This window comes from Anopheles nili, chromosome 2 (assembly GCF_943737925.1).
Source record: "Anopheles nili chromosome 2, idAnoNiliSN_F5_01, whole genome shotgun sequence".
Classification (NCBI taxonomy): domain Eukaryota; kingdom Metazoa; phylum Arthropoda; class Insecta; order Diptera; family Culicidae; genus Anopheles; species Anopheles nili.
In genome coordinates, this window is record NC_071291.1 from 75,829,353 (window position 1) to 75,898,903 (window position 69,551).

At 48.4% G+C, this 69,551-nt stretch overlaps 8 protein-coding genes across 8 annotated transcripts in view; 2 read left to right on the top strand and 6 right to left on the bottom strand.

Annotated features, from left to right (window-relative positions):
• Positions 1-5,647: 5,647 nt before the first annotated feature.
• LOC128720949 (odorant receptor 56a) lies at positions 5,648-7,114 on the bottom strand. The gene is made up of 4 exons (XM_053814651.1): positions 6,814-7,114; positions 5,988-6,751; positions 5,764-5,916; positions 5,648-5,701 (listed from the first exon to the last, which is right to left on the bottom strand). The coding sequence occupies exons 1-4, from the start codon at positions 7,112-7,114 to the stop codon at positions 5,648-5,650; spliced, it is 1,272 nt and encodes a 423-aa protein (XP_053670626.1).
• Positions 7,115-7,517: 403 nt separating this feature from the next.
• LOC128720639 (quinone oxidoreductase-like protein 2) lies at positions 7,518-9,218 on the bottom strand. Its single transcript, XM_053814317.1, has 3 exons — positions 9,005-9,218; positions 8,314-8,936; positions 7,518-8,235 (listed from the first exon to the last, which is right to left on the bottom strand). The coding sequence occupies exons 1-3, from the start codon at positions 9,179-9,181 to the stop codon at positions 7,797-7,799; spliced, it is 1,239 nt and encodes a 412-aa protein (XP_053670292.1). The 5' UTR covers positions 9,182-9,218; the 3' UTR covers positions 7,518-7,796.
• Positions 9,219-9,490: 272 nt separating this feature from the next.
• LOC128731592 (fumarylacetoacetate hydrolase domain-containing protein 2-like) lies at positions 9,491-10,909 on the top strand. The gene is made up of 4 exons (XM_053824723.1): positions 9,491-9,753; positions 9,817-10,216; positions 10,287-10,618; positions 10,682-10,909. The coding sequence occupies exons 1-4, from the start codon at positions 9,638-9,640 to the stop codon at positions 10,839-10,841; spliced, it is 1,008 nt and encodes a 335-aa protein (XP_053680698.1). The 5' UTR covers positions 9,491-9,637; the 3' UTR covers positions 10,842-10,909.
• A 125-nt stretch (positions 10,910-11,034) lies between these two features.
• LOC128732039 (39S ribosomal protein L35, mitochondrial) lies at positions 11,035-11,799 on the bottom strand. The gene is made up of 2 exons (XM_053825201.1): positions 11,704-11,799; positions 11,035-11,629 (listed from the first exon to the last, which is right to left on the bottom strand). Exons 1-2 carry the CDS (start codon positions 11,726-11,728, stop codon positions 11,082-11,084), a joined length of 573 nt encoding a protein of 190 aa, XP_053681176.1. The 5' UTR covers positions 11,729-11,799; the 3' UTR covers positions 11,035-11,081.
• Positions 11,800-11,904: 105 nt separating this feature from the next.
• LOC128720496 (uncharacterized) lies at positions 11,905-12,421 on the top strand. The gene is made up of 2 exons (XM_053814170.1): positions 11,905-12,037; positions 12,101-12,421. The coding sequence occupies exons 1-2, from the start codon at positions 11,941-11,943 to the stop codon at positions 12,316-12,318; spliced, it is 315 nt and encodes a 104-aa protein (XP_053670145.1). The 5' UTR covers positions 11,905-11,940; the 3' UTR covers positions 12,319-12,421.
• Positions 12,422-12,627: 206 nt separating this feature from the next.
• LOC128731769 (U1 small nuclear ribonucleoprotein A) lies at positions 12,628-13,424 on the bottom strand. The gene has a single exon (XM_053824909.1). The coding sequence runs from the start codon at positions 13,422-13,424 to the stop codon at positions 12,774-12,776; it is 651 nt and encodes a 216-aa protein (XP_053680884.1). The 3' UTR covers positions 12,628-12,773.
• Positions 13,425-13,662: 238 nt separating this feature from the next.
• LOC128730171 (serine-rich adhesin for platelets-like) lies at positions 13,663-49,584 on the bottom strand. Its single transcript, XM_053823203.1, has 9 exons — positions 49,393-49,584; positions 48,642-49,327; positions 18,486-19,392; positions 18,381-18,452; positions 17,022-18,320; positions 16,572-16,925; positions 15,299-16,108; positions 15,013-15,222; positions 13,663-14,933 (listed from the first exon to the last, which is right to left on the bottom strand). The coding sequence occupies exons 1-9, from the start codon at positions 49,582-49,584 to the stop codon at positions 14,892-14,894; spliced, it is 4,572 nt and encodes a 1,523-aa protein (XP_053679178.1). The 3' UTR covers positions 13,663-14,891.
• Positions 49,585-56,305: 6,721 nt separating this feature from the next.
• The window catches only part of LOC128721229 (putative cyclin-dependent serine/threonine-protein kinase DDB_G0272797/DDB_G0274007), a 15,060-nt gene continuing 1,814 nt past the window's right edge, over positions 56,306-69,551 (bottom strand). Inside the window, exon 2 of the mRNA XM_053814963.1 lies at positions 56,306-56,324. The gene's annotated coding sequence lies outside the window, so the exon portion shown is untranslated. The remainder of the gene's footprint in view (positions 56,325-69,551) is intronic.

The window sequence follows — 69,551 nt, forward strand, 5'->3', positions numbered from 1 at the left end:
GTTCAATTCTCGATGAAAACCCAGCTCAAGCTTATAGCTACTTAAAAATAATGACGCGATTATGTTATCAAACTTACATGTCTAATTTGATAGGCCCCTTTTCGGGTTTCTTTAAATACATGCACCTAATTAGCGTGAAAAATCTCAAAATTCCAACCGTTTTCACCCTTCATGGGTCATTTCCAGCACGCATTGTTTTTTTTTCGACGTGAATAGGATGCTGCTTACCATTACTTTCCCGCCTTTTCGCTTGCCCCTAGGAATGCGCTCGCTGGCCGCATCTTCACGCCACCAGAAGACACCTATCGGCAAACAATATTAATTTATGATAACCATGATGGATAGCCCGAGCCCACCCCGTCACCGGAATGCGGACAGTCGAAAACGCAACGAACGATGAAAACGGTTTGGCGGACGAACTGGGGGTGTCTTTTCTTCCCACCCCTTTCGCGATCGGTTCCCAGGCTCGATCGCATAAGCCCACCGTGGCCATCGATGCGGGCTAATGAGCGACGCAAAAAGGCAAGAAGATCACCCGGCCAAAAAACAAATAGTCGAAAATAGTGTCGGTGCGTGCCTTCTCTTCGAACTGCTGAGCAGAAGGGCCAAAACGAGCGAGTGCGATCGTGATCACGCCGTGCGTACGTTATCTAACGCTGGTGGCTTTCCGAGCCCGTACCGACGGATGGTGGAAATTCATTTTCGTACTGTCCATCAAAAAAGGCCTCCCACCGTCGGGGCGGTCGAATTGCCAAACCAATAAGGGTGCCCCAGCCAACGAGCGCAACACACACTGGGCGAAAGTGAAATTCGACAACAAAAAAATACTCATTATTAGAGAGACACCGAAACGATGCTGGAATGCTTCAATGGCTGGCGATTCGCTAAGAAGCCAAGTGGCACACGATGGGCTGCGATCATAATCTGACCGACGGCTCGAGGGCGTTATCTAACGTTTGTCAACCGGCTGCCGAGGGCTCGTTATTGCGGTGTAATTGCGGCCTCACCAACCAGTCGATTGTCGAGTAAAACCAGCTCGAAAGGCCACCCAATTTAGTGCCTTCGAGGAATCCATTGTAGGTAGGCTGTAGCGTATGTTTTTTCGGACACCTAGCTCGTTTCTCAACGCGATCGCGATCCTCCGCCAGACTCGAGCAAGGTGCTAAAAGTCAATTAGACAATTTACACCTGTCCACAACCCCGTCCGGAACATGCGCCATTGCGAATTAAGCTCGTCGTTTTGTACGGCCCCCAGACACGTTTCGATCCTCGCGATTTTGGCGATTGATTAGGTGCTTACTAACGTGGGCTATGTTGACGCGACATGGCTTGAAGCGGCTCCCGGATTTCGTCGGTGGCGGTCAATTCGGTAGCGCGGTTGCTTCGGGTGGTTTTAGTCGCCCGGGGTGTGTGAGATTGTGTTTTTTTCTTCCAACCTTTTTACCCCTTTTTTGGAGCAAATGGGTGTCGATCGAGTCGGCAAGATTATTTTCGATGTTCACAGCTCGTTTGGCGGGCACCCGCCCGAGGGTGGACCGACTGAAACGCTGTTCACATGGCTAATGTTATTGTAATGTGTGTTGGCCTTGGCAAACAGGGCCAAAGAGCGAGTCAAGATGCCGCAAGGAGGCCACTGTGGGTAAGAAAAAAGTCTATTTTCATTGGATGTCCTTAGGAAAGGCGTGATCATTTGGCTTTGATTTCGGCAACGATGATCGGGCAAACGCAATGAACCCTCAAATACATTTATTTGACGAAGTATGAACTATCAGCTTGCTTATCGTCAGTTTCTTAAATACTGCTGCGATGAATTGGAAAATTCACCCTCTGAAAGCTATCCAGCCAAACAAAAGCGTACTTACGAAGGTGAAAACCCCATAGCTAACCTCGGTGGCGACGTTCATGTTTATGGCATGTAAAACATTGAGGCCATTTATGTTCCTTTTCTACTCCCTCCTTTTCTCCGCACCTCGAAGAACACATACAGATTTCAGATCCCTGCAAAAGCAGGCAATTACGCGATTTTGTTCCACCATTTCTTCTCCATTAAAAAGCGATCACATTCAATGTCGGCAAACCATTTATGGCATACAACGGGGAACACATTTCTCTCGACAATCGGCCGGATCTGACCCCTCGTTTGAGCCATGCTCTGCGGTCGAATTGAAAAGATTGAAATATTAAACCGCGTGTTAAATCATCTCCTACTATGCCGCTGGACACCCGCGGGCCAAAACAATCGCCTCCATTCGAACGTTTCCATTTCGTATTCGTTTTCTCGGAAGTAGGACCAGACAACCGCCAGTCGCAATCCCACGGGGACACCTCCTTCGACGGCATGGCTTTTCAGGGCATTCGGTAGCCCAACCCTCGAAATTGTACCCTTATGTCCGGCCGAGTACACGACGATTTATTTTCGCTTGTTTCGCACGAGCAAAAATATGCACACGCCCTACGTCTCGAACACCTCCCTGTATGTGTGTCCTTGCTCCAGTTACCTTCGAGGGCACGCATTCCTTGCGTTTCGCACCAAGCTGAATCAAGCCAGTATGGTCCAGAAGGGTTAATTTATCAGTGTAAAATTATTTTCGATACACGCACCCACTTTTCCGCCAGTCTTAACCGCCCTACAAATTCTTGTGGCTCCTACGAGCGGTGGAAATTGGACAGGAATCAATTGCGTAATTTGACACGGCCAACGCCCGCACCGACGGTTTCCATTCCCGTTGCGCACAAGGGCGTAGCAGGACGCAGTCTGTCTTAATTTTAACTCAAACCCTTTCTTGGACGGCGTATGACTGTCTTTCGGCTCATTCCATGGTTCCTTTTGGGGCTTGTTCTCGCCGTCTCGGGTGCATTTCCCAGTAGGCGCTGTGCTGGCAGAATTACATCGCCCGTTACATCTGTTGCTACGCCAGGCAAGACGAAGGAGCAACAGATAATCGAAATAAAATCCTTCAAGAAAATTGATCTAGATAGCATGGAAACAGCGTGTACTAGCAAGACACCCAACCCTCATGTGGTACGATACGATTGCTTGTTGCAGATTTAGACATACTGCATTCAATTTGAGAGTAGTTAACTTTTATTTTTAATGCCTTTTAACATACGTGATGCTGTGAAAAATATGTGTAATGTTATGTATGTTATGTTATGTAAATATGTAAAATATGTTTTCTATATCTCTATATTTTTTTAAACAGTTTTTATGTTCTGAATTTATAGGAGTTCATCAGTTAGAACATTTTCAAGACTTCACAAATCAGGAGCAATTGTTATGTAAAGAAACACTAGAGAATCTGTACATTGATCTATCAAACTCAATGCCAATCCATAAATCATTTCCAATTTCTTAACACTAATGTCGGTTGTTATTTTAAGCAAGTGGAATATTGTTCAACAAAAAACATGTGCAGATGAACTCGACCACATCAGCTAGACACCGTTATCGAGAGAAGATCAGTACGGCCCATTCTGATATCGCATTATTCACCGTCATGGACCGTGTGTCCCTCCGCTGGGACCGATCAACCGATGGATAGTGCCACGAAACAAAACCGACATAAATCAGCCGCTTTCCCATAAACACCGGCTCGCGCCTTGTTTGTTTTTCACTCCCATCCAGGCCCAATGGCGGCGCTTTAATTCCGCGAGCATCACACCATCCATCATCATCATCGTCCACCCGCGCTGCAAGGGTTAATGGGGCCGGTGCAATGGTGCAGTTTTGCAAACGATCAAGATCGAGTCGGATCGATCGCTAGATCGAGATCCGACCCGCCACCGCCTGACAGTGACCTCATAAATCACGATCTCGAGCGCGATCTCGTGCGATCTCTGTCTCACTTATCCGCTGGCCTGGCGAAGGACGAGGCACAAGAAATGGGCCACCCTTGGTGGGGAAGGGGCAGCGGTTCGCATAATTGCCCACTCCTCCACGTACCGTCAAGCGGCCCTCGAAGTTTGTTTCATCTAGCCGAAAGACACGCGCTGGCTGAGTGTGGGCCTGGATCGGACACGGCACGAGAAAAAGCCTCTTGATTCAATTCCCTTCCGCCAGAGCGAGCCGACTTGACTGAAGGGGTGCTTTTTCCCAAGCGAGCAAACCCAATTTCACCCATCATAAGCACGCAGACCTCACGCTGGTTGCGCGGCCGAAACCGAAACCGTTCAGTATCGGTGGCACGGGGCAGCCTAATTCGATTACATATTCGGTTATCAAATAGCGCGAAAGGGAAATAAAGGAGGCCGGTGGGCATACGTGCTGGCATCTTCACATCGCGCCGATGTAATCGGTCAATTTGACGGCTCTTTTAGCATGCTCATCGCCGGCATTAGGAGGCCTTTTTCTATTGGATTCGATTCCGAGCGGCACTCGATTAGGAGATGATTAATCGGTTAATGAACGAGCCATCACGTGATCCAACGAGGCGATCGCATTCAAGCGAGAGAGCCCTTCAAACGTGGCTAATCATATTTCACCGCTGGAGCTTCGGTTTTAGGTGGCCGAAGAAGGAGTAACGAAATTGATTAAGAAACCAAATCAATCCACTTAACGATGACACTTGCCTTTTTTATAGCGCATTGTCCTAATTCCAGGCACTAATCCGCATTAGAAAAAAAAACAAGCGGGAAAAAGAGAGCAATCTTTTGCGCCACAAAAACCCACCGTTCGAACCGATCGCGATTTTCGCACGACCTCGTGCTGTTGGCCGTTGCGTACGTGCACGCATTGCAGAACGGCGCGAAATGGTGCGCGAGCCACGCCTTGCACGTTACGCGTGCCCTTCACTCGGAAAAGGAACGGAAAACACACACGCGTGCACGTACGAGTGTCTGCCCACCGCCAGTCCAACTGCTGCACCTGCGGCCTCGCACTGCACCGCACTCGCAGACTGGCCCTGGGCCGCCTAATGGGCTCGATGGGATCAAAAATTGCACCGATTTGATCTAATGAAAACATAAATCAAATCCACCGCACCAATCTGGCTACCGGCGGTTTCACCGAGTGGCCACGGCCACTCCGGGAGAAGCTGCCGGGAGCTTTGTGCGACTGTCACACGGAGCTAATGAGCCGATCGTACTGGAGCTTTACGAAGAAGTTGAAGAAAAAACATCCCACAAGGCGCGCGTGATCGCGGTTCGATCGGTGTTTCGTCCATACTGGGGCAGTGACTTTCACGCCACTGCCAACCAGTGCATTGGGGTGAAACTCGTATAGAGTGTGCAGATTTTCGCGTTTATCCGCCCAACGGATTTGGCGCAGTTTGAGATTTTTTTTTGATTTCCTAACCCACATCTAACCATTCTATTAGGTCTCGTTTTCGAAATATGGCGATTTATTGCGTTCAGCTGCTATCAAACTCTGCGTCATTTGAATGCGTATGAATCTTGACCTAGTCTGCTTCGCTGTGAACGAGTTTCGCGCTGTTATCTTTAAGTGTTTTCTCTAATCCTCGAGATTTGTGTACGATCTTGTTACGTATTTTAGTTTGATGGCGAGTGCCTCTGGCGCCGTGCGATTTTCCAGATTTTTTATGGTGAAAGTTAACTGATGGTGATAATTTTGGGTTGCAGATCGTAAATGGCGATATACATTCAGCAAGGTAGTGCATATCCTATACTACCTTCTCCATCGTCAGATCCTCTAATCGGTCAATTGTTTCAGAATCGTGAAATAACTGTACGACGCTCGAAGAATCTACAAAAATAAAAAAACTGCAATCAATAACATTTAAATACCTTCAGGGAAAGTTTGATTACAGCCAAGAACGTGTCCAACGACATTGAGATGAAAAAGGCTTGCATTTTAACCGGTCGGTTGCTGTACAGGATGAAGATTTGTAGCATCCTGTTCGTGCCGCGATCGTACCGGTACCAGTCGCTTTTGTATGCTGACATCGACAGTTGATCAGCCTAGAAATGCATCCGATCACTATAGCTAACTATAGCTTTGTTGTACCTAAAATTCATCCCTCGATACTCACGCAAACGTGAATCTCGTTCGCGTGCCAGTAGTATAAAAACAAGATGGCGGTCATCGTCGTAATGTAGCAGATATCTATGAACACCTGCACCAAGGATGTGGTCATCGACGCCTCGAACAGTAGTGCACACAGTAGCACGGAGAATACAACAAAGTCCAGTAAAACCGCGGCCCTTGTGAGCTGCTCGAGCTCTCGGATGTACGCTACCAGACTCGACTGGCGCTTGATGCAATCAATGATAATTCGACGTCTTTCGGCATTGTCCACGTGCTCGTTGGAGTCCTTTTCTGGGGCCGTTTTGTGATACCGTTCCAGGCAGGATAAACGGTGGTTTAGGACACAGAACTCCGTGCGGCCATAGATCATGAGGGTGACCATAAACATGTGCCAGGAGGGTACGATCAGCTGGCCCACGTACATGATGTACAACTGGATCAGGTAGATCTCCAGAAAGTGGTTATCCTTCCCATCTGGGGCCGGATACCACGAGCGAAGAATGGGCATCGGATGTATTGGCGTTCCAGTTCGATTCGATTCTAGCTGCTCATGCACATCGTTGTCCTGAGGACTGTCGTAAATGAAGAACTGCACCAACGCGTAAACGCACATCGTATTGGCCGTGATCAATGCGCAGCTCCAAAACACAACCGTCAGGCGCTTGAGGTAGCGCAGATTGCCACTCAAGATCTGCTGTTCGTCCTTCCAGTCGTCTTTGATGATTCGCTGGATGCCCACGTGGGCCACTTGGATGATGTTATTGAATCCTGGAAGAACGAAACTCGGATCACCTTCTTTCTTAGCGCACTGTTGCAAAAATAGAACTCACGTGCCCGATGAAAGTAGAAGAAGATTATCCGAAAGATTGTAGTGGTGAACAGCAGCGTGGTGGCCGCATTTGCCGTCATGTCTGACACGTGACCCCAAACCTGCCATAAATCAACGTACTGCGTGCAGTTGAACAGGACCATGGACACCGTAAACACCGTACCACGAAAGCAATGCAGTTTCTTGTGCGATTGTGAGTCGTACAGCAGCAACCCATAGTACCTCAAACCGAGCAAAGTTCGTTCCAACAACGGATTCTTGAAGACTTCATCCGGAAGGATCCATTCTTCCTTAAGCTCCATCTTGCGGAATGGTTTGTGAGGCTCCATTAGCGGCTCGTTCCTTTTATAAGCCCATTGTGTTTGTTTGTTTGTTGGTGGACAACTAATTTGAACTATAATCGCGACATAATTGCTCACGATGCTTAGGCAATTATAATTTCCTCTACTACGACCCCAAGCGGATTAATAATGTAGGCTCGGAAACGGACAGATGTTCTGTTGGGAGACTTCAGTCGCATTGGAAATTCGATTGAAGGTATGTTAATATTCTATGTGAACGGATGAATATCGTTCTCAAACATTTTTGTTTCTTTCACTATCTACTAGCTAGTGGAAATCAAAACAACTAACTTTCATTGTATGCCATATTTTATTCTATAACAGAACAGCGCATTGTGGTAGTTTTTTTTCATTCCATGTACAATGGCAAAATCTTCAAACTAAATGTGAAACGGAGAAGTCCTAGTATAAATTATAAGTACAAAATGAAGCTGAATATAAAGCTGTCCCATCACAGAAATGCTAAATTAAATGGATGCCATTTTCACATTGAGGTGCAAATGCGTGTTAATATGAAACAATACAACGGTATAATGCATGCAAAATTGTATAATAATAACGATGTAAATGGTGCATTTCTCTGCAAAGTCGTGATCGATCTAACACGACCTGCACGGTAGAGAAATGCTCAGTCATTCGATATTTAATCTTTTGATTTCTTTTTATCTTTCGCTTCGCTGACTTTCTCTTTCGGCTTCTCTTTGCCATCAGGACACTCGTCTTCATCCAGGCATTGAACATCGATCAGCACCTTCCCAGTGCATTGTTTCTGCTGAACGAATTCAATGGCCTGTTGAATTTTGGCCAGCGGGAACACTTTGCTGATATGGCCCGCTATCATACCTTCGGCACGCATCTCTATCGTGTCGGATATCATCTGCCGGTAGGTATCCACGTCGGGATTCTCGTATAGATCGAAATGGCGAACGTTTTTCAACAGCTCGGCCTTGGCTTCTGCTTCCTCTGGTTTTTCGGCCTTATCTTTCCGCTTCGGACGATCGAACTCAGGCACTTCGGTGAGGAATTTCGATGCGTTGTAAAACGGATCTACGGAGATGAGTTGCCCAGTGGTTGGCTCAACGCTTTGTAAGTGTACATAAAAAAAGAAACAAAATGTTACAGGTGTGCTGCGATTATCAAACTAAGCTAGAATATCTTACAAGTCAACGAGCATATGCAGCAGTCCTTTTCCCACGGCATCGTACGCCACCTTCGCCTTTTTGTCGCCCATCGCGTCCTGAATGTTCTTGTATAACTTGGTGAAGTTATTCTTGGTCATGCTGACGACCTTGTGGGCCCCTTTTGCACGAACCAAATCTGAACTGCTCTCTGTATCGCACACAGCGATTACTTTGGCCTTGTAGACGCTGACGGCCAAGTCGATCGCTGCCAGACCCATACCAGCCGGACCCGCGGTGATCAGGATCAGATCATTCTCTTTGAGATTGCAGTGCAACGCAAACGTGAGCAGAGCCGTGCCATGCCCGTATGGTAGCACGGCCATTTCACGCAACGGTACCGACTGGGGCACCGTCCAGACATCCCGATTTTTTACCACCGCTTCTGATATTAGTCCTCCCTTCGGATCTTGCAGGTCATTCATCACAACCACACGATCACCGCGGTTGAAATGATGTGGGTTATCCTTGCCAATTTCGACGATTTCTCCGGAAAACTCATGCCCGGGTATGAACGGTAGAGGCACGTTAAGTTCTGCATGCTTTCCGGTAATGATTTTTACGTCGGTTGAATTCAGACTACAGTAATGTACCTTTACTCGAACCTGTAACAAAAACGGCGTGAATTAGTGTTAACATGCTTCAAAATTAAAACGAACTACGCCTTGATTACCTCATCGTTTTTGAGTTTTTCAACCTTTTTCACCGTTTCCAGCGCGATGGGTTTACCGGCTTCCCGCAGAACAGCAGCCCGATGAGCCCACCGGCTTGGGCATTGGCTACCGGATACGGTACTCCATGAACTGTCGCATAGAACGGTCACAAACCTAGAGGATATCGTTCTAAACATTTTCCAGTGAGCTCCCTGCGATTTTACGCACTTTTGGCACCATGAATGACCACAGCAACTGCAACAACACGGTGACAGCAACGAAATTGCGTAAATGTTGCCTCTGACATCCGCAGCTATGTTTGACAGCACGCAACATAAACATCGCTGTCGTTGTATGCGTGATTTTAGGGGTTTGTTTTGATTGGGTAATCATCCCCTAGCCCAGGAGCATAAATTTGAATTTATTTTTCTTCCCGTAAGCATCCCTGTCCGGTTGGCATATTTCATCCCTCTCTTTTATTACATTGAGATTGTCAGCGAAACCACATGACCGAATTTGAATGGGACATCTCTCGCATATTCTCTCCACTTTGCAGATAAGCCACTACCGGCAATAATTATCAATTCTCCATTTGCCCACTTGACCCGGTGCGTGTGCGCGTGCAAGCCGCTTTTGGAAAGTCTCCCGCGACGATGACGATCGCCAGCATAGCGCTACGGGGTGGTAACACCAGTTTGCGGCTGTCAAGCGCCATTACTACTGCTTTCGGTAGCAAGTCTTCCAATTGGACGAACATTTCCTCACAAAGGTATCCTTTCCTAAAGTGTAATATCTTTTGTTTGTTCTTCTGACACGTGTATAAACATTCTAGATCCTTCTCCCAATCCGTTCCGAAAGCAATGCGTTTCGTTCAGTTTCGTTCGACGGTTACTGGGGGTAAGCAGCGGCTGGGAGTGTTATCGGAAGATGGCACGCGTGTGTCCGATATTTCCGACCGATATGAAGGTGACCTGATAACGTTCATCCGCTCCGGTGCATCGGTTGACGAGGTGAAGGCTCTGGCGTCTAAAGCTAGTGCCGTTGCGGTGGATTCCGTTGAACTGCTGGCACCCGTGACCAATCCGCAAAAGATCTTGTGCGTTGGATTGAACTACAGCGGCCATTGTGAAGAGCAAAACAAGCCAATTCCGAAGGAACCGATGTTTTTCAGCAAATACGCGACGACTATCGTTGGCCCGCATGATAATGTTATCGCACACAGCATTACCGACGTATGCAGAAGCAGATCGGATCGCAATGGATGTCCCCAGTTATGAACTATCTGATTTTCCTTAATTGCAGCAAATTGATTGGGAAGTTGAATTGGCCGTAATCATTGGCAAGCAAGCGAAGAGCGTCACTAAGGCGAACGCAATGGACTATGTCTTCGGATATACAGTTGCGCAGGACATTTCCGCGCGCGACTGGCAGAAGCTGCGCAACGGAGGGCAGTTTTTGATCGGAAAATCAATGGACACCTTCTGCCCGCTAGGACCTGCCGCAGTGCACAAGTCGCTAGTGAAGGATCCCCACCAACTGGCGATCAAGTGCAGCGTGAATGGCGTAGAAAAGCAGAACGGAAGCACGAGTGAGCTAATTTTCCGCATTGACGACATTATTGAACGGGTCACACAGTGAGTAAATGATATTTTGTGTAGTCTACTATAACTAAAACACACTGGATTATTCTTCCATAGATCCATCACGCTTCTTCCGGGGGATGTGATCCTGACGGGTACTCCAGCTGGGGTCGGTATGCACCGAAAACCGGCGGAATTCCTCAAACCAGGTGACGTGATCGACAGCGAGATTGAAGGTGTCGGAAAAATCAAAAACAAGGTCGTTGCTGACTCTTAAAAAAGATCGACCCACGCGCCATACAAACTTACGGGTTTAGGGATTTCATTTGAGTGCAATAAAATGTTCGTACAATCGATTTGCCAACCACGTTTTCTCGGACCACGTGGTCGATTTGAAACAACTCTGTGATGGAAATGTGAAAATTGGAACTGTACGTGTTTTGTAAGACCAAACAATTTTTCCTGGAGAATTAATTTTAATGATCAAACTAAACCACGAAATACTTTACAACCAATCTCACTTCAATGGCTTTCTTCTGGTATACACAAACTCCTCCCTGGTGTGATAGGGTGCATATGGATCATCAATGTAGTACCTAGGACGTTTCCAGTACTTCGTAACCATTTTGTCTAGCAGAGTGGCCTGCGTTCCATTTACGAGTACATGTTGGCGAAGGCGGCGCTTGCGGTTCCCTTTTTTGCGCCACAGCTTCTTGTGACGTCCGGATATGGTGCGAATCCAACCTCCCCAGTGGAGTCGTTTGAACCGTTTGACTACCGCTTTCACAGTCTTCCTTTTGCCTTTTCGCAAAGAAAACTTAATCACTGTTCGACTCGGTTGGGTCTGCAGAGTTGGGATGCTTTGCAAGGAATCAAGCAGCCGAAGGGATGCGGTGGGCTTAGGTACGCTGCATCCATTCGTTTTTGCAATGACGGTGCGAAGTGAAGAACCCTCGTTGCATCGCAGGAAGCTAGAAAAACTGCGTCCCGCCAACGGTACCACTGCCGCAGGCACGGATGGGAGACGACTAACAATCGTACGGGCCTGAACCGCTTGGCGTATAGCTGATAGAATAATAAACAGGAATTGCATGAAAACGACCGATCACACCCTCAAAAATCGCAACACAAGCTCTCACCTGTTAATGCTATACCGCGGATCATTTTCCTGTAAATAAAATGCAAGCTGTTTGGTGCAAATCTCCCAAGGAGATGGTACTTCAAAACATTACAAATTCACGTAAGACCGGGTGGTTTTTACAGTTCTTTTCACCCACTTTGACAGCTGTCATTTGTTACTATAGCAGCACATGCCTTGTTTATTTTCGTTTCATCGCCAAAGTACTTCGTTTCTCACGTTTTCAACTTGTAGAAACATGGCTCAGGGGAAATTGAAAGTAAAATCAAAAGCTCCTCCCAACGTAAAGAAAGCAGCCAGCAAGAAAAAGGGAACAGCATTCAACAAGCGCAAAAGTAAGTCTTGCCTTGAAATATACTCGTATCAGCGTACATTATATGCATATGCACTTTCACTAGATGCGCCGATCCAATCAAAAAAGCATAAGTTTGAGGAAGCTCACAAACTTAAGCAGGTTATTACCAGGACAGTGAACAAGAAGAACGAAGAGGAAATGCGCAAGATCGTATACGAAGGACAGACTAACCTCAGCCAGGCGCAACTTGCCGTTCAGGAACATCATCGAAAGCAAGCACAAAATACATCAGCTTCAGAGGCTGGTTCTTCAAAGGGGTAATGGAATATACAAAAACGCATGGTGGTTAAGTAAGTGAGCTGTTTATTGATATGCTTTGTTGTATATTGATCGATGTATGATAAGAAATAAATGATCTATACGAAGATTACTCAAACTTACCATTCTGTCGTCAGGAACGTATCGACCAAAATTTTGATTGAAAAGAACCTAAAATGAAGACTAACTATCCCACACCCGTGTCAACATGTACAATATCTACGAACTGCATGGCAAAATGCTAATTGAAACACCAAGAGAATTATTTTTATATACTAAGCAATCACCAAACCGACAATACCATGATAGCGGGAGTGCAATGCTTAATGCATGGTTTATTGATTCAGTTCGATTAAAATGGTACATTAAAAAATTTACCTGTGGCAGCATCGGTGCTCCGATGATCCACTGGCGAGAGAGAGCAGGTATCCTAAAAACGGATAGCGCTCGAAATGCATCTACTTCTTCGCAAAAGAGATTTTCATCGCGTGCGTTGGAGTGATCTTGAATCCTTGGAGGGCTTCCCGAGCAGCACCGCTCTGCAGCTCGGAGGCAAACTCGACGAATGCGATATCGTGCCGATTCGGTACCAATCGCACTTCTTTGAAGCCCGGGAATTGATTGAACAACATCGACAGCATCATTTCATTCGTTTCCTCTGGCAGATTGGTCAGGAACAGGATCTGATTTGGCGGTTGCTCGGCAGTGGCCGAGTTATTGGTCGCTCCCACCTCACCGGCGTTCTTCGCTTTTTTCGCCTTCTTATCCTCCGTCTGTATCGGTTTTGGTTGTTTGACGCGTTTCGGGCGCTCCTGGAAGGTTCCCTTCAGCTTTGCAATCATGTCGCTGTCGCTTTTGGAGTAGTTGATGCGCATCGGTTTGTCGTAGAACGGAAATCCTTGCATCGTTCTCATCGCGTTTGTTGAGCTTGATATCTCCTTGAAGATAATGAACGCCTGGCCTCGCATTTTCAACGTTTTGTATGCGACGATATCCAGGATCTGGCCGAACTGCGAGAAGATAGCATATAACGACTTCTTCAGCTCCTCCTTGTTGATCTTTTCGTTCAAATTATTGATATAGATCGTGTGGTTGGGTCGGATATCCATATTAAATGTAAAATGGATAACTATTTCACTAAAATACAGAAATTTTCCGTAAACTGTCGCAGCCCCGCCGGGAAAAAGACGCTAAGCAAGTATTGCTTCGTTCACGTGCTGTCATGGCTGACGTTCCTTGAGCTTCAACATGACACGTGTTTAATTGTACATGTTGGATACTTGAAAATGGCACTGAGTGAAATGAAAAAAGAACAACGAATTACGATTGAATGTAACTTTAGTGCTTTATTTGGCTTTCTCGTTTTGTTTTATCTACCGTTCGACAACGTTTCAAATCCGATCATTAGAGTCGCTATAGCGATTCCGCTCTCGATCGCTCTCTTCCCTATAGCTAGACAGTTACAAAATTCCTTTTCTCTAATGTTTGAATAAGGTTACTGAATAACATGTACGACTACTGGTTTGCATGTAATGCTTGTATAATATGCTGATATTCCACACACTAAATGGGTTAATTTGTTACGCGTTTAGAAGCAAAGTAATGCTTCAAAGTTCTTTTCATGTTTCGAATAAATTATCGTCGTTTGATGATCCATTTTCACATTATCAACGGTTATATCAACGGCACCTGCGACGTCTTTCACATTACACTCATATCCATGGGAAGTTAAACAAAACAGCTTAAACTGTGGCTCTGTTCGATCAGTGTTTATAATTCTCTATCGTTCTTCTTTTCATAGTTTACATACAATGCTCTATGATTATGAGCGTCTTCTGTCTATTTTACAACACAATTTGTTTAGTTTCACGGGATGTAAAAACCGTCCAATTTTCCGATTCCACTAGCATCATGCGTTTGTTTTAGTAATAATATGTAAGTAAAACCCACAGTTCCAGCCATGAGTAGGTAATCACGTGGAAACCGTGGAAAATGCGTCCCTTCCTAATTTGAAAGTATCACATTATAATATTCACGTTCCCTCGGAACGAGTCTGGTAATCTTTAGGAAAACTTCCATTCCTTGTTTCATATTCCTTTCATCCGGTGGCACGTGTTGGCGTAAGCTTGTTGTAAGATTCTATGTACATCGTGCCGTGCCAAAAGAGAGAGAAAGAGGGGTGTTACATACTCAAGACAAAAAGCAATGTAATCCGGCTTACGAGCCTAAATATACAGCTTCAAACGCATTCAAATCCCTACTACTTTAGAATCCAATATCAGGTGTCCTAAGTAAAACCTCTACCTGCGGTCGGCTGCCTACAGTGATTAGTGTCTCGATTGTTCCCCTGTGTTTGATAAACGATTTTAATATTCACTTTTTTTCTAACGCGAATAGTGTGAACCATGTAAAAATTACTGTTGCATATGCATAATAGGTGGCATTTTTTACGTAATGTATGTACACTATGTATTACTTTCAAACTGTGCTTGGTTGAACATCAACTAGGCAGCAAACTTTTAAGCTTAGTAAGAAATGATAAATTTTTCACGTCGAGCTGGCGCTAAGCGATCGTTTCAACCATTACAAGTCTCCGAATGATCGTCCCACGCATTGACCTAGGAACAAAAGAATATCATGTTATTTAATTGCAAGTTATCTACGCTCCTCTTCGTGCACTTTATCTTCCTGACTTACCTGGCAATTTCGGCTACAGTACCACTGGTTGCCACAGCCCGCACACACAAATTTGGCCTCCATCTTCTTACAACCCTGGCATTGTGGCACTTCGTTCTCGTTGATTTCGGCCCCACGCCGCTTACCGTGCAGCGAGCCAGCATCCCGCTGGCTCAAATCGTCTCCTTCGTCGATTACCAACCGATCGACACTGTCGTCCGCTTCATCGTCCTGCAGAAAACGAGACGGAAAAATATTAGCGATATCGCAGGAATGCCAAGCTGTTTAGGCCTATCCCGATACTTACAAGGTTGAGATAGGATTCCGCCTTGTACATGTGTTGCTCACGGAGCCGCTGCAATTGTTGCTGCTGATGCTGCTGTTGCTGTTGGGCGAGCAGAGTTTGCTGGAAGTTCGATCCAACGACGGGAGTGATCGAAATTTCGTTGGTATTCTTCGACAGATTCAAACCACCACTGGCCACGCTGTTCGTCTGGAGGTTGGCAAGTGCCCCAGACGTCACAGTTGCGGAGGACTGCGAATTCATGCGCTCTGATCCAGTAAGCAGACGGGCCAACGTTGGCGAGAAGTTGTTCAAATTGCCCACAGCGGCGGCTGCCGCTGCTGCAGCACTTCCAGGACGAGAAGCCGACTTGGTTAGAATGCCGTGGAGTAGCGAGTTGCTGCTGCTGTTCACCGCGCTCAGGTTGGCACCAGTGAGCGATCCATTGCCGTGCGAGGATCCGCCAAGGATGTCCGAGTGTGCGGTCGAGTTCATCACTGGGTGCAGCGTTACCTCCGGCAGGGAGGCCTTCGACAGAAGCGATGATTGCTGCTGGTGGAGTCCCGTGGATGGGTGCTGTTGCGGAGACTGCTGCGGGGACGAGATGGTGTTAGTGGCGCTCGAAGCAGACACACTAGACGCAAGGGCGGAGCCGGCTAGCAGTTGCAAGTTCGACAGCAAATTCTGGTCATTCTGGCTCATCTTGGCAAACTGGGCTAGCACGTCTTTTAAGAACTGCTGCTGGTTATTATTGGTCGCACCGGACGCGGAAACCAGCGACGAGAGTAGATTCGAATTGCTCTGGCTCGAGTCGTTACTGGACGGGCGCGAGTTCTGTGGAAGGGGCGGCGAAGAAGTAATCGCGGAAAGGATAAGACAACGACCGAATCTCTTATGGATTAAGGAAAGGAAAAGTGCATTCGCATAAAGGAAGGAAACTTCATTGAACAAAACCACACCATGGTTAATATGTGCGACACGACATGCCGAAATTGATAAAATAATTTTGTTTGATGTTTTTATGAGGGAGTAAGTATTAATCGTTCGAAGAGGGGATTAGTACATCTGTCCGGCGTTCATGAATTGCACTAGGTAATCAATTTTAAAAGTGCGCCCATATTAGATACCAGTTTGCCAAAGATGAGTCAAAGTAATGCCGTTCGTCGTTTGCGGAGTCGATAAATTTTGTTTACACGCGCACAATCAACACTTGTAACAGTGCGCTATCCAATTATGAAATTTGCTAATGCTTCCACCAGTGTCGATGATAAGAAGAAGTATTAAGTCCTTTACATACCTCAGCAGCAGCTAACAATTCCGAGATGCGATTGGCTACACTGTCCGTTGAGCTAGGTCGAGTGTTGGCCATCGACGGTGATTTTCCGCCAGATAGGGCTGTAAGGCTGATAGCACCACCATCCCCAAAAGATGATGTGGTCAACCCGCCATTGTTGCTGATACCACCGACGTTCTTTAGCCGCCTTCCACGACGCGGAACATTCTCGGGATGCTTTTGCCGGTAGTCCGCTATAATACTGCTCACATCCTTACGCATTCCCTGTCGACCGATTTGAAGTTGTTGCTGCTGGTGGTGGTGGCTGTTGCCGGTCGAGTTGGATGCACTGGGACTATGGTGCCCATTCAACAGTGCCTGCGATGTAATACCAGCAAGGAGGTTAGTATTGGCGCTCAGAACTGTGCCCAACGCAGCTTGCAGCTGCGCCGGAAAGCTACCATCTGAACCTACCGTCGTGGAACCGCCAGCACCGCCCGACCCTGTCAGCCCGGCAGACATGGCTAGGTTGTTCAGGATCTGCTGGTGATTGCTTAGGATCGGTTTGGGCAGAATCTGCCGCTGGATCTGAGCCGCGACTGACTTCTCTCTCGCCACCTCGGCCGAATTCATGTTGGCGCGCGCATGCAGGATCATGCTGGTCGTGTTCGGCAACGGAACCATCGTGACGGCGTTGTTGCTGCTGTTGAACTGCGACACGAAGCTGTTGGCATCCTTCGCATTTGTACTCCGCTTACTGCTACTGCTTACGTTAGTGTGGCTGTGGCCGGCGCCGCTATTGCTGCTGCTGCGCCGATTAGAGATCAGGGAGTGCGGATAGTTGCTGCCAGACTTGCCGCCAGCGGTGCCATTTGCGGTGGTTTGACTATTCGACGCATTATGACCATGGTAGTTCATCGGGTTGGTGACGGATGCCGGCCGTATCTCGACCTCTGGTGGCGGAGTTGGCGGCCGTGGACCGACCGAGCACGACCGTCCACTTTGCTGGTGGTGCTGACTACTCAGGTTAGACGAATCAAGGTGGCTGAACACCGACACCTCACCCAATTGGGTATCCATAATACCGATCACATGCTTCCGACGGTTTAACCGCAACAGAATCTCCTCCTTCACCTTCTTCAGGTGCAATAGATTGTTCCACTTCAACTCCGTTTCGCGGATCATATCGTTTAGCGACTGAATTTCCTTCACCAATCCGTCGGTGTGGTTCTGGATTTCGTCCACCGAGGTGTTCTGCGTGGTCTCGATGTATTCGTTCACGACCCGATCGTGCGATTGATAGTTGGCGTCTACTTCCAGCTTAAGCTTCTTCGCCGGTTCTACCGGCTCTTCTGGTTCAGCTTCAGCTTGTACGTTTGTCGCACCTTCGTTAGCGTCCTCCATCACGGAACGTTTTCGCTTTCGGTTTACAGTGCTCGGTATAGCATCTTCCGATCGTCCCGGCTTTTGAGCCGACATTACGTTACTGGCACTTTCAGTGGACTTCTGTTTAGAGAGGTTCTGAGCTCCGGAATCGGCCGACACGTCAGTGATCGCTTCTGGTTCGTCGAGTTCTCGCTTTACCGGGAGTGTAGAAGCATTGTCCGCTTGTTCTCCTTCTGGGCGCTTTCGCTGCACCTTCTTCTGATCGATAACGGGTGTGGAAGTGAATATGCCGTTGTCTTGGATACTTAGACCCCCATCTCCTGTCGTTCCGGCAGTCATTGTGGAGGATCGTTGATTGGTTTTATCCTGGGAGTTCCCATTCTGTTCCTCTGCAGACGGAACAGCCGTGGTAACAGTTGTTGTCAAGGCATCAATTTCCATGTGCACTTGTTCTTCTTTCGACTGATCACAAGAGGACGTTAAGTCGATGGCACCTTCTTCAGCTTTAACATTCTTGCTCTTCGTTACCTCCACGACTGGGATAGCCTCAGCCGACGAGATGTTATTTGTGATCGTTTCTTCAACGTCCATCTGGAATGTTAGATCCTCGTTGAAATCATTCTTCCCATCATCGCCTTCGCTACCATTCTGCTCCATGAAGTCGTCAATACCGGCCATCACATCATCCGGCGTGGGCTCTGGAATATTCGTCGGAGATGGGCTCGACTGCTTCTCCGTGGTCGAGGCAACGTCTGTCTCCGGTTTCAGGCAAGTTTCGCTTTGTGTAACAACAGGTGTTTGCTGCGGCTGTTGAAGTTCTGCTGTTTTTGAAGGAGCGACAGAAGGAGAAACATCAGCTACGTCTTCAGCTGATGACATCTCCCTTGGAGCCTCACTAGCTTTGGTTGCTTCGTTAGTGCCCTCCTCATTGCTGGGCTTTTGCTCGACTGGTTCCGTACTCGCGGAACTATTTACCGTCGGCGTGGTCGCGGTGATTGATTTCTTCGACGAGGTAGAGGACGACGCTAGCACTGACACGGCATCGTCACTCGAGTCGGCAATCTTCTCCGACACCTCTACTGCCGTCGCCGTAGGCATTTCGTCGACGTTTACGCTCGATGTCGTGCTCGAAATGGCGCTTGAAGATTTCTCAATCGACTCAGCCGATGAACTGCTGAAAGGCGACGCTCGTACTTCCGAGTCTCCCTTCTCGGACTCAGTATCTTTGGCTGTGCTTAGACTCTCGGAGGAACTAGTCGAGACGCACGATTTGTTGTCTAATTCCTCCGCTTTGATTGACGTTGGTGGTAGCTTGTGGATTGTGAGCGGCACGTCCAGCTCCTTTGGCGATGTGAAGATGGGTATTAAGTTAGTCGGTAGATTGACGATTTTTGTATCCGAACACACCATAAGCGCATCGCCGCTGTCTTCCATAACGTGCATGCTTCTCTTGTTTAATCTTTAAAAAAATAAGTAAATGAAAAAGAAACAATGATTAGTACGCATGAGAGTTAATGCTTAGATGCTGTCATGTAAGGCCTTCCATTTCCGTACACAACACTAAAATATTCTTCCAGTTGACCGACACGCGGCATCATCGCTCAGATACGTATGCAAATACTCCTTTTTAGCCGATCAGCAGCTTTCAATTAGTAGTTTGCTTACAATGAAACCCAATCACCACCGACAGGCGCGGCCCGGGCTTTGATCTTCCCTGCGTCGTGGACATCCAGCAGTCCAAGGAGAGTCTCCTTAAGGCGACGGCGATCGTAACTAACGTGGTGATTGGCGGATTGCAGCGACGATGCAACTGCACACAGAAATTCCGCCCCGATCCACACCAGAACAAGGACAATTTGATTAACATAAAAACGCATTCACAGCATGTGGCTTCATCTGTCCTCTTCTGGACTGAGGAGTGGTGATCGCTGTTAGATTGGTGGCAGGCACTAGCGAGAGGAGAAACAGCCTACCGGAGAATAGTGCATCCGCGTGGGAAACTAGCAACCGCGAAGGCTATCCCGTGTCTTTTGCTGGATCGGTGGAGCACCCTTTGACCTCCATTCTCCCTCCTCTCATGACACCGGCTATACAGCTGAAAAAGTGCCACTCTATCGCATCAGCCAGTCGCGATCGGTTAGGGCTTACATCACACAGTACCTTCACGTGGTAGCAACCCGGCTCGTGGCGGATTGACCTTCGACTGCCGTCGTCAACACAGTCGTTTGGCGCTCACGAGGGAATAACTCAGGTTCGAAGCCAAAAACCCCTTTAAAAAATCTCGACGTTCTTACGTCGGAAAACCGGGCAAAAGAGCGTGCACATGTACACCGCCCTCTGACATACTTTCTGGAATGATCGCGCTCGCAACTTCGCGCAGCTCGATCTTCCACTTTACTGGCTGCCTGTCTGGAGGGTGCGCGCTCTCCAAACGGCATCGTCTATTTGTGGAGCCAATAAAACCCCATCCGCGTTTCCCTCTGACCTCGATCGGTGTACCGTGGCGTCCGTTCTAAGCCACGTTCTATGCACCACGGGCCAAGAACGAAGACCTGCACCTCCATGCTCCGTACCAGTAGTTCGATCTCGCTCTCGGGTGGCTTGCGGGCAGGCGCAACCGGTCCGGTGTTGTCGCCGTGTGTGGTTTCCTCGAGGTCACGTGGTACAGCTGCGCTCTTACGCCTTTCCTCTCCGCACCGTGGTGCAATGGAGGAGGCGATCAATCGCAACCTTGAAGGGCATTTTTTCCACCTTCTTTCCTATCGGAACGCACCACCCTCCCCGACAGATCGCCATCCACCAGCGAGCGATGCTCGTTTGATATGGTCTCGAGCATATTATCGCGTTTGCTCGTAATCGAAACAAATCGTTGGCCTTTTAAATGCAAACATTCGGGAGCCCGTCCAGAACGACCTGCACTGTTTGAGAGAAAAGCGAGTTTTGAAATCGAATTTAATGAAAGATCGGTCTCTAACGTCAACACCCCCAAAAGGTGCACGCTGGATGCAAACTGCAGGTTCGGAACCATTCACCGGTCCCATAGCCACGAAGGTCCCGGAGCTCTCGCTCAAGGGCCCGGCGCGCCAATTGAAGCGTACTCCCAAGAACGGGCATTCGATTAGACAGGTTGGTTGCGGCTGAAGGCGATCGTATTTCCAACCGTGGTTGTCCCTGGACCCCCGGGCCTGCACTAACCAGTGACCATGGCAGCGTGCATGCCCATAAACTCGAGCCTACAATGGTCAGGAAAGAGGAGGGAAGGGCAAAGGGAGGCCACCCTCTCCTACCACACCACTGCAGGGCCTCGAGACGAGCGTCCTCCGGTGCACAGATCGGAAGACAAGCTTCCGATGCGATGAAGTCACGCGTCGACAGATTTTCTCCGCCATCGCCAGTGGCGCGCCGTTAGTACGTGGCATTTGTGTCGCGATGGCGCGACGTTAGTATGCTGCTGCACCGATGCTGCTGCTGTTGCTGCTGCACACACAGAAGTACTGGTCGCTGCCTGGGGCACCTGGGCCGTAGCCTCGACATAGAGCCAACCGATCTAAGCACCACGGCGAAGGCTATCGAGTAAGCGGCACCGAAGAGGTGTTCACCGCGGGCCGGGAGCTGGAGAAGTTTTGCGATCGGCTGTAATTGTTACACTGCCTGCTGTTCCGATGGCCGATCTACATGAGCAGCGTAATTGGTGTGGCATTTGCGCTAATTGCGCGGCAAGCGCAGCGAGATCAATTGTCTGCTATTCGCTTAGCGAATGCTTTTCGTTTCGCGTTGACTGGAGAATTTCCATCGAGGAAATTCCAATCGAAAGGAAAACCTATTCGGCACGAGACAAAACGACGCGCGCACGACGAGCTTCATTTTCACGATGTCCACTTGAGCAAAAGAAGATTCTCTTTCCGGAGTGTGGCTGATAAGAAACTTTGTAAACACTGGGCGCGACTGTGAGACACCGCGCAACGTGAAGCACCTTTAAACAAAGACATTTCTTCATCTGAGAGGCCACACAGCGCGAGTTCTTACCGACGCCGATGTTTTGAAGATTGGCGCACGTATACCACGATAAGACACGTCTTATTGGACTTCGATTAGAAATTGAAGTCTTCTGCAATAGCCGAGCGGCTTTTCGACTGCTCGTGGAAATTAAAAAAAACTCTTTCAAGGCTTTTGACTGGGACGCCCTTTTGCACAATGAGTTCTTCAGCAATGCGCTACTAGCTCGAAGCACATGAAGGTATCATCATCGCCATTCACAATGACCTCAATGATGGCACACGGCGAAAGCTTCGCATAGCCCGAAAGCCGGCAATGCTTTTGCCGGTGCCTCTTCCGTCAGACGGACCAAAAGAACATGGTGGTCGACCTGCTGCGTCAACCTTCACCAGAGCCAAAGGCAAATCGTTCGTATGTCAGCACAAAAGCCTCCACCAGGCCACCATCTCACGCCCCATGTCAAGGTTTCGCGCATAAACCCACAAAATCAAGCAACCACGCAGCATTTGCCCGTACGGAGGGTCTGTCTCTCTCGCTGCCAATGCCACTGTTGGCTGGCTTGTTCAAACAGCTCTAGCTGCAATGGAGGGAACGGTTTTGTGCGATCGAAAACGCAACTCGATCGAAGGTGATGATCTTTTCTCTTCGTTCAACGGCAAACTCAAAACGCGGTTTGCCAATTCTAAACACAATCCATTGTACTCAATGGTGCTGAAACGACATTGAGTAAAGGTCCTCGCCAGTTGGTTCATGAACGCATCATGCATCTCTCCGGCTGATCATAAACAAACTCTCGATCGATATCGATAAACCCTTGTTCGGTGTTGTGCAGCGGTGAAGACGACTCATGCCAAAAGAAGATAAAAACGGGAACGAGGTCTACAACGATGGTTGATGCACCACCTGGGCGAGCTGTTTGCGTGGGACAGTTCTGCAGTGCGCGCTCGACACCAACGGCAAATAAAACCAGCCGTTCGTTTTAGGCCTTTCTGAATTTTGAGCCTTCTGACACACCGGTAGAAAGTGCTTGGCGATGATCCTCCTCAACCGCCTCCAAGCAACAGGGAGACGATTGCGAACGGTCAAGGATCACCTTGAACAGTGCTCGGCCGACGGAAGCCGTCTCAAGGATGAGCGAACATGCGCGGCCCACTTTTCTTTCCTCCCGCCATGTCGACCCCGTTGCAGCACTTGAACCGGGGCTACCGAAAAGGCCTTAGAAGAGACGAGGTGACCGACACCGCAGGTCAGTGGTAGTCTCCTCCACCCCCAAAAGAGGGTTCCCCGCGATGGAGATCTCAGCACACCGACCGAGATTTGACCTTATCGATCAACCAAACCTCAGTAGCATAGACGATGGCGATGGAGCGGGACCATTCTACCAATTCACAAGCACCCACGCGTTCATACTCGACCCTCAGGCCCTTCTGCATGGATTGAACACCCACTCCGACGAACCACGGTGGGCTTCAAGTGGTTCATTGAACGGTTCACACCACCGACTAGCTGTCCGTCAAACGGTTTGAGGGTTCGCTCGCACACTCGCATGCAGACTGGCGGCCTGCACTCGTTCACATATGCAGCACCGCGGGGGTGGGCATAGAACGAAGGGTGGAAAGGGCCTTGCCGTGGTTGGCCTTAATTTGGCTTTGATTGGTGGAAGGTCGACACTTTCCGGCCAACCGGTTGCCACGCTGTTGCTGGGTCAGTCGGTAACCGGACGGGGTCACGGTGCTGTCGGCCGGAGAATGGCCGCTACCCATGGACAGGCGGCTGCACTTGCACGCTCTTTCTGTCTCATTCTCTCTCAGCCATTTTCTTTTTGCTTTCTGCATTCTCGCTCACATACCCACACACACGCCTAACGAAAGGAAGGCCGGCCAAAGAATTGGCAAACAATTGTGTCACATGAGGTGAGGGTTTTATTTTCAACGTAACAAAATCGTCTGCGCTGCTGGTTTGGATGTGAGGCACTGTTGACCGGCAGCATAGTATTCTATTTCCGGTGCCAAAGCACCCAGGTGCCATGCCAGCAACCGGGGGTTACTGTGAAAGTGGAGCAAAAGTTTACCGGACCGCATGGTCGATCGATGCGGAGTGTTCTCTTTGCGCGTGAAATATTCAGCCCAAAACCCACTCGTCGTCTCGAGTAAGGATAACGCTCGTTGGCATCGATCACGGTTCTATCGGGGCCCTTCATTGTAAATTAAGATCAGCTGAGGCCGGATCGGGTACCCCACGCATAAGTACGAGAAACTGGCACAATGCACTCGAGTTGAACTTTCCATTCGGGAGCGTGATTGACCGCCCCGAGCCAATAGTGCATTTCATTATGTAACCCAAGCACCGGAAAGAGAAGGAAAATGAAAGGAGAATGGAACTTCAAAAGGGAGAGGGAGCTGTGCTTCAAAACTAGAACGCACAGAGAGCCTTTTTGGTGTATGTTTGACGTTGAACTAGCCTTATAGAGGGAGCTTAAAATAAATTACATACAGCACAAGGCCACAGATCACAGTGCACATGCTTTGCGAGCACGGATAAACCTTCCGATAATCTTTTGCTGAAGATCGCATCGAACCAATCGCGTATTAGAAGCAATAAATTGGCATTTGATAATCCCTTGCGTTGGATGGAAATGTTTTTTTATCAACCCTCATCGAACGCCACGCTCACCCAACGCGGTTCATCAATTATTTATGACCACGCGACCCCATTCTGTAAGCTAATTCTATTCCACCCAACCGTGCAATGCTTCCGATCACATTTAACACTCCACGTCCGCGAGATGGATGCACTCGGGATGCCATGGAGTGCGCAAGTGGTAATTAAATTTTATACCTTTTCGACAACTGGTTTGCTGTAACATTCGCTCAACGCGCCACCCCTCGGTGAATTGAGTAAGGTTGTCTTCTTTGTGCCATCTCCGGCGACATTTGTATCTTTTAAAACCACTCCCGAACCCCCCGGCGCCACTCGCCGTGCCACGTGTCCGCTCAAACACCATGCGTCTCCATCGAACCGGATCGCGCACGTGTTTGGGGACACTCTTGCATGGCGCGGACTTGACAACTTGCTTGTGGTGGCGACTTGGGATGTGTGCTTCATAACCTTGAATGCATTACGCCTATTACCCAACTGCAGCTGTATCGCGAGATGCAAACCACGACGACGTGCTGCCAGGCCGGATGGGGTATTTTTGAGAAATAAATGTTCGTCCATCTTGCTGGCATACCGACGGGCACCACAGGTAGCTGGTAGATGAGCGTAACACTAGAGGAAGGGTTATTTTTAATCAAACCAACTAGTAACATACCTCTTAAGCAGCTGACTCGCTCTCAGTTGAAACAGTTTGCATTGAATTTTAACAACCTCGCAATTTATCTTCCGCAACCCGTTTGTGCTCGTTGTTTTGCTGGGATTTTTTTCTGCCCCGCATTGGCTTTGCGTGATAATAGAAATGCAACAAACGGAACAAAAAAAACGCTCGACTTGGCACCAGCAGGCACGAGATACTCGATTGACCACTACTGGCGATCGCGTGTACTAAAACCCGCACCGTGGTGCTCTAAGGGGGAGGGGGATAAGGTGTTGCGGAGAGGAATACAGAACTCGTTCTAACCATTTGCAATAACGATAATGCATTCTTCACGAGGAAAGAACACGCTCCCTTGGATAGGGGTTGAGCGGCGGGAGGCGCATCTTGTGTGACTCGAGGCTACTCGGTGGGGGTCTCCGTTTGCTAGTGGTAGTAGTGTCTCCCTCACCACCGCGGGAGTTGCGGTTCGAATGAAGGAAGAAGAAAAAAACGCACCCCACACTCCAGGAAAAATCTACCCATGGAGTGGGAGGGATGATATCGAGTTAAGATAAAAACCGCACACCAAGGGCAGCAGAACAGGGTGGCACGAGAAAGAAGCACGAGAAGGGTGGATCTTGCCTTTCGCTAGAGAAAATAAGAAAAAAAGCGAAAATCACACCTCCAAGGCCATTCGCCAGAGATCTACATGGTACGATCAAACCCCCCGATTGGAAGGTGGGTTGAAGGGCGCGGAAAAAGAAGGAAGGGCGCAGTTCTAAGATTTCCTCCGAATGATGATGGCCCCGTACCGGTCGCCCAGAGGGTGGCGAAGGTCAGAAAGCTCATCCGCGCTGCTGTTTACGGGCTTCGCGGAAGGGTTCGTCCGAGATCGCGTCAGGTGATCGGCGGTTACATAAAAGCGGACCGGAGGTTCGAGCCGGAACTCAACCCTTCGTGGTTGGTTTGCGAAGGTTGCCCTTCTCCCTTCTGCGCTCGATGCACAACACATACACACCTTGTAGCCCCTTTCGGTGCAAACAACTGCACACTAGAGGTTGGAAAATGATCGCGAAAAAACGGGTGTCGATCGTCTGGCCGGCTGGAAAAGGCAATCGCGAAAGCGAGCAGTGGGCCGCGTGCCACGTTTAGGCGTGCGTCGAACGGTGGCTGCATCTAAAACGCCACCACGTCAAGGGTGCACATTAGAATGTGCTTATGGGCTGGCTGACTTAATGCAAGCCGTGGACCAAACGCGTGCACGAGAAGGAACAAATCGAAAATAAACCATCGATCCGATGATCAGTCGATCAAGGATGGGTTCTTCGCGCGACACGTGCACAATGCGATTGAATAATGCATCAATTTGCATTCCCGCCATTGAACGCGTGACAAAGGTGCGTGTGGCATCTTCCAAATGCTGGGCGTAGGGCCTAAAAAGGGACTACTACCCCCTTTAGTGGTTGGAGCGTGTTCAAAGAACGTTCTCTCCTCCGATCCTCGTGTCCGGGATGGATGTTTTTTTGTTCTCATCATCATGCGCTTCCCACAAAGGGCTGGCTGCTGCGCGCAGAGAACGCAATTCCGCGCAATTTCCCGCGCGGTTCGCCCCACCAGGACCACCATTGTTTTCGCAATGCAGTTCCCTCGTGTTAGGGCTGTTATCAGCGTTAGAAGATCGGACGCAATCAACCCCGGGTTCGGACTTAGCCGGATTAGCCGCGGAATGGCGATGAGCTGGGAGGAATCGCGCGTTTGAAATGGTTTAATCGGTCTTGCCCCCGAGTGCCCGTGTAACGAGCGCCATCTTGCCATTGATCTTCTGGCTGGAACCGTGTAAGCTATGGGAGTGAGAATTAAAGAACACACAGAAAAAAAAACGCATGCACAATCCAACTTGCACGCGTTCACGCGGCTCGCGATGGATCGTGAGAATTTCCGTAGCCCAGAGCATCTGCGCAACACGCGGAACACGCGTAAATGTACCGGGAGGTGGGCGCCATGGGCAGGCATTAGCATTTTCGTGCGAGATGCTGCAACGCCTCGGGTGAGAGTTTTGATAGGGAAATTACCCGGAACGAGCTGATTGGCCTCCTCCCTTTTTTGCCATGGATTGGCGATTAATTGAACGAAATAATAAGCGAGCACGCGAAAGGACGGCCCAACGCTGCGATGGGTGCGATCATTATCACGACTAGCAGCGCGAGATGAACCGATTTTTACCCGTTTGCGGGTCCGAAGGTCCGAAGATCATACTCTAATTGTGCACCTCGAACCTTCCGCAAGGTGCAATAAGGAAGCGCATCGATTACCAGCTAGACAATAAAACCTGAAAACGTGAACATTCGGCGTTTGTGTCCAGCTGGACGTATGACGCAAGTCCCCAGAGAAGACAATGATTGTCACAAGCCCTTAAGCAATCGCTTTGTTGGATCGACGTTACCAAGCAATCACTCGACAGCTAAGACGCAAAACGCCCATTATTATCGCCATTTTACGATCCTTAGTGCAGTAGGTTCGCTACGGAGTCGAAGGTAATTTTGTGCCGCACATAAAAACTCACCCTTTCTGACTGAGAAAATCCCACCTTAAATCCACCGAGCGTGTTGTTTGCAACGCTTCGTGTTCCGGGAGCACACACGCCTCCACATTCTGCACGCCGGTCAGAAGTGAGTCAGAAGGCACGCCACGATGGTCAGATCATCCCTTCTCGTGAAAAAAGGGATGACCTAAGCGTTTCGAAAGCGATAAATAACTTCATCGGTTCCGATACCGGGCCTTTCCGGAGTTCGACGCTCTCATAACCCCTTCGAATCGGGGGCAGCTGCAACACGCGAGAAGTGACGAATGCCCGGCGAAGAGTAGGGCTCAGATTAAGATAAGCGTGGCGAGTTTGAAGAGCGCAAATGTAAGCTGGCCAAATGGCACACACATGGCAACAGAGTCATCCCGAAGGCGATGGCATAATACATTCGAATGCGCTTTCCGCCATTTGCTTCGAAACGGCGTGAAGGTGGGTTTGGAGAGGTCCTCGAAGGGAGATTCGCGGGCAGTTCGTTTGCCCCACTTAAAACTCATTGAACGTGCTCGGCCTGCTGTTGCTGTTGCTGCTGCTGATGGTGTGGTCCCTTTGGCGAGCTCGCAAGACCCAAAGACCTACAGAAGGAGGATCGGCTTGGTTTGGTACAGGGCACGTTTCGCGCGAATGTGCGCTGAAATGAATTGGTCTTATTCATAGCCTGCGCCGTTCGCCGGTCGTAACTCAGCACGGCTCCATATGCTTCTGGTTTCGCACCCTTGCCAATGGCCAGACGTTCTTCCGTGGCGATGTAAATTTAGGTTAACCGAGCGAGCGAGAGAGCGCTCTATCTCTCCCCAAACGGTGTGGGTTTAAACATTCCTGCTGCCATGACAGCCACCGATGGTAAAAGGTTTAACTGGAACGACGGGTGACAGCGGTCGTAATTCATATTTTACACATACCTCGCTTTGATGTGGAACTGGTACGAGACCTGCCATCGAGAAACACGCCTCATTGTTTCCAGATTGGTGACAAAGTGTCGATGTCATTTTGCTTCAAATAATCGGGAACATTTACGACCAAAGAGTGCTCTTTTATGTGTACTTAACAGAGCGATCATGCTCTGCTGACGCCGACGTGATCGTGCTATTGCGCCTAATTGAGCGCGTTGTTGCACGCCTGCAAGACTCTTCACGTCAATGCATGAGCTCGCCTTCTCTTCCACCCCCAACTCCCGATCACCAGCCTCCAGAAACCCTTTTTTGTTTTGTCTATCACCAATCCCGTGTACGGTTTGTTACCGCATTTGCTAAGCGTTTGATTAAAATTACATCCCAATAATATCCGTCGGCGACGCGGACGGAAATAGGTCACACTCGTCGCGACATCCACTTCCGTTCCACCCCACCAGGGTGTATCCTCCATCCCTTCATCGTGGGAGCAAGAATCAGCACAACCCCCGGTGACGGTGGTTTTGACTAATGACAGGTAACACACAAACGGCGACAGCGACTTGGACACTGGACACTCGAACCAACCCCACCACGGCAGGTGGGGGTGGTGCGACGGAAGCGTTTGATTTTTCCGCAGCCCCGCCGTCCGCGGTCCCCCGATCATTGCAGCGAAACGCTTGGCCCAAGGTCACTGCACAAGTACTTACGTAATGGGACGGCGTGCGCGCGCGTTCGCTCGCAGTACAGGGCCTTCGTCGCGATGGTCACGAGGCCACCACCCGGTGGTGGTGATGGAGACGCTGTTTGAGGGTACGAACCCCCCAAACCACCCACTCACCCACCAAAGCTCGAACGGGTTTCCCCGCTTCCTCGCCTTGCAGCGCAGAAAATACATTCATTTCTGCCGGTCAAGCGGTGGGTCGTTTGGAGTTGTCCCAAACACCCTCACCACACCTGGGGGGGGGGGGTGGTTTCTACCCTCGCCCTCCATCCGGAACTGGAAGTCGCTAGGGCGCGTCGGTGTAGCCGGTGAAGTAAAATAAAATAAAAACCCTATACACAATCATACACGAAACGCAATAAAAAGCTGCGACTCATCGATTGCAGTTGATTCGTTTGAGCGTTGCGACGAGCCAGGGATGCAATTCCAAGCATGTCCGGAAGATCGCGGTTCACCCTCTCTCATGCCCCTTGCGGCAGGTGTTGGAATTCAGTGAGAATTCCACCCACAAAGATCCAATGGTGAGTTGTTCTCGTCATTTGCGCGAATTTTCTGTCCCCGTGCGGTAGCGACGTGCTTCGCGACCAACCGCATTTGCTGATAGCTAGCCTAGTGTGCACGGTTGGGCTGCATTTTTGCAACATCTGCTCCCTTGAGACACTCGCTTGAACACACTCAAAACCCCCACAAACACGGGTGCGACTTGCGATCGACGAGCGATTCGTTCGCACTTCAGCTCACCTTCAGGGTGGTGTTTCTGCGAGCGATTCTAACGTTCCAGCTCCAACTGCAGTTGAGTTCGCGCCCCTCACTTCCTCAAGCATGCACACATACACACCCTTCGACGACCACTTCCGTCGGACCTTTGCTGGCCTTCATCAGGGCTACCGTCACCTCACCATTGCTCGCTCTTTCCTTCACCCGGTGGCTCGTTCGAAGGTGAAGACGTATCATTGCCTCGCGGAAAAACGTCGCGTGAGTTTGGAGCGATGAAGAGCGGTGGAGAGTGGTGTTTGCTAGTCGCCCACTAACACTACCATCGATAAGGGGCGATAAGAAAAAACTAACCGCACGGTACAGTGCTGCACCACCAGTCGTCGAAAACCAAAGTATGGGGGCTTGTGACACGATGGTGGCCCTTATCCGGAAGGGACGGATGTGCAAGTGTGTTGGTTTTAGTATTATTCTTCTCCGAGGCTATCCCCACGCGTAATTGTAGGCTTCTCTGGCGCCCGGGAGGGCTTTCGGTTGCGATCGTGATAGTGCAGAAAAAAATCTCGACGAGTGGGTGCCCTTTTCCAGCCCACAGGGCACTCTTTGAATATAATCTGGGGAAAGGGGAAGATCGGGAAAATCCCGGGAAGCTTCCATGTTTGCGGGTGGATGATTGCATCTTCTTTTGGAAGATGCATCGAAGTTGATGATGGCGCTTAACGCTACTCGAGAGCATTTCGTAGGACACGGACGGTGGTATATGTTGTCTATTTAATTGGCAGGTGACAACAGGTACGATGTTGCAATGTAACAATAGTTGCATTCAGCACAAGGTTACCAACAACAAATACATCTTTTAGTCTCCTCGGAGACGAAATCATATGCAACAAATTACTGCAACGAAAGTACCGATGATTAATCCTGCGACAATGATCTTTCAACAACCCTTACGACACAGGTCGTCAGTCTCCGGGCAGTAACCGGTAACAAAATTAAGATGAGCGTTTAAAATGCCTCCAGTATTCATAAAAAATCACCTTCGAGGAAACCTAAAAATAGTGTACATGTTCGATAGGAACAAGAAAGCAAAACCCCAACAAACGTTCGACCAGAGTTGCGGTTTACTAATCAAAACACGAACAGACCAGCGGCCGCACTGCAAACCAAGCGTACTGCTATCGATAAACCGCTGCTGGAAAACACCAAAGTCAGCTTAACAAAAGGCCATAACTCCAGGGAGGCCCGGGAAAAGATATTTTTAGACGCGAGCCATTTACAGAGGAATTCATTTCACGAGCGCAACTCAAAACCCACCTCAAAACTGCAGCGAGACGGATGTGAAATATTAAATTACGATTAATTCGATCAAGCCGGGTGCAAAATGGAGGCGCGTGGTGGCTGTGGAAGGCCTATTTTTTGGTCTCAATTTGGGCTTACATAAAATTCAGCGTATTTCAGCAAAGCCCACCAGCGTAAAATAGCAAAGCCCACCCACGATAGCTACGAAGTTTGCTAGTGAACACCAGCTTCGATGGAATGAGAGAGCAAAAAGAAAAAACAAGCAAAAATCACCTTGCCGAAGTGAAATCAATCCGATGTACCTGACGTTCGGAAGCAGTGCATATGCACCCTGCAGGTCGTGCCTCATCGTTGCACCACTGTGCATCGGAAATAACGGGAATGCATTGAGACGCGATACGACCAATGTGTGTGCTCGTATCGGATCCGATGCGAGCAGTTGCCGACCAAGGCACGCAGGAAAACATAGCAAATGAAAATCAAATGTGACCAGCGAGGTAAAATGCAATTCCATTAAGCGCATCCTCCATCACCATGGCTACCATCCCCGGGAGGTTTGCTAACCAAACTATGCTGCCTCGGAGTCGCTTTGTTTCTGTTCGATGCTCTTCCTCGTATCGATGGAGCAGCCTGGTACTTTTGTGCAAAGCTGTATGGAACAAAAAAAATGGACTGCGTGAGGGATGTAAGCTCACAATGAAATTTTCCCGGAAATCCCGGGCTGATGTTCCGATACAGGAAGCTTCGCGAATAATGGAGACTATTTTATGCTCGAAGGCAACTCGCAATAAAGGGTGATAATTAGAGCCAATTCTGTGGAAAAGAAGCAGTTATTTGTGTTGAAAGTCGTTTTTCGAAATTGTATATGGTCGCCGGGGATTCTAGAAATGGATTACATTCTTCTTCATTACCACCGGAACAATAGATCCTGGGCTAAAAATAGACGAAAAAAAACTCCATTCTACTAGCCAAATGCAGACATTTCCACGGACAAATGATAAGTGTACAGTGCAAAAAAGTGTATCATTTGCTGGCCCATGAAGTAGCTACCTTTCTTACTCGTTCGCTCGTTCGGTCTGTTAATTCCCTGCCTGGGACTTGGGGATGATGATTTTACAACTCGTCCGGTGCGCGCTGGTCTAGCTCTCGGTACTGGCCATCAGAAACTAGAGATTCCTTTCCAACTGGGCACGCACAATCCACACAAACACACATACACACAACCGGCCAGTGGATGAGAAAAAATTCTGTTCCGCCCGATACAGGGATCGGCGCGTCTATTTCAGTAGAGTTAATTTCTACGACCTTCTCGCCTTATCCCACACTCCAACCCCATTGACGTGACTTTACACTGCTGCGCTTCCTCGTTCAACACGGCGCATAATCCAATCCTCCCGGGGAAGTGCGGCAAACGAACCAACCACCAGGGGAGCCTTCCACTCTGTTGGACAGTTTTTGACGCCCCGAGCAAGCAGTACGCTTGGTTTACAGCGATTCGTTTGGCCAACGGCCAACATGCGAACAACACCGCAATCGACCGAACCTGGCACAGCACATTCGACGGAGAGCGGCACTGAGTTCGGACGGGTTTTTGGTAGCAAAAATTTAAATATTTAGCTAATACTTGCACCTCACACTCAAAGGGACTCGCCGCTGCTGCACAAACAGAAGACTATTCCTGTCTCACGAATTTTTGCACGCCGAAGGTGTTTTTGGGAAACACGTCTAGCACTTTGATTTTCGGTGTTTGTTCAAAACCTTTCCGGTGGAACGGACGTTGCATAGCTCACTCATACGAAAACATCACCCTCAGCTGCGCTCCATCGCCATATGCACTTTTCGCTTAAATGCACTGTGCGCACATCTGCGACGAATATGTGGTAAGAACTTCAATGATTGGATCAAACATCGGTCGTACACAAAGTACACCAAAAAACACACGCCGCAGCACACCTGTATCAACCACAGCACCCTACAAATTTTCTTCTCGGGCGAAATGGTTACTTTTCTATCTGCGTTCCTTAAAATTTGCACACCACAACACAACGATCGAACGGGAAACCCCTCCGAAAGAAAGGCAAACCACGAAACTTCACACGATTGCACACTTTCCGGTTCCGTTTCGAGCTGTTTGTTTTGCTCGCGCTGTTCGCCACCCCACCTTCGAGCGCGCGAGAAGGGATGATGGAGGCGCACGATCGGGGGAACAGCAGCAGCTGAGCGATTGATGATCCACCCCCGGTCGCGAACGAGACTAAACCTCTGTTAGCTGCCGAGATAGTCCGCGGACGACGACGGATGCACAGTGACTGAGACTCCCTCGACTCCGGCATCGAGAGCGCTGGCCCCGACCTACCGAACCGCACGGAGAGTTCGTCGAGCCGTTGCCAAAGGTTACGTGACGTGCAATTGAGTTTCAGAGAGCGAGAGAGAGAGAGAGCGAAGTTGCGATTCACCATTGACCAGAGCGGTGCCGAATGAACGTGGCAAGAACTACACGACGGGTCGTCCTCCTCGATGCAGGAGAGTGTGAAGGCGAGCCAGCTGCCAGCAAGCCCCCCGAAAAAGCACACACAAACTCAACGCACCCCCAAAGGGGTGAACGGCGAGAGCAGCCTCGGCACAGTCGCGCTCTCTCGCTCTCGCACTGTGGCAACAGCAGAAGTGCAACTTAGTGCACTGCACCCTTAGTACGCGCGGACTCTGTTCTTGACACTGCATCGCTATTTGGCTCGCTCGCTGAGGCTCGACCGCGGGCCAGAAGAGCTCATATCGCGCACACATACGCTACGAAGCAACAATTGAGATTAGCAGCAAGAAGCAAAAAAAAAAGCACACAACAGTACATAGTCGCCCGGTCGAGAGCTTGTCAAGCTGAAGCCGAGTTGAGAGCGAATGCGGTTTAGGGGTGCGATTTTTCTTGTCACGATCGTTTTCCTCCGGGAATATCCATCGGTGATGAATCACGGAAATGCATGGAAAGAGCGCGAAGTATGACAAAAATAGTGCAAAACATCTTGGGAGAGGATAAATAATATTAGGATTGATTCTCCTTCATCTTAGCTTCAATCAAAGCAATGACTAATGGGGATCAATGGTAGACCAATAATTCCCTGGGTTACAAATACGTAACGGTATCTCCATTACTGCATCACCTGCTCTGGAAGAAGATCACAGCTTCTGAAAAGTCGGCTATTGTTTTCGTAAAGGGAGTTATAGCTAGAATTCTTCGCCATCAAGCGTAGCAGACCTATTTTGCCCCAGTTACTATGCTGCATCTCTTTTTCAAATCTCAAGGCTTTCGCAAATAAATGGCAGCAGGAATAAATCTACCATCGATAATAATGCAATCTCATTCTATCATAACCTGGGTTAAGGTGTCAAGCATCCGAATAACGATAATTTAATTTTGAGCAAGGCGACGTGACACAATTAATGCCCGAAGTGCCAACAATGTTTTCAACACGATGGGAAAAGTTTTAATCGATCGAATCCAAAGATAAAATATCTTGCTTTCCCTGAGACACGATGAATCGCGTGTTTCTGTTTTCGCAACTTTTGGCTCCACTTATTTTACCATTCATCAAGCAATAATAATAACCACCTCGGGTATCTTCAGATCGTGTTACGAGATCCTCCACCTAAAGCCGTGCCAGTAACGGTGATCGACGGGCAGCTCGCTGCTCAATTGAAGCAGCTACTTAAACGAACTCTAAAACAACATTAAAACACAGGCCGACCGACGAGCGCGAAATCTGCGAAAACATAAAAGTGTGACCTTCTTCAAAACACTCAACAGCTCCAAGGCATCGCGAGGAAGAACCGCAATGGCTGATCTCCTGAACCCAGGCGAATCTCTCTTCCAGCGACGAGGCTGAACAACAATAAAAAAAGGCTCTCAAACATAAACCCTCCTACTCTCCGTACCTCCAACCCTGTGTCTAGAAACCCGGATTTCATCGGTAACCTCATTTGCAGCCATTCGCAAAGATATGCTACAGCGCACGCCAGCAACCGATCACGGGATCCATCATTAACGCAACGACAAAAGTGTCAACGTTACTTCCTCGGCGTTCGTAGGTGGTCACCTTGAAGCAGCTCCTCCCCTCCCAGAGGGAGAGGACTGGAAAAGGCAGAAAAAAGGGACCATCAGCTCGACGAGTAAATATGACACCCCACGAGATGACGAAAGGGTTGACCCCTTTTTTACGAGCGCCGCGCACTCGCGCCAAGGCGTCACGATCGCGTGGAGTAGTGAACCGCAAGAAACACCGTCACGTCAAGGATCTGAGGAGGGGTTGAAGTTTACACAAACGCTGATTAGAGGATTGGCATCCACCGGCGCGGCGCAGGCTTTACAGCGTGTCCATGGCCGTCTCCAAGAACGTGGAAGGGGAGAGTGCACCAGTACTAGCCGAGTGGCCGTGTTTGGCTTAGTACTATGCGCTGCTGTCAAGGTCTAGAATTTGTTGACTTGCCGGTGGGCTTGGGCAGCGGTGGGCGAGCGTGTCGGATCGATAGACCCAACTCGAGAGCCACGGTCGAGGACGCCAGGGCTCTGTTGGACGAGAAACAGATACCACCACCACTATGACCACCGATTGCAAGGGCGGCCTAATCCCAAAAGAGAACGGAAAACAAAACGATGACGGGAGCCTGTGGATGGCATTGGGCGCTAAATGCAAATGCTAAACCTATACGGTTACATCCGACGCGCAAATCCCCGGACATTCCGACTGCTGATCGGTGCATTAGGATCGAAAGGCGAAGAGCGAAAGGTCGAACGTAAAATCAAGAGCCACCGCAAGGGAAGCTACCGACTAGCCGACCTGATCGACTGAAAGGAGTTTAAAGATCATCAAACAGTTCGCCGGGTGTGAACGGAAGGATCACCCTGACCTGCCTAAGCGTGAGCGGTGAATTGCCACAAACGCACGATGATTATGACCCGTGACAGCCGTAACAGACCTTACTCGCGAAACGATCATGTGCCCTTTGAAAGTCACAAAAATTTGCCATCTTGCGTGCCATTTTACTACCCGAATCCAATCTGCCGATAGGTCGCCTCTTTTTGGGGTTATGTTGAGACGAGTCACTGAAGGGGTGGGATTGAACATTCACACCCTTTAAGCGCTCCTCACGATGATGCTCCTCGTAGGTACAACAAAAAAATCTATTCACTTTTTCTCCTTCTCAGCCTATGTTGCCAAGGAAGCTGAATGAAAAAGATAAAAAAAGAGCAAGATGAACGCGCTCAAAAATCAACCTGCGGGTTCAGTGAACTTGATGGCGGTGTGGTTTCGCGAATTGACGCAAAAAAAAACACATCAGAAGCTGTAAGTCGCTACCACTCCTTTGCGAGAGTCCTCGGTGAACGCAAACCTCGCCTTGGTGGGGTTTTTAAGGTCTGTGCCGTTGGGGAAAGAAGGCAAAAAAAGAGGTCAACTCTGCACACGCCGTCTGGCTGGTGACAGTTTTCCCCTTCGGCGATGGGTGCTGCGAAACAAAGCAGAAAAGATGACGATGACGATGGTGATGATGAGACACTGACACCTTGGTGTTGGCCCCCGAGGCGAGATTGAGGTGGATTTTGTTTATCTTTTGATTTATCATGGACACCAAGGCGCAATACAGCAGTCGATAGAGCATGTTTTCGATTCCGAGGAATTGTGCAATTGATGCATCAAGCAACCACGAAAAATAATTGGGAAAGTACACGCAGTTGATTAAGAGACATACAGCTTCTGTCGTCTGTGTTTTAACTAAATTCAGTGATGCAAAAAGGTAAAACTTCTGTTCAGCAAGCTGCCATCAACGTTCAAAGAATTAAAAGTTTATTAAGAACGAATCAATTCTTCAATGACGGAAACCTGCTTCAGATCATGCATGATTATGTAAGAGAGGATTCAACTGCCACGATGTCCAGCCGATAGTTCGCAAAGTACTCAGCCACTTCGCAAAGTCACCTTGGCAATCGACCGGCGCATGGCGACGAGGAAATAAACGCTCACACTCCGGATGCCGCTCTGTACAGAGGATTTCAAGTGTTGCAATGAGAACACCCTCCGACAACAGGGCTGGAGAGAGCTTCCTGCCATAATGCTAAGCTTATGGATATCCTTTGGATGTAGTTTACCCTTCGAGCCCTTATATTGCGGGATTCATTTCAATCAATCGAGTTTAAAGCATTCAACCTTCACCATCATTGCGGCATTTAGTATGCGTCAGCCAGAAAGAAGTATGAATTAAAAAGGTTTAGACATCGCGCTCAAGAACAAATTGAATCCAATGAAGCAGATAGTTGCTTCGTTAACGAAAATGTGCATCACTTCCGAAGCGTTACTGCTGCAACCGAACGATGAGTTGCAATGCGGTTGAGAGTGGTAACAATGGAGCCCTTTTTTTCTTCCCCAATGGTGCACCGTGAGTCACCACATGACCATCTTAAAGATAACGCTTGGCCGATGCGGTCACCAAATTGCCAGCACGGCCATATTGCCACTGCATTTTGCAAACATAATCACGTGTTTGCGCGAACTGGCGAGCCTTGGGGCAGAGCGTCTTCTTGCGATGAGCGCACACAACACACTGCTGCATCGCTGCACACACTGATGCAGTTGCGAATGCAGTCCAAGGGCATGGATGAGTACTGATACCGGTAGGGTGAAGATGGAATGGAAACCGTAAACAGACGCACAGATCCTCAACCGTACCGGATGCGGCAGAGAGCATGAGAAGGTAGTCCATCATCAGTTGCTCGCTCGTTTCGCTTGACGTCCACATTTTTTGGGAGGGAAGTGAATCCACGCGACCGGGAACGAGCGTTTGTTACGTAAGCGTGGTGCCGGTTGTGGCCAAGACACGACCACAAGATGGAAGTCCGAACGACTTGGGTCAGAGATGTCACCCATCTGTCAGCTCTGGATGGGAGATTGGTTCGATGACATAGTTTTGCTCGCTGGTGACGACAGAGCGACGCCATTCGGAGTCGTTTCGGGCCAGCCAACCCCATATCCGAGGGCCGGCCTTCGTGGCTCGAGAGCTCGAATCAGGCTTGATGCAGGCGATAAGAAGCTAACCGGGCGTAGTTTATCTATCGGAAGACCCTGGAGACGCCGCCAAGGTAAAGTAAACCATTCCACGGGAGTAACATGGCAGCCCATCGAGCGTTCGGTGGAGGACGATAACGATCATGACCGCCGCGTGTAAGGGAGGATTTTTTTCCTTTTTACCCCTCATCAACTGCTTCGTTTACTTCAAACAAGATCTTGGTTTGTGACAGCTTGTTTTCCGGGGCACATTCGATGGCTCAAGTTGCCCTTAGCGCCGGTGTGATCGTTACAGCTTCAAGACATAGGGATCTCCAATATTTCGGTGAATGAAGTGCAAATTGTGACTCACATACGCACACATTCAGCTCCTCCAGCAGGGTGTGCCATACCCTTCCCACGACCTCAACAAAGCAGAATGTTGGCCATGGTCAGAGAGATCCTTCGGACGGCCGCGCCCTCGACACTGCGGTGAGTGAGGAGTAAACATTGTACTGACTGCGTGACCACGAGGACGGGGATCGAACTCGAAGGCATACCATGAAATTATGTTATGCTAGGCGGGGGGGGGGAGGGGCTTTTTGAAGATTTTTCCTTCACTGCAACTCAGTTCAGCTCCATTGCAATTCGCGACCGAAGCTAACATTCTACAGTCACGATTAGCACACGCAAACTGGACGAGGTCTCAAGGTGCACATGGTCATTTTTTTCTGTAAAGTTTCATTCCGCAGAAGGTCACCAGAAAGGTATCCGAGGCAACATGGGATGGGTCGCAAAAGGTAAGGCCAAGCGAAAATTCCTGAAAAAAATATCCCGACGGTTTTGGGAGATAATATTTGATTTGGCTGCCCTTTGCGAAAGAATAACATTCTTCTTTCATGCTCCATCGAAGACAATGTTTTTTTGCCATGCTTTACGGATCCAGTTCCGGTCCTACCGCTAACGAAACAAAACCATCCAAAGCGCCTATTTACGTAAGAACGAATTCGTTTCAATGAGCAGACGGTTTCGCAATGCGGTCCCTCCATGATTCCTCGAAGCGGTGCTTTCCTTGTCCTTTCCGATGACCTTCCGTTAGCTGAAAGACGCCACACCTGTTGAGGGGGCCATGCGACCACCCTGCGTGTCGTTGACCGACGTCGTTTCGTCCTGGGCTTTCGCGTTGAAGGTTAAATTAGTCCGAAGGACGCGATGGGTGGCTTCAGACGGCTCACGGGTCTTGTACACGGGGCCATGCAAAGGGCACGGGATCGAGCAACGCTCCTACCGGAACAGGAACGTCTAGTGGCTCGCATGGGCAGGGAGGTAACAAAGGAGCACACAAAATGTTCCGTGCAAGGAAAAATCCAGCTGTGACTTGTTTATAAATAATAACGACCCATTCTGGAGCGTCCTCCATGAAGTATGGGGCACGAAGAAGGTTTCATGTAACGTTATTTCAAATGCCCTATACTCTCGCTCTCTCTTGCCACATGCCACTAGAATCTCGCACGAATACGCCCCCGGTGGCATATGCTTATGTATGCACACGAAAAAACCCCGTCAGTTCGTCAAAATGAGCACGCGGACTTGAAATATGGTCGCTCATCAACTAATCAACTGCGAGGTGTTGCTGATCCACCCTTCTTGCTGGGGGTGTCGCTCACCTGAGGGGTTAGGGAACGAAAAGAAAACATTAACAAAAAAAAATGGGCTCTGCCAAATAGGTAAGGGTAAGGTCGAAGACCGACAGCGGATTCCTGTCCTGGGAAAAGTTCACCGACACAACCGACTCGCCGGTGTTTGTGGCGAAGTTTTTTGGCTCCTTTTAGGGGAGGTTTGTGCCTCCACCAATGTGGGAAGGAACACGTCGATGGGTTTGGGATGTATTTCCAACACCCCCCTATAGCATATCCCGACAAGGTATCCTTGTAAGTGAGTAATGAAAAAGCAGGTGATTCGAAAATTTTGAGCTCTCTCCACCCACCTGTCCTGAACGTTATGATATTTTCTGTTTGAGATTAATCACGAGCGATAATGTGAGGGTGAGCATGAACTCAAGGCTGCGGCACGCTATAAAAAGTCTACCAGGATCCCATTTGGCAAATTATTTATCACCATAAAATAAGAACCGCAGCGATACGAGACGGCCCTTAATTTTCCGGTCGGTGCTTTCTGGCTTTCCTCTCCCCTATTCCTATATGATCTCATTAGCAAGCTAGTACACAGGAGTGACTAGAAATTTCCACCGAAGGTCAAACCGGACATCGCACACACACACATCTTCCATACGGTTTCTTAAACGAAGAAACATAGAACATGCACTTTATTGGCGAGAATTAACGGCCCACCGATGAGCAGTGTTCGGTTCGAAGGGAAAAAAATGACCGCAATATTATATACACGTTTTTAGCAACTCACAAACAAACCCCCAAAAGTTCATCGACCGTTTTGTGAGGGCACACGCGGCTGTTATTACGTTACCCGAATGGCATGTAATCTACGCGATAGCGCAAGTATTGACGGGGGTGGCAGTAGCTTCCCCCGCAGAGGTAAAGAAAAAAGAAACAAAATGGAAGAAGCGCTTGCTCGAGTGCACATGCTCTGGCGTCACTTTCCTCACCATGGAGGAAGAAGTTACCGGTGCAGCGAGCGAGGAGGACCTCGTTTCGCTAAATAGTAATGACGACGCGTAAAGTTCAATGTCCTGTCGGGATGTTCGATTCCACAAGCCACTCCTAGGCCACATTTGCAGGATGTCATCGCCGAGGCGGATTGTTAAATCGAAGGCAGTGTTAATAACGCAGAGCGCAGGACGTGTGGCGATTTTTCTTGTCGTACCGATCGATTCTCGCTTTGAGCGAAATGTAGCATATACCATGTAGCATATGTGAGCGTGAAGCATTTGTGAACGGAAGCAACTGGCAAGGGTTTTGATCGGATTATGAGCGATCTGCATTTGCGATCATCATTCGAGTCGTTGGTTGGTGATTGCATTTTTGTTACATCGACCATACGTAGCAGCTCAATACGATGATGGGAAGAAGATCGACAACAGTGCGTGAGAAAAACTGATGCATCATACACTCTACTATCATAAACTCGTTCTATCGCAGTAATTTATGACACATTTTGCTGATATTCTGTTCATGCTCTCTGCCACAGCATCTTCTTAAAGAGAATTTGCTTTCCTTCAAATCATTGAAACAATTGCAATATGTTAGTCATGCTATCGAAACACGTAGATTTAATTTCTATCACTCACTGTGCAAGCCATACCGAATTGCATCCGCGCAAATGGATCCGCCAAATGTCGGTGCGCAATGGCGATGGGGGCAACAAATAAAAAAAAGCCAAACACCAGCTATAAAACAGGCGTCGTGTGCGCACATACGTACGTTCTTCACATATAATCTCAGCTCCCTTAGCGTCGGCGGTTGCATCGAGAAGTCAATGAACTTTAGACGAGAGACGCTGCTGATCGCCGGGCGTAGTTCGGTCGTTGAATTTAGTCGATTCCGCCACTCGGTTACTCGCGCAAGATCCCGAGAGCCGGTGCATTCGCGCAGATGCACATGCACCCCCGGGGCAACCAGTGGCGAGGGCGAGGTTAATATTCCCTCCCAACGCTGCATCCCTTTTTCGCCACCCTGCAACCGTGGAGCTCGCGATAAATGTTCGCGCGTAGGAGGAAAGGCGCAGACGATGCAACGAACTGGTGCAATATCATTTCCACACCCAGCTCGGATCGGATCGTTACCCTTTCGCCGGTGGTACACGATGGGAGGATGTAACGCAACCGATGGTTTCGACGATCACTCCTTGATTTGGAGCGAAATTTCGTTCAACGTCGTGTTGAACCACCATCATGTTCCAAAAGTGAACGATGCACCGTCGTAAGTAATTCGTGGCACGATCGCGTCCTGCACCAGAATCGGAAGCCGATCCTCTTTTTCCTTCTGAGGGCCACATTCCGATTTATGGCGCGGCAATGACACCCGTTCGAATGCAAAACTGTCGCTTGGGTGGAAAATGAGTTCTATAAACCCTGTGCAAGCTTATTGCACTCTGTTCCCCTCCCGTCTTGCTAGGTAAATAAAACGATAAACCCGACGCCATCGCTCCTTCTCGCTTTTTCATATGTATGGCGTATGCTTTTTTGCAACCCAGTAGGCACATGTGCTACCGTTTTTCTGCACGAAACAAAACAAATTAAACAAATGCAATATAAAACGCAGCCAATTGGCAATGGCGAGCGCAGGACGGTGGCAACGACGCAGAGGCGCCACTTCCGTTCCGGTTCCGGCACGCACCGGAGGGAGCATTGTGGCCGGTAATTTGCATTATGAACAACTGCAATCGGAACCATTTTATTAGGCTGCCATTTTGATCGTTTTTTCGTCTTCTTCAGCCGTCACCGTCGGAGAGACGTTAAAGCTTGAATTCAATTTGGATGGGCATGTTTGATGTTGAACAATAGTTAGATCACATACGGCGGAATGGCTAAAAAAATACGTTCAAAACGCAGCCACAGGAGTATGAATATAACCCCATTCACGATGTTCTATAGTGCAATGAGTGACATTACACAATGCGTTTCTTATCAGTTTGGCCAGAGATTAGCTATTTATCTTTTACTTATTGTAACAACCACTCTCTCAAGTACCCGACGGGACGATCAAAACGCAAAGCGGAAGCCAGTTCGAAGGTAAAACAAAGTGCTCTCCATACGCTTTCAAACAATCTGCACGAATGTAGATCATTTCCGTTTCAGAAATTAGTTGAAGTGGGGAAAAAACACACTGAGATACAGAACCATGACACCACGCAACGGACGGAACCGATTGTCATCACACGCTAGCCCACGTTCGTCGGATTTAACAGGTCGTCGTTCGATGTTGCAGTGGCGGTTGATTCCCCATTTTGAACGTGGCGTTTAAATTAAGGTTAAGCCATCGTGGCGGCCAAGGGAGCCCGGGGGTGGTTGGTGGTCATACGAAGGACAGAAGGTCATTCCGCGATGGTGGCAATAATATTAATAACAATAATGCACTCGCAGCCGGGCGCAAACTAGCGACGAAAGAAAAACAGCCACGGACAACGCGATGCACCCCAACTCAAGCAATGGAAATGGGCGATGCACTACTGCAAGAGGGCGTTTGTGAGGCAACCGCGTAAAGCCTCTTCCAGCCGGCTCACTTTTGGAATCCGTAGAAGAACACATTGCGAAACGGGGTCACTACACCCGATGCAACCAAGAGTGCATCACCACCGTACCCAGGTCCGTCTTTTTTCGATAACCTTCACTCAACCACGATAAACGAGTCTGCCTACCTTCCCGCGTGCCCGTTGGTGGCCAAAACAAAGCGAGGCAAAACGAGCACACCGCACGTCATGGTGTGTGTCCTTGTGGTAACCTCTTCCCGAAGGACGGGCGACAACGACGACGGTGGTGGCGTGGGGATTGCTGCTGTTTGCATTACCGTCAGACGACATGCAAAATATGAGCATCCGTGCCGGCTCAAGGACTCGCCCGCCACGGCATCATCTTTGGGAAGGTGCATGGCTTGCTTTACCATTGCCGTTTCGCTGCGTGATTGACTTCAATGAACAGCGGTGTGTGTGGGCTTGTGTGCGAGAACAAACCCACACCTCAAGAAGCACCGATGACACATCCTTGCAGAGGAAGTTTTTTGGACATTTTTCTTCGCTCAAAAACGAGAAAGAAGCTCCATTTGATTCGAGCTACAGGTCCCCGTGAAGCATGAGGGAACGATTTTCCCCGAACGGTTCATAAAACCGATCCATTCATGCGTACACAATCGATGGCTCTTTCGCGCCCCTAAGCTCGTCTCTTTCCCGAAGAAGCACACATGAACGAGCACCACCTGATTTTCCGCCTGATTGAGACCAAAACTCGAGTCTTAATCAAGGTTGCGATTTTGCTTGATCAAAATTTCCCTAACGTTGCGACGGTACGAAGGTGTGCACAAATTCTGCTTTTACAAAAAAGCACATCACTGATCTGTCTTTTGTTTGAACAGCTTCCTCATGCGACCGTTGCATCCAAAGGCACTGCGTCCTGTCCTTGGAAGGCTCGGTGTCATCGAACGTTAGCATATAATTAGCTCAGAAGATTCATCAAGGCAGCTCTCTCCCGAAATGGCAGATTCCGAGTCGACATGGTGAAGGAAGGTGCCACACAGGAAGGTGAGCTGCACCAGCAACACCCACCCTATCGATCATCGACCTGCAGGTGCTAGGTGTGATCGGAAATGCGACTGCATTTTGCAAGCACACTTAGCGCCAACCAACCAGGAGTACGTGTCAATTTTTATTGATTAGTAGCCGGTCGTTAAAATGCAGACTAGTGTGTTTAGTGGCGCGTTGAGGCGCGCTGGGGTTTGCAGCGAAAGGCGATTGCATCCTTCAGGGTGCACCGTTGCAGCCAGAATACACGCAGACAAACACACTTGCTAATGAACACGGCAAAGCCGTTCTGATTCTGGTGACACCTTCACGGTCTGTTTCCAGGGTCCGAGTTTGTTTCAAGGGTGCCGCGATCGTTAATCGGTAAAGCAAATGGCTACGATTCGCGAGTACAAGAAGCATCAATATTTTCGCCATTTAATACTCCGAAAAAAAGCCCTGTTTGCACGTGGACAAGCGATTGATTTGGAACAAAAACGAAGCGGATTGCAGGTGGAACGTTTTCACCAACCGTCGAAAACCATCCAGCCGTGTAGATTGTTACTTCGGGTATCCAATTAAAACGTTGCTTGCAATTAAAATTACGCGAGAAAGGTAAATCTCCCTTAGCTCCATCGGACCGGCGGATGGCCCTTCAGTGTCATCGTACTTCGAGCGGTAATAGAACGACTGGCAACCCTCCTCGTGGCAATGGTCCAGCACTGTTGGGCTTCGTTCGAGGTTTATGAGCTTTCCGTTTAGAATTTTATTGTTTTCGACTGCAGTTTTTATGCACCACCGATTGGGGTTGGCAGTTCCAAAATAAAAAGGGGAACACAAACCGTTAGCGAAAGGTCATCGGAAGGAGAAAAGTGACGGCAACGCCACTGTCGTAATGAGCCACCGCACAATGCAGAACGCTGCGATGGTACGTGTACTGGCCGGCCGTGCTGTGTCCCGCTCAAGGATAATGCAAGGATACCGGATGGGGTTAGTAACCGGGGCAATCGGGAGGTTTGTACAGGCAGCTTTCGGTCGATGGCCTTTTGTGCCAACGATGCACCGGGTGGAACCGAGCGGGAGGTTCGATGTAACGTGAAGTAGTACTCTCCCCCACCGGGTGAGGGTTCTCTCGCCTTCTCTCTAAGGGTTGTGGTGGCATTATCGCGTTCGTGATTACACACCAAGCGTCAGTTTTCAGCTCGCTCGCGTCGATCACGTTGTTGTGGGAGGGTTTGTTTCTTCTCAAAACTTTTCCTCACCCACTCGCGGTCTTTGTGTCCTTTGCGGAGCGGTTTTGTGCACCGGTGGGAAAGTAAAGTTTTGATTTTCAGATAACACCAAGAGCCACTCGCCAGAGGAGCTTGAGGGGTCAATCAGCAAAGTTTACGCCATCACGTACGGATGGTGACCGTTGCAGTCGTGGGTTTGGATTCTGAGTAAATTTATAACAACGCTTTTGAAGGGCAAGAGAAATGAAAGCTACTAAATTCATACATAAAAGCTTATAAACGTCACCAACTCCAGCGTTGAAACATTCGAATTGAAAGCTGATGAAGCTGATTAGAATGACAAGTAGTAAGCAAAATTCACTTAAGCGCAACATGAGTGCATGGAAAACATTATTTAATTCATGACAAAAATGGAACATCAAAGTGATCAAAGTCAAATTACGGCTTCATCGTTGCAATATGCAACCAAAAATAACCAATCGTTAAACCAGTTCATGTGGTTTACAGAGCCCTCAATATCAAAGAGCCCACAGTTTCATATTAAATTTGAATATCGTTTATGCTCGAGCTAACGTGCGATTTTATTTCTTTCCGGGCACAAAGAAATATGCGTGTGTCAGCATAAATTATCAGCACCGTAGACGTGATGTTAGATGAACGTAATCGGGAACGCCATGAAATCGTCATCGATCGAATATTTTAACAATGAAACAACTGTTCAAATGTGTAGAGCTTTTAAAAGAAACAATTTTATATTCCCACCGATGAACACGTTAAATGCGTACCAAGGGATGTCTGCCCTAAATAGCTCTCACTCGCATACACACATACACAATGTGCAGCCCTTTAATTTGGTTTATTCTAATCGTGCTAATTCCCTCCCACAACGCGAAAGGGAACGCGTGAAAATTGTCCCCTGGATCGGATGCTCCAGAAAGCGAGAAGGCGAGAGGGCAAAGCGTTAAAAGGTCAATTGAATCAAATTGAAGCAACCACCCTAGTTGCAGCGGCTGCAGAAGAAGAAGCATCGACCGAGTCCAACAACTATCATCACACGGTTGCGGCTGCTTCTAATACATTACCCACAAACGCTCTAATGTCGAGCTTTGGCCGGTTACCTTGGCATGATTTTTGACTTTGCCCTTTTCTGCTACTGCACGCGGCTGGCAAGCGACTCGATCCGGACCGATCCAAAACCGTTCTCTCCTCTGCGCGTCAAGGCTGACCCGGCCGGGGGAGGTTGGCATGCAGCGATAGAAGGAAGAAGAAAGGCATTGGGAGTCACCGTTCAGGGACGCGGAGTGTGCGGATTGCCGAAGCACGTACGACGGCCTCCACCAGCAGTAGTAGCAGCAGCAGCGTCATCACCGTGCACACTCCCCACACACAAAACGCCAACCGAACCAAGCGTCACAGCATTGCAAATTATTTCCTTCTTCAAGGACACTGCGCGAACGCGCACAGCTGCCTCAGAGGCTCGGTTACTTGTAGCGAGACTTTGAATTATATGCCCACCACATGTTGCCGGAGGGAACGGAGATGTAAACCAGACATAGAACGCAACGCTTCTATCGATCGGAGAAAAACGAGCAAAAAAAGTTGTGGATCGGTGGAAATATATTGAGTAGCCGTAATTGTAAGTTTCATGCCGAATTTATTACCATTTTGCGGGTGAAAATTCTAAATGAACATTTCATTGTGTGGAAAATCCGTCGAAACTCGCTCTACCAATGTAAAATTAACGTCCACGCAAACGTGTCTACATTAACGGGAAGAAATTACTACCACCCACACAGCGCCATGTTAACCCGTGACGCGTCGTCGTTCGCACATTATTACTCCACCCGTGTAATGCCACAGGAGGAAAGCGAAAAACTTCGCTCACCCCTTGCGTGGTTCCCGATTGTTCGATGTAAATGCTGGTCGAACCATTTTCCAAATGAGCAAAGGAAAGGAAACGTGAACGCAAGCGAGACGCAAGAGGCAACAACAAAAGGAAAATGCGAACCCGTAAAACGTGCGAAGGTGGTCGCGTCTTCCCGGTGTCTGCCTCTGCTCCTACGACCGGTGGATGGATGCGCGCATGAGCACTGCGTGGTGATGCTGTCGCCGACGGAAGCATCACGCCAATCACGCCATCGATGATGGCGCGTCTTCTCACTCCACAGCATCCTGACCCGTTGTGTCGGTCGGTCGTAGGGACGCATAAATGAGAGCGCAAAAATTACCCACGCCTGGACGGAGTGAGGCTCACCTTTGCATCGGACGGGTGGCTATGGATACACCGAGAACGAAGCAACCGCAGGCAATGGAATGTATTCTTCATATGCTTTTATGACTCGCATGGGATAGCCTAGAGTATGTGTTTCACGAGTCGAGGAACCGTACATGCGATACCCCCAGCTCAGGAAGCGTATTCTTAGACTAAACCGCATGTCATTTCTTAGGCAGGAGTGCAATCAATAAATGCAAAAATATGGAATGAGCCTAGATATTCAATGTTTTTTTTTTCAATATATGTTCATGTAACAGAGAAAAAACATTGAAAAAGAAATTCGTCAATATTTCAGCTGGATCAAATGCCTGTAATGCTTGATTTTTGGAAAAGAAAGCTTGATACGGCTTACAGAGCTCTTCGTTAATATGTTTGATCGATGAGCATGAAACGCTTTGAATGTCGTTATATTAGAGCATACAATCTGATATAAAAATACCTAAAATACTAAAGTAAAGTCTACAATTTAAAAAAGGTATACTCACATTTTAAACGTTCGTTTGCGGAGAGTTGCTGCCAATTTTTGCTGATAGCTGCGATAGTTTACCCTCAGTTTAGGGCTCTTTTCCGGCGGCGATCCACTACTATCGGAAAAGTACTTAATTTCTGTGTGTTTACCGTTGTGAGTCCGTTTGGTTATTTTTTCGATCAACTCGTCGTCCTCATCATACTGGTCCTCGTCTAGCATATCGTCCTCATCATCCTCATCCTCTAGGTCACTATCACCCTCCTCGTCATCGTCATCGTCCGTCACTATTTGTACTTCGTCATCGTCCTGCTCAATGTCCGATGATGCCTTCCGTTTTGTCGTTGGCCCAATTTTAGCCCCCTGACTTATCGAGGTGCGTTCATCCGCATCCTCATCCGTATACTCGTCGCTACTGAGATCTAGCTTGGATGCAGCCCCATCGGACGACTCGCTCACGACGGTGCGATCCTTCTCCTCCACGTAAATCTCTTCGTCCTCATCCATTTCATCGTACTCAGGCTCTTCTTCCTCCTCATCATCAACATCCTCTTCCTCTTGCTCCTCCTCGTCATCTATAGAGAATACCTCTATTTCGGGACTTTTGAAGATCCCTTCTTTGGTCTTAACTGTCGATGAAGGCTCTTTTTCGGGAGAGCTGTCTATTATGCTTGATTCCGTGGACACATCGTGTTCTTGGCATTCCTTGAAAGAGAATTAAAATGGTAAGTAATTGTAGCCTTTATCCCTATCTAACAAATCTAACATACCTTCGAAAGTGACGGCCCACCCTGTGGCAGGACCTCACTAAGCCGCATCGGAACTGGGGTTGTGGGTTTGCTCATTTCAGTCGTTTCTTTTCCGCTATCGATGCAGTCTGTTGACGCAACAGCGTCAGTGGCAGAACACTTTTCATCAACTGGCTGTTCCGGCTGTTCCTCGCTAACCGGAATCGCTTCCATTTCTGCCAGACCCGAGTGGTCTAGGTGCACGGAGCGCTCGCCAAAAACACACTTTTACTAATTAGCAGCAAAAAAACTACTCCACAAGCTAAATAGATGGCCCAAATGCCTTATCAAATAAAAACCCGCCCTTCGCCTCGGACCTGACGCGTTACTATCGCTCGACAGTGTTCGCCACCGCTGCGCATGTATCCGATTCGACCGCCGACGATTGCAGCTGTAGCAATTCTTTGACACAATACCAATCTGCAATCCAAGCAAATTTTATACCTTGTCACAATTTTAAGCACTCGCTACTGCACTGTATAGCCGGGTATTTGTAAATCAACATGAAAAGCCACGTACTTCCGAAAATTTAAGCCGCACTTACACTAAACAGATAATAATTGCAAAATATCCACACGGAACTGGTCAGCCCCCCGCACAGACGAGCAGTAGAAAAAATGCGCTCTATTGAAAACGATTTATTACCGCAAATGCATTCTGAATTACGAGAGTATTGCACCAGCGAATGTCCCACAATTTTCATGTACGGGATTTAAAATGCAGCCTGTTTTCCCAACCCAGCGGAAGCCGAAAACTTAGCACCCGGTAAAAATGCAACACACGGCACTGAGTTTTCTTCTTTTGTTTTGTAGCCTATGTACTTTTGTCAATAATCTCGACTTGCCAACCAAGGTAGCCGTCTGGGATAAACCGATGATAGACGGTTATTGGCGGATTACCAATGGTAATACAAAAGATTTAGGACTTCCGAGGATGTAGTTTTATGGTCAACTTATTACAGCTATTGTTCACCTATTTTTCTCTAAGAAAACGGTATCTTTAAAGAATAATAAGCATGCAAACTTTACATGAACTCTACATCAGCAATTGAACTTATATTGTAAACAAACACCTTTCTCGGAAGTTTGACAACTCCCGCCATTGTACGAATTTGACGTTCTCCCAAGGTAAGTATAGATAAAACATGCCTATACCTCTGTCGATTAATAATTTATGCAACAAAAATGGATAACTTAATACATATTTAAATATGTACAACATGTGTGATGCTCTCTATTCTTTAACAACCCAACGATCTTAAATCTGGCACTTCTTATGGGGCAGTAAGCCTTTTTCTCCTTCGCCGAAACCAGCACTACAAGTTCTAAATGTGTTTAGAGTCCACATAAAACATTATTTAAAGAATAACTACAAAAAACTTTCCTTTCTCGGATTTCCTTACCCGGTAGCAGCCCTTTTTCTATTCAATTTGAATTAATTCGTCTACGTACCATTCAAGGATCAAAAGAAACCTGATGTGTACTAAAAGGTTACGCTAGATTTGACCAATAGATGGCGGTAAATGCTCCGATTTGGATAATTTGAACTTGCTTATATATGCTTTGTAGGAGACTTAGAATAAATGTTTTACTAACAGGTTTTAGCAAACCCATCGCAAACCGCATCCTGCATAATAATACCTTAATCACGTTTATTCTGTTTTCAAATAAATAGCTTTTATATTTCAATGCAACTGACTTGAGAAGTGACGAAGAGTATTTCTTCATCAACGTTTGCAATTTGAAAAATGTGTTGATAAAAAAACATATTTAAAATAAAACTAATGCCATTCAATCGATCCTTAATAAGCCTCGTATACTAATAGTGAGCGCGCGTCAAGGTTGCGACTACGTAAAATAAAACCCTTTCCCTTGGCGCGCCAGATTCATTCACGTCGTCAGTCAAACCTGTACTCCATCCACAAAAGGTGATCGACCTTTCATATAACTCGGTTGGCCTTCCAGCACAGCGTAACGATGAACAAATACTGCTGAAATGACACATTTTCTCTTCGACATCCTGGCATACCCTCAGAAATATGCAACTGCCCACTGCAAATTGCGGTTGATTGATCCGATTGAGCGGGCAGTACTCTTCATTAAATTCACTCTTCACTCTTCATTAATTGCAACGAATTATCCAAGCACTGAATTTATGTTCTTCGTTCGAGCATTTTCGTAGCTGATGACTGAGGCATTATGTGGGCTGTGTTCTTGTTCACATTATTTATTCGAAACACACGTCTATTTGACCTCATTTGAAGCAACAAACAGTACGACCATTTTGAGGACGGCTTGGGATTTCATGCGAGTCTCATCAATCAATTGCTTTGTGTGTCATGCTTTGCGATACACTTGAACACAATTGATAAATGCGTCGATGAAGTACGTTGGAGCCGTTTCGGATCGCGGGAATAAAACCTACAAAACGGGTAAGTAATATGGTATATTTTTGTTGTTTTATTCGAAAGAACTATATTTTACTCTTTTTGTTTAGTGTTGTTTTGTTTTCTCATCTTTTTTTAGTTTCTCCATTGGCATTAAAGCCTTCATACTCATTTCTAGCGCCACTTTGGTACAGCGGCTATATTGATCGCACTATAATATATTCCCCTTTTCTCAATATGATACCTGTTTTCTGTGTTAGTTTTGTTCGTTTTACATTGTTTGCATTTCTGCTGATTTATGGTTCTTTGACATCGCTTTACCGCTTACATCTATGTGGGTTTTAATCTTCGTCTATGTCTAGAACGTTACATTCTCTATTATGATGATTCTGCATACTTTTCCTTTATTTTGCAGCCTGTCTTTTCTACGGGGCCATCGTAGGTTTCCTTATTTTCTACTGCCCAGGTATGGTTTGATTTTGATTTGATCTAATAGTGTAAAAGATGATGATTCATTGCTTCGCTAATTCATGGATTTGCGGTTGCTTGCAATACGTCTACAGCTTCTGATTTAATGCACCGAATACACCTCATTTGCTATCTTCCGTTGGCGATTTAGTTGAGAATATTTCCCCTGCTTATACAGGTACCCACCGCTTGTCCACCTTTTGCGATCGCCTTGTTTGACACATCTCCCACGTGGACGTTTGGCCGTGTCTCGCACGTGGCACATTCCGTAGTGTTTTTTATAGGTATGGTTTCTTTAAATTGTGTTCCTTAGGTCGGGTTTGCATGCTAAAACCATCACTTGTGCTTCCTTCACTAGTTTTACATCTTATCGATTGGTATGCCATACGAACAACGAATAGTACTATTTTACAATGCTTCCAGGCTTTGGCTGTTGGTTGTCTATCGGGAGGTTTGAATCTACACTCTCGTTTATTTTTCTAGTCTCTTTTAACATTTGTGGAAAATGATGTCGACCGAGGAGACGCAACTAAAGAAGGGGTTAGATATCTGAAATCAAACGAAGGAGCCATTTTGATAAAAAAAAACCCTAATATATTGCTCGAGAAACAGAATCCGACCATAACAAACATTTGTAATAGCAACAAGTTGCATTGGGTGACTTTTGTATTCGATACCGGAAATGCAATGCCCACTTTTACACGTTGACCATATTTTAGAAACTATGAGTTGCATTATGATTGGTTATTGTAAATTTTGTATGGTAATTCGATCTGTTTTACGCTCAACGTTGACACGGGCAGGACCTGCTCTCAGCTCGGAAGCCTTTCCACAGTCAGCACCATCAGTGAGCCTATCATTTACTGCTAGGAAGCGAGCCAGAACTAATCGCTCACTGGAAGCTATTTTCAGTATTTTGGGTCTAGTGACGTATCTTATTCGCTCAATTCCAGGCATCTTCTCACGTTGGTATCCTAACAACTGGAAGCAGGGTATTTAGCAACAACCGGAGCTTGAATCGCCCACTCTTAGGACATCGGGTTGGAAGGCCGCTCCTCACCTCAAACACTTGCTGAGAGCTGATTTGTAAATTAAAAAATTACACTGCAACATTGCGCTTCCTGTAGCAACGAGGCTCGAAAGGTTCTTTCAGAGAGTTGCCCGTTGCGGAGGTTTTATATGGTGGCCGTAATGGTTTAACTTCTGTCGCATTGTTTTTTATTCTAGTTCTCGGTTTTCGATTTATTTACTCTGCATGAAATGTCTGCCCCAAAAATCTCGTAGTTCGAGAGCTGTGGCATTGGAGGATTACAGTTACAATTATACACATGGGATATTTATTCGTACGGTGTTGGGGGGATTGTTTTCCGTCTCTGTATCGCTATCTTGTCGGGTGTTGTGTATTGGATTTAATATTATTTTCCTTACAGCTTACATTATACAAATAACATAGGACCACATGCACTTCGTCTCGATCTCTTCCGCCGTTCGGTTACTTCGTTTATTTCTACTTCAGGTTGGCGGCTTTATCTTTATATTTGCCGTGTTTATTTCCTTTTTATTTCTCTAGCCATCGAGAAATCTACACTTGACGCAACCCGACTCGGTCCGCGATTGGGGGATGAGCGAGACAATTCCATTAACGCTCGTCCTAGCCACGCTATTCAGCTATATTCTATTGGCTGTTCATCTTTTCTGCCTGGCCGCGTATCCTGTGTCCTCCTGTAGCCCTTATTCTTTCTGTTCGCTCAGCCTCCTCCTACTGCCGTCTCTACTTTTAGCCGTCCTGTTGCCGGGCGAGCGGTATAGAATCGCGTACGTGTATAGTTTGTTTAAATATAAATAAATATGTTTTTTACATCACAGTTCGTTAAAATTAAAAACAAATTGTTATACTTATACGACTCGTAACCCACTCACGCCTACCATTTCTGTTCCACTTCACGGCTGTTCATGGTTTACTCACTCACAATCTATTATCGCCATATTCAACATAGCTGACTATCCTTCGATTCTGGTGCTCTTTCAATCCCTCCAAATAAACATGGGACATGATGTGCAGCCCTTCACTGGTTACTATTTTTTTGGTAGCCCTGACTACGCACACATACCCATACATCCCTACACATACACACATACACATGCCAAAGGACACAAACATTCACACGTACACACTCCCTTTCGTTTGCGAGTGCTCCAACTAATCCTTCAGGATAACGGCGTGCTGAAGAAAGTTCTGTGACTAATCCTTCATCAATTTTAAAACGAAACGTCCCACCGCTCGATCCAACCTGCCGTATCCCGATGGTCTTCCGTACGTTTTTTTTTTCATGGGGTTGTTGGTTGCTTTTAAAATTTTACTTTAACTACGGCTAATTTCACTAGAAACAGGTTTAGATTTAATCTTTCTCGCTCTTTCCGCGCTTCGCCTGTCAGAATGTTTGAATAATTATCGTAGCGGTTCGATCATCGGGTGCCTTTCTCTTTTCCTTTCTTTCTCGCATTCTATCTCAGTCTACAAAATTTATAACAAGCTTACTACTGCATTTAAATTATTGGAAATCTAATCGATCGCTCGTAACGATACAAATCAAGCGCGAAATTCCGTGTGCTCTTGGAGAAACAAGCTTCATGTTGGGGGAGTAACAGAACTAACGCATCAGCGTAACAAAGGGCAATGAAATAAAAAGCAGGACTCAACACAGGACCCAACTCGTTCCTTACCTCTGCGTTCCCGCCTCCCCAACACCCCCAGCGGGCGCGGTCGCGGTCGCGTAAATTCTCTTCGAAAATAGAAACGGAGAGGCCGGTTCCACCACTATTTACATAGGCATTATTATTTGGTCTATTTTCTTCGTCACTCCGTGTCCGCACTCCGCGTAAGTACCGCTAGAGTTTTCACGATTTCCACCCCTCATGCTGTTTGGCGCTCAGTGTGAGTGTGTTTTTCTTCTCCCTTTTTTACTTTTGAATGTGTGTGCGCGTCGCGTTGCTATTCGAGCTACACGACATGATTAATTATTCTGTCCGTAGAGTTGCTTCAGCTCTAGTTAGCCTAGTTACCATCGAATTTGTTCTAGCACGAATAGGTGTGTTCAATACTCGTTCCTATCCTCCGTGTGTTGGACATGACCGCGAGCAGCAGATTATTGTTTCCTGGTTGCCAGTTATTGTTACTTTGCGTCGGGGTGGTTTTCTGGTTTCTCCACATGTAAATTTGACCTAAAACTTCGTCTAACAAATTCTTTATTTGCTTATTTGGAATTTTCGTTTAGCTCTCGCATTTGGCGCCCGTTCTCCCTGCGTTCCGTTCTCCCTCTTTCGGTAATACGAAATAGTTATGCTAGTAGGTGGCGAAGGCTTCCAACTATGGTTCGCCTTCATATTTAACATTACATTTTATTTTGCTTCGATCGTTTCGAACGAAATGCAAACACGCCTGGTATGCGTTCGCCGTAGGCTTCCTCTCTTCCGTAGGACTTGCTATGTACACGTGACTCGAACATCCGCACAATAGGACTAGCATTAGGCTGTATCATACACGTCTCGTCACTTAATTTTCGCTCCACGTTGTCGCTTTTCTTCTACGCGTTCACACAAATTCACTATTTTTACATTTGTTTTGTTTGTTTCTAATTTTGATTTTAACTTCACCTCCATGTCGCCCTCTAATTGGGGTGCGTGTGCGCCTCGGTGTTGGTTGAGGCAATCTTGCCGCATCCATCCTTCGCTTTTGGCCAGCAAACACAAGCTTCCAAACGAGGTTCCGAAGGGTTTGGTAACTCGATTACATTACCACTTTCGTCCGGTTTGCACCACTCGATCCATCAGAAATCATCCATCGACCAGAGACCGGCAAAAAGTCCCGAAAACTGATCGGATATCAATTAATGCTTCACCATCAATTAAGTTCAATTCTGTTTGTAACGCGCGCCCATACGGTTGTAGGCCTTTGCTCGTGCTGCAGGACGACGGGCTGGATGTGGGCCCAACTGCTGGCGTCTGACAATGAAATCAACAATTCCACCGTGCTTCAATTATGGCGATCTGTGCTTGCTGCCTGAAACGAAAGAACAAACCAAAACGGGTTGAAGCTAGTGCGACGAACGTGCCAGAACATCAATCTAACGCTACAGAACACGGGTTGTGAGCTATTTCATATGAGAGATTCTTTCACTCTTTCTGCGTATGGTGCGCTCGGATACATGTTAATGTTCTGCGGGATATGCAGTCCAAATAAATACGACTTCACCAGACATTCATTGAATTCGCAGCTACGAGCAAGATAATTGGAATGAGCAGAAGGAAGAAGAAAAAAAACACGCGATATACAGCGACATGTCGCAGGAACTTGAAAAGCGTACAATGTTGCGGTTAATCAAGGCAACTGGTATGGGTACATCCGTTCGCCTAACAACGAACCCCTTTTCCCGGCACCGGTACCCAAACCCGGTCGTGTCTCATTAATTCAAGCAAATAGCAGGATGTGACTATTATTAACTGACAACCGGCATATCACATTTTGCGCCATTCGCTCGCCGCATTGTCCCCCGGTTGGTCGGACAGATAGCTACCAAACTAATGAAATGGGGCTTCGAATTAAAATTTGCTCCACTGAGCGCCACTATAATGGAACGTTGTCTGAATAAAAAAATACAAACTCTGTCAGTTTCGCTCCGTTCAGGGGAGATTGAATTTGATGAATTTACGTAAGAAAATATCCCTCCCGCACAGTGACGCCGTGTTCCACTCGAGAAAGGGCTTCGCTGGGTGGTTGAATCCTTCACTATCAATCAACAACAACTCCTGGCATGTAAACAAAAGGACACTTGTCGATTCGAGCTCGCTGGGAAGGACGAAGAACGCTGACGGGCGTACACGAGCACTTCAGCTTTTTATCCTCCCAGCCCCCTTTCAGGGAAAATCTCCCTCACTAAAAAGGAGGACCCGAAGTTGGGAAAGCTCGCGCGAACCTCGCTGATTGGTCGCGGGTGGTTTCATGTTTTTCCGTCCCTCAGAAAGCTTACCCTTCTGTCGGTTGGTCGCGATCCTTGGGTCGGGTTGGTGGTGGTGGTTCATGACGATGACGCTGACGATGATGACGGTGTTCGTTGTGTTCGGTGTGTAACACCGGATTCCTTGCCGGATGCCGTGCGAACGTGTGCGCTCCATCGGGGCAGCGAGAGGATCCTCCCGTCAGGATACGATGCGCATGCGTTCGCCACGACAGCACTTCTCAGGATCTTCTTTCCGCCCGGAACGGAACATGACCTCACGCACCGTGTTCGTTTTGTGGTGCACATTTTATTTAGCATTTTTTTCTCCATCAACTGGGAATCGTTGAGGTCATTCCGTACATCAAACCAGGTCTCGCTCACCTAACAACGCCGGGATCGCCGGAACAGACCTCTTGGGACATGTTCTACATCTTCCCGAAATAAGGCTACATGGAGGGATTTACAGGGAATAAACACTCGTTCCCAACGCACGGACCACACATCCTCCCCGAAGGTGGAATAATGGCTATAGACGGGGCCATAAAAGCCTCTTCGAAAACTGAAATTTTCGTTCCACGTCATCCGGTGTGGAGAAAAGCGCGTTTCCGGTTCCGCCTCGTAGCTCGGCGAACCAGTTAATGGAAGGTCCTTCTTTGGTGGGTGTACGCTTCGAGCTGGAGGACACGATTGGGCTCCCTTTCCGGACCTTCTCTGGGCCCTGGAACCCTTTCTGTAAGCGTGTGCAATGTGACTATGGAGCCCGGGATCGAGGGCGCGATATATCGGCGGCCACACCATCATGTTTGTTTTGCTTTCGATGGTTGATGGAATTCTGTGTACCTTTTCCCTCTACTCCAGCGCACACACACACAAACACACACATGTGGTCACCCACCCAACCACCCACCGAGAGGCCGCACACACGTAGCGGCAGCAGGTTATTTGAAACCCCGAAACGCCAGCTACTCTCCCTCTTTCCGATTCGCATCCTTCAAGTCGAACTGCTCCGATGCAGCAAATGAACGCTAGAGGACGAAAAAGGACGAAGGGCCAGACGCTCCGAACCTAAGCTTTCTTCCGCCAGGATGCGCGCACCGACCGAAAGATGACTGTTTCCACCGATCGGTCGTACCTAGCGTGCATTTCCCGCATTTCCCCCGCCATCCATCCGCGGTCGTGGCTCTCGGCGCTATAATATATTGGTTATCAAAAACATATATCAGAACGAAACGATGCCTAGGATAGTGGGTGCACATTTTGATTGCACCCCAGCGTTGCCTGGCGCGAAGGCTGTGGTGCTGCTGATGCTGCACTCACCCACATAAAGGGAAATGGAACGTCGATCTCGCTCTCGCGTGTCGATCTTTCTCTTTCACACCGCAGCGCCAGAGAGCACATTAAGACGGTGTGTCCCGAGACCACCGCGAGAAGGGCTGCATGCGGTATGTGCGTGCGTGTGTGGGTGTGCAAGTGCACCGATGCAATTTCGATTTGCGGAAGCAAACACACATGCATTGAATCCAGCCGCGCACACGCACATCCCAACTCCCTCTACCTCCAAGAGCCTGGCTGCTCAATCGAAGATCGAAGAGGCCTCCTGCAGGAAAGGGAGGCTTTGGCTGGCTGGCTGGCTGGCTGGTTGGAAGAATGGTTTCAATTTCGACACTAACGACAACGATGCCGACGATGGTGGCTTTGGGAGGTGCAGATGGAAGGATTTGTATGTGCCTCAGCGAGCGTATGTGTGTGCACGCGCCTCCATTTCGGCGTGCATGAGATGCGCATCTTCACAGCCCGACGTTTGGGTGGTGTTTTTTGGGGATATCGCGCGTTGCATTACGTGGCCTCTCTCTCTTTCTCTTTAGCTCTTTCTCACACACATACTCTCGTGGATACATTCGAAAATGGGGTAGTTTATCGGGGGGGTGGTGGTGCATACATTTTGGGGTGCACATTTTCTGGGAATTGTTTGTCGCCGAGAGCGCACGCAACCGGATGTGCAGCTGCACATTCAGCAGAGGAAGCCGCACACAAACAAGAGCTCCGTTGCACTCTTGTCGGTTTTGTTTGAGGGAGAAACGCATCGTGCCCAAAAAACCCCATAGGGAGTTTCGATGCACGGTGGTGGAAAATTGGTTCGCGCTAAATACGGCGCCAAAAACAACGGAGTCCGCTGACGGGTTTGTCGAATCCAATGAAATTGAATGTCATCGCTGGCCGAGGAAGAAGCCTCCACAGGGAGTCCAAATTTCGACGGTCGACGACGTGGTGGTCGGGTGCAGTTTCAAAAAAGGGCTTTTAAAACCGAACACGCGACTGTGAGCAATAGAATTAGGCGGAAGCTGTGCACATCGCAGCCATAGAAAGCATTAGAAGCTGGTACGGATGGTGAGATATTACGTCCGAACCAATTTCACTCCATTACCGGCGCACGATGTGGGAGGTGTAAGTGCCGGAACGGTCGGAATGTGCAGGAAACTCCGCTTCGAGCCCATTTCGTGTGGTTTCGATAATCATTGCTCCAAAAAAAAAAAAAACTCCCAAACAACGCGCCGGCCGGGAACAAGGACGAACGGAAACGTGGAGAATTTTTGGTCGCTTTAGCTAGGGGAGGTTTTCCAAGGAAAGCAACACGTACCCGACGCGCCCGAGCCCAATCGGTGAAAGGCTACTGCTGGGTTGGGCTAGGCCGGACTTTGAAAAATGTCCCCCAAAAACGGGAGTCCCTCGAGAGAGCGAAAGGCTAATTGTGGCACATTCCTAGCGCGGCAAATGAAGCCCACTCGGGGTGAAATGAACGTAAGCAGCACGAGAGGGCGCTTGCTGCGGGAAATTGTTGGAAGTTTTCGTCCTTGCCGGCCTTCACCAGCCCCTTTTGTTTCACTTTCCACAGAATGGCGTGGGGGTTCTTTTCCACCGTCATTTCCCGTCGGAAAAACGCAACCTCAAAACTTTCCCGATTCGTGTCCAAATTGTCGCTGGCAGCCACTGAAAGGGAACCCAATTATGAACCACGTCGGAGGGTTGCACGGCATCGGAAAAGCGGGCACAGAGCGTGGTCTCGCGGGAAAGCTTTGGCCGGGGGCCCTAGAGCAAGGCGTGTTACCACTTCAGTACAGCAAACCAACTTCCGGGTAAGGCCCCTCGCAGGCTCGCAATTCGCATAATGGAGCCTGGAATCGTTCCGCCGAAGTGCTTTTATCGATTCGTTCCCACTTAGTACATATATTTATTTACAATTTTCAATCGATCACGTGTCACGCGCATACAACTTCGGTATCATTTTTATCGCTTCGTGGTCTTCGAGGATTTTTCCTTCTCTCAGCTACCCCAAATGGTGTGAGAATTGTGCCCCTTTGCTTCCTTCCTGGCAGGAAGGAAAACGACTACCTTATGCGTTATGCAAGAAAGACCGAATTTCGCGCTACTCCACCGAAAGCCAAGCAATGCGGAGCACTTTTAATAATTTAAATCCACTTCGAGGTTGCTTCCATGCCGAACCACATCGCGATTGAAGCTTCCTACCTTCTAGGTGGTGTGTTTCGCGAAAATGTAGCACATCCTTTGAGTTTATGGAATCGATTTACGTCGCGAAGAGGTTCTTATCGCAGGTTATGGGCATAAAAAGCAGTCCAACCTACACGTGCCTTTCCTTTAATTGTTGTATAACGCTTCCAAAGATGAATGATGGTAATGAAAAAGGAGAATTTTCACCGTAGAATCTAAGGTGAATGGCGCAGTGCAGAAGAGCTCAAAACTATTTCAGAGTAACGCTGCGAAAGATTTACTGCCTGCTTTAAAAGCCATGTCCACCGAGAGGTGGAAAACCCGGATGAATTCCAAGACGGTCCTGGTCGGGAGCAAGGTCTTCAACAAAGGGGAAGCCAGATATGGCTGATGCCACACACAAACACACAAGCACAGAACCATCGGCAACCCAGAAAGCATCACCACACGAAGGATGAGAGGGAGCAATTTATGATTGAACACGAAATGATTAATTACGCCGCTATTTATTTTCATTAGTGCAATCAATTACTTTGTTGAGCTTTGCCGAGCTCAAATTGGCAGGCTGATCCCGGGCTGGTCGTACCCGGTCGGCTGCAAGGGACGAAGCATCCTAGAGCAAAGGATGCAGCATCCGTGGCATCGCAACTGCTGCACCTTTCTAACTTTATATATTTTTCTTTCCTTGCACCACGAGAGGTTCGACTTTTCATTTCTGCCCCAAGCTGCACTCGTTTTTTGTGAGCTCGCTCTACAGTCACCACAAGGGGGGTGCGTTTCTTTTTATGCAAACTCCTACCCCGACCTGGGGGAGAAGGTTTACACTCAATAAAATCACCCGTTTCGCTATTTTGTGTCGCGCACGGAATCAAAATGCTGCACGCGGAAATAGCTGTGGCACAAACATCCTGCATTCTTAGCATAGCCACCCCCTGTGGAGAGGGTGGATGAGTTGTTTTACCGTCAATATTTCAGGGGTGGCTGAAAAACTAACTCAGATGATGGATCGCTCTTGCATTCATTTGTTCTCTTTTTTTTCTCTCCGCCCGTGCGCACGAAACTATTTCGCAAAAATGTTATCTACACATTACGTTGCATCCTTGCTGGCAGGCAGCGCCATTCGGTTACACAGTAGCCGTCGATGGCAGCAGCAAAATGCCATTCCCGGAGTGGCATTTTAACGTCAGCCGAATCTGCTCCATCCCCACTACTGCCCATCTACCTTCAATCCTTTTTTCCCTTCCGAACAGCGAGAAAAGCGGGCTGCAAAATCGATCCCGCAGGATATGCACATACATTTATCATTATTGAAAAGTGCAGATGAGAAAGATTAATCGCTTGCCGGTCCCGGACACCGCGGGCCAGCTGCAAGAAGCTGGGTGGCATGGGAGTTGACGGGTGGCAGGCAAAAAAAAAGTACTACATCACGCCGTAGTTACACCATTAGTACAATCCCTTACAAGCGCCTTTCCCGCGGCAGCCCTCACGTGGCATGCTTTTACCACCGCCGCATAAGCCACATTTGTCTTGTAGAGCGGTAACGGACGATGGCCGATCTTCGGTCCGATGAAGGATGGGAAGGAATTATTATTATTCCGTTCCGTCAGGCGAAAGAGCGATGGAACGAGGGGTGTGTAATCGATGAGTGGGGAGTGTGCGAGGGTGGCTCGATGCCACCCAATAACGACACAAACATGATTTACCCATTTCCAGCCAGCCAGCCAACGATCCATCTATCCGTACGCCGTCATGCGGAGTTTGCGTCGAGTTGCACGGAAACAAAACTTTTCGCCAACTCATTTTTCAGCACACTGGTAATTACTTCAGGCTCCCGTTACGCGCAACACCACCCCCCGGGGGTAGTCACCCATCAGCTAACGCATATGGGGCGCACGAAGAAAAAGGGGTTAGAAACGCTACCCCCTAAGGACGAGCGCCTTTGGGAGTTTCTTATGCCTGTGTCGATCTCTAACGGAGATGGGGTGAATATTCTAATTTATTCCCTCGAGGTGAACACCTGTTCCGCATTAGTGCAGCTTTGGGGGATAGTTCTCGGACTCTTCCGTGGCAGTGTCCATAAACGGTCGAGGATGCTTCTTTTCTCGAATCCGCAACCGAGCCAAACGGTCGAGTTATGGTACGAAGCGTTACATAAGGAGTGCAAAGTTTGTCATTTTATGTGTTTCGCAAATTGCCACCGAAAAACGATAACAAACGAGCACACACATACACCATGGGTTCGTTTTTGCCAGCAGCACACGACCGTTTTTGAGGTGGCGCAAAAAAAACAGGCCATACTTGTCCCATTTCGTTTGCGGACTATTAGTTGTTCGTTTTGGCACTTCGTGCTCAAGGTTGCGCGGTCGGTATAAACGAGTCGTTTATGGTGATGGGACATGAAGATGGCCTCTTGGGTGGGGAGTCAGGGTTACCTTCGGCCCGGAGAGTCTACATTTCGTCGGTCGCGTGACCCTTCAGCAGGAGGACCGCACATGAAACCGAGCCTAGACGTGCCGATAAAAGAAGATGGTGGCGCAAACAAAAGCCAATCCAAATAAGACGCCACGCCAGCATCTAGTGGCGGCATCAGCCTGATCAAAATGCCGTTGTTTAAATAAACATTCGCAAACGGTAAGGCGTGAGAAGCGTCGCCAGCGCAACGGATGGTAGGCACCATTTTAGATCGCGATCGGGAACAATCGGCTTGAAGATCACCTTGTACAGCGTGATGGAATGGTTCGATGGAAGCGTTGCGCTTTGTTTCAGTGATTCTGATTCTCAAAATGGCTTTTATAATTGGAGAGAACTGGCTGGTTGGCTCGATTCTATTGAATAACATTAACCTTTTATCGGTGGCCAATAAAAGATCTAATCTGAAACCTAACAAGATGACGCAGAAAAATCAGTTAACCTACCGCATTATTCACGTATTTCTTGGAATTGTACCTCAAAGCGTCAAGGTTTTTTACTTCTTTCAATAGAAATGGCCTCAAAACCGTTATGATGATCAATCGAACTAAGCAGTACATCTAAATAGTTACTTAACTCAACCTAAAAAAAAAGTTTTTGAACGAACTCCTTGTTATATCTCTCTTCTTTCAACCCCGATCGTAATACGTGTCGCCACATATGTTTACTTTAGCGAAGCGTGTCGCATTACCTATTTACTTATTTACTGCTATCAATGTTTGCTCACTACGTGACTAATGAAATTAGCAGATGGCTGTTGTGAATTCATTTTTTATTGATCGTCTGAGCATTTATTTGCACACAAGTTGCATAAAGATAGGAAGCGAAGTCGAAGTTTGGAAAAAACTCACTCTTCTGAAATTCCCTAACATCCTGCTCAAAACTTTCCAAATGGCTGGCATTTGCGCAATAGGTCTATTCTTTCAAAAGGCATCAAATGTAGGTGTGGGGCGCTGGCATCATATCTTCCCATAAAAAGAGCTCAATTACACAGGTTCGCAATTGGTGTCGCTGCGAACACTGATCATGTCGTTCATAAAAAAGCGTGCCCCAAATATTTTCGACTGCCGAGATCATCGGTCGAGACAGATCGACGTGTTCGAAGTGAAAAAAATATGGCATTTTGCGTTCGCACGCAAGATCGCTCCTTGCCAGCAGTACACACTCGCATCATGCTCCGTACACGGCCGTACAGAAGGCAAGAAATGAACGAAAAAAGAACACAAAACGCCACTATTTATAGAACCGAAAATAGCACAATTTGCAACCGCATCTCATACAGCTTTTTGAGGGTGATCACACATTGCCGCCGAGTGGATGGACGACTGGTGGAACAGTTTCGCGCTCTAGTTGCGCTAATCCAAAACTCGGGCGAGACGATTGCGCCATCCCTAACCAGCAGGCAACGAGCACATTGGGCAAACACAACCATGTATCGAAGGTGAAATAGCAATCCTCTAACCCGAGCGTTGTAGGTACCCACTTTTCGAGAGACTTCTTTTCTTTTCAGGGGAAATGTCAACGTTAGTTGCGCCAGTAGGAATGTTTGAAAATGGCGTCTTAATGCACACACAGCACGATCACGATCGTGTGGGAACGGCCGTGATTTATCGATATATCTTCTTCACGATCAAAACTAATTTTCGACTTCATGAGAAGCTGTATCTTTGTTGGTGCTAGAAGGCTCTCATGGCGATGAAGCCATGCGCAAGATTGGGCATGATAAATTGCTTTCGGTAGATGAGGTTAATGAAACCCAAATCTCAACTTTCCAAGCTTCATTCCAGCACATCTTTACGCTGACCATTTGGTGTGAATGTCTTCCACGAAAGGATCATTGATGATCATCGCAAACCACACGATCATTAGCGTAAATACGCATTCGCCTAAGACGACCCAGGCCCACCGAAAATAATATCCCCACCACTTTCTCAACAGTCCCATATATCTCAGCGGCGATCGTCGTTTCTCTCCTCACGGGAACCCGTCCAGTGTTTTGCGAATTTTGTGAAATTCGCAGCAAAATAGAAAACCGCCATGATTAACTTTGCGAAACGATCGAAACCCTATTCCGTGCTTGCTCTTCTTCCTATCCATATCCGCATTCACTGCGGTGGTTGATGTGGCATTAATTTGCTTTTAATGGCATTAAAAAAAGCAACACAGTGCATCTCTGGAGCGAACCGCGGATGCGATATGGAAACTCTCGTGGCTGGTGGTGGTATAAATTTAGGTTTTTCAAAAGGGCACCGGGCGTAATTTGGAGGTAATTTTATACGCTCATGCAGCCGCTGGCTGGGTCGCAAAAACCAACCCATTGCCGACGTCCAAAATCAACATTAATGTTTGCGAAAATTATTCAAACGGCCCAAGAAAAGCCAATGTAAACAGGCGCCAAATTCATGGACCAGGCTTACGGGGCTCAAAAACCGAGGTGACCTCACGGTTGGTCGAAGGAAAAATTACAACCCAACACCAATGATCGCATCGCTTGCCCAAACGGGGGAAGGTTTTCATCTTCATTGTCCTTTTTTTCTCCATCGTTATCGTAACGCTGCGCAGATGTGTGTTCGGAAAATGTATATAATTCAAAGGCAACCCTTCACCCCCCCCCCCCTCCCACCATCGATGTGCGTTGTCAGCATATATTTATTCCAATTTTCAATGGGCTTTCCATCCCACCACAGACGGCCGGTGGCTTTCGTCCTACCACACGTACATGCACACATCCGGTCAAAACGGCCAAACAGCGCCGCTCGAATTCCCGGCGGCATGCTTCCAATCAGAGCACACAGAATTTCATTAGGAAAATTCCGAATCTCCCTCCCGGAAAAAGCAAAGACCACTGAATCCCGCACGCAGCTCGCACATTTCGATACAAAAACCCGAGCCCCAGCTTCTCGAAGCCGGATTGCGTACACGCACGCAATGGACCGTCGCATCGTAGCAAGGACTTCGCTCCCTTCGACGCTACGATCGTCGACAGACCGGGATTAGGCGGTGTGCGGATTAACGGTCGGCTTTGGGTCGGGGGTGAGATGGGTAAGAAAAATACTTCCCCCTCCCACCACTGTGCTCTGTTCACCCGACGAGGAAAACGGGTCCCTTTCCACGGCAAAGGCAACCCCTTCAAAGAGCCGTGGGAACGACGCGCACGCGACAGCAGGAAACGGCGTGCCAACAAAGAGATAAAACAACACAAAAAAGGACACATCATCTAGAGATGCCAACCCTCGCTCTCCCGCACCTCCCTTCCGTCTCATTTCCGCCCACCTCATCGTGGGAGATGCTACATCTTTTCGTTGGCCTTTGCCTCATCCTGGTGAGGCATCGCAAGTCAGAACGGAGCAAATAGAAAACAGCAAAATCCCAATTTCGTACCACCTGTCAACGGGACGAAACGCTCGCATACACACGCACACATTGGAGCGATTGGGAAAAATTTCCCATAATACATAAAGGATTGAAGTGGAATCCGTCGTCCTCGTCGTCATCGTCGCTGTCGCCGTTCGTCGTGCGCTCTTCCGGAATTATTGATTTTCTGTCATATGACTTTAATGGTTCACGATGCTGCTGCTGCTACTGCTGCTGTTGTTAGTGTGCTTCACCACCCCCGCTATCGAACGACTCTCCCAGTCCTCTTATCGGACCATAAAGATCACCTCCTCTCAATGGGTTTTCCCGCTCGCGCGAGTCCGCGCTCGCTCACTATCTCTCTCTTTCTTTCTCCCACGGCAAGACGTATCGGAAAAGTTCCAGGATCTTCTCTCGAAAACTCCACCGCGCGAATACCCTCCCCTTCTCCCCCTTCTTCCTCCACCACATCACGTCACGGAAGCGAGAGCGTAAGAGCGCGAAGCGAGAGGGAGCAAATTTGTATAAGTTTATCATTAAAAGTTCGGTGCGGTTTGTCGGTGTGTTTGTGCGTCGTCCGGAGCAGGCGTCGGTCAGGGGGTGTTTGCGTTGGGGATGCTACCCTCTCGATGCCACCCCCTCGATTGCATCACCTTCCCAAGGAATGGCATTACAATCAACCGCGTACGAACGTGCGCGGCACCCTTGCGAATTCCACGCAGCGGAAGGAGCCAGTAAATGCAAGCAACAACAAAAGAGGAGCATGACAAAAAAAAACAAGAAAAACATCCCCAACCGACCGCATGCACACACACACGTGTGCTCATGACCACGCGCACGTGTGTGTGTGTGTATCGGTGTGTGTGCGTTGGGCCAACTCCCGAAAGTTTGCAACCGAGAGCTTGCAGCCGAAGTTCAGTTCGCGCGCGCTGCATCACAGGACCTCGGTCTCCTTTCCGCGCGCGCGTACAGAAAGGACATAAGGAAAACCTCGGTTCCGACCCGACGCGACCGACGACGGGCAAACTTGCCCCCTGCCACCCCCCACCCACTCCACACACAAAGAGACCACATCTCGGCATCCAAATACAAGCACACACACACACGCGGATGCACACCCAGGGATACCCGCTGCTCCCTGGCCGCCGGACGTGGAAATGCCGCCGCGTGCCGTCACTGTCGTTCGGTGTCCTTTTTTGGAGTGCGCGCGCGCGCGCACAAGGATCCTTTCCCGCCTTGCTCGCATCGACCGTTGGTCTGTGTTCTTTCCTTCTTCCGGCAGAAGTGCGTATGGGCCACCCACCCACACACAGATACACACGTACGCGCGCGGGTGCCCGTTCACACTCGCGAGACCGACGACTGGTCTTGGTCAGCGCCCGGGGTCGGTCAGCGCACCAGGAAGCGCAGCCCGGAAACGGGAAGTTGGGGTGCATGTGTGTGCGTGCGTGTGCGTGTCGTTGTATGCTGCCACCCCACGCTTGATTGTGTCTGTAACCGGAGAAGAGGTCCTTTCGATGGCACACGCAACCCCCAAGCGGGTTCTCCTCGCTCGGGTCGCTGTTTATTTTCCATCTGAAGGCGCGAAACGGGAAAACCAATCGCCAACAACGGAAGAGGCATGGCAGAGGCCGTTTCGGGTGAAATTTGCTCGGGCTGTGGCTAGCCACCCTCCAGTGACACACACTCCACCCGCCTGTTCTGTTGTCGGCAAACGGGAAGCTTTTATCCTTTATTTTTTACCGGTGGTGCAGAGCCACCAAAACCCACCACCGCTCCGTGGAACCGAGAAAGTTTTTGAAGTAGAACAACATCAACAGCAACAGCACCATCGATGGGCGACCGGAAACGAGAAACCACTGAGCCGTGTGTGTTTGCGTGCCCTTCCACTATCCCGCTGGCCATGCGTGACGTTGTAAAACGTTCGTCCTTTTTGGGTGGGGGTAGTACAGCAATGGAACGAGGCCACCCCCCCTGCTAGGAGTCCTTCGAACAACCAGGTACGATGATGCCATCGAGAGCTGCTGCCACTGGTGCACTCGAATAGGCCAGGTGCACGCACCACACACAGCAAATCCAGTGAGAAGGAGAAAGTGAGCATCGTTAGAAGTTGAAGTACGCACAAGGACTACGCAATATAGCGCCCGTCGCGTCCGTTCTCGCCCCCCGTGGAGCTAGCGCGGCCTGGGCGTTTGCATTAATTGTGCTGGCTCGGCGAACGGCGTTGACCACAACGGTGCTGGATGCATGGTGAGGTCAACTGCATCCTTCCACCAACCCAAAACGGAACCGCAACGCAGCGTTCAATACATACACACCCCGATGGGAGGGTGGGTTGGGTCGTATGGCTCGCGCGAAAACCTGCCTGAGCCCCGGAATAATGGATCCGGATCCCTTCTTTGGCGCTGAGAGGTGCACCGTTCTGTCCGGACGTCGCCAGGACACCGCCGGGCCACGGTTGTGACGGTTTTAATGGTAAACATAATATATTGCAAGTAAATATCGCACGAGATGCGGCACCGGACCGGGAACGAGCGTCTACGGGAAGGTGAAACGCGCACGCACACGCATACAGGCGGACGGAAAATGGGCACATAGGCTGGCTGGGCTGGGTGTCCTGGCAACTCCCGGGACACGTCCCGGGATCGATCGGAAGGTTGAGCCTGATGCCTGCGCCGGTGCATTTTAGATTCTGGTAGGCTCGCAAAACCTCAAACCACACGACCGACGACAACGACGGATGCTGACGATTCTGGTCCACCGGTTCGTCCTATCCCCCGGTGGTGATGGTGTCCGCGAGGCGGGAGGATCTTGCAAAATCAACCATCAAGTATTAACTGCCCGGGCGCCCCAGCAATGGTGGTGATGACGCTGAGATATTGCCGCGCTACCGTTCATGATGATGATGATGATGATGATGATGGTGCAAAATGCAAATAGGAAATTTCCATTCGGTCAGG

Coding starts and splice junctions, on each gene's coding strand:
- LOC128720949 (XM_053814651.1), bottom strand. CDS start 7,114: ATGGAGCTTAAGGAAGAATGGATCCTTCCGGATGAAGTCTTCAAGAAT. Junction 6,752..6,813: donor CTTCTACTTTCATCGGGCAC/GTGAGTTCTATT, acceptor TCGTTCTTCCAG/GATTCAATAACATCATCCAA. Junction 5,917..5,987: donor CGAACGAGATTCACGTTTGC/GTGAGTATCGAG, acceptor ATGCATTTCTAG/GCTGATCAACTGTCGATGTC.
- LOC128720639 (XM_053814317.1), bottom strand. CDS start 9,181: ATGTTTAGAACGATATCCTCTAGGTTTGTGACCGTTCTATGCGACAGT. Junction 8,937..9,004: donor AAAAACTCAAAAACGATGAG/GTAATCAAGGCG, acceptor TTTTTGTTACAG/GTTCGAGTAAAGGTACATTA. Junction 8,236..8,313: donor CTGCATATGCTCGTTGACTT/GTAAGATATTCT, acceptor ACACTTACAAAG/CGTTGAGCCAACCACTGGGC.
- LOC128731592 (XM_053824723.1), top strand. CDS start 9,638: ATGACGATCGCCAGCATAGCGCTACGGGGTGGTAACACCAGTTTGCGG. Junction 9,754..9,816: donor ACGAACATTTCCTCACAAAG/GTATCCTTTCCT, acceptor TAAACATTCTAG/ATCCTTCTCCCAATCCGTTC. Junction 10,217..10,286: donor TCGCACACAGCATTACCGAC/GTATGCAGAAGC, acceptor CCTTAATTGCAG/CAAATTGATTGGGAAGTTGA.
- LOC128732039 (XM_053825201.1), bottom strand. CDS start 11,728: ATGATCCGCGGTATAGCATTAACAG. Junction 11,630..11,703: donor CCGCGGTATAGCATTAACAG/GTGAGAGCTTGT, acceptor TTATTCTATCAG/CTATACGCCAAGCGGTTCAG.
- LOC128720496 (XM_053814170.1), top strand. CDS start 11,941: ATGGCTCAGGGGAAATTGAAAGTAAAATCAAAAGCTCCTCCCAACGTA. Junction 12,038..12,100: donor AGCATTCAACAAGCGCAAAA/GTAAGTCTTGCC, acceptor CACTTTCACTAG/ATGCGCCGATCCAATCAAAA.
- LOC128731769 (XM_053824909.1), bottom strand. CDS start 13,424: ATGGATATCCGACCCAACCACACGATCTATATCAATAATTTGAACGAA.
- LOC128730171 (XM_053823203.1), bottom strand. CDS start 49,584: ATGGAAGCGATTCCGGTTAGCGAGGAACAGCCGGAACAGCCAGTTGAT. Junction 49,328..49,392: donor GTGGGCCGTCACTTTCGAAG/GTATGTTAGATT, acceptor TTCTCTTTCAAG/GAATGCCAAGAACACGATGT. Junction 18,453..18,485: donor TCACAAATAACATCTCGTCG/GCTGAGGCTATC, acceptor GAGGTAACGAAG/AGCAAGAATGTTAAAGCTGA.